At 38.8% G+C, this 72089-nt stretch overlaps 1 pseudogene; it reads left to right on the top strand.

Moving 5' to 3' along the window:
- Window positions 1-46375: 46375 nt before the first annotated feature.
- Window positions 46376-46494, top strand: LOC126426728 (5S ribosomal RNA; annotated as a pseudogene).
- Window positions 46495-72089: the final 25595 nt, after the last annotated feature.

Raw genomic sequence — 72089 nt, 5'->3', positions numbered from 1 at the left:
CAGCGTACATAAAGATTTTTTTATAGTTATTAATCACTTGTTTTTTGCGTATGATTTACTACTTTGTCGAGCTCCACAACAGCTTACTTTCATTGAAATTACAGTTAGTAAAATTCAAATTGCAGCTGCTGCGATAAAAGCATTATGTTCTTCAGTAATGTAATTATTTTTGCTTCCTTTTTCTATTTCAAAATTATGCTCAATACTGAGCAGGTTCATGTGTTTTAGAGTTCTTATTTGTTTTCAGTTAGATATTATGGAGTATATATGAGGATTCGAGTTTTCCGCTAGGAAATATGTGAGAGACAATAGCCAGATCAGAAATACGCTAAGAAGATCTACAGAAACCTTCCTCGCAACCATGGGACTGAAGCTATTTTAAATCATTTTCTGGACAATACTGTCTCGGTCCCAAATATATACTTGATTTGAGTATATATACCTCATTAGGCGAATACGAAGAATAAAGTGGATGACTTGATACTCAGTCACTCTACTTGCAGACAGTGTGTCCTGTGTTGTTACTCACAAGGAATTTCTGTTTGTTGCTTTTCACATTCTATTTTATGCTAAGATGGATTGTGCATGTTTAAATCTCGATTCTTTTCGAGACAAAGTCTGCTGACGGGTGAGTTAGAAAATGAGTTCTCAAATGGAAGTGGAATTTTTATAGTGACATTCGCGTAATAAAGAAGAGAAACCTCCAGCAAACCTTCGATGTAGAGGCTATTGGGACTGGCATAATAACATCCCAAACAATAATAAAAGAGGTCTATTATGTACACCAGCATCTTATGTGTGTGTGTGTGTGTGTGTGTGTGTGTGTGTGTGTGTGTGTGTGTGTGTGTGTGTGTGTGTATGTGTGTGCGTGTGTGTGTGTGGGTGTGTATGTGTAGTTTATAATTTACCCGCTATGTTTACAATCTTACCTGCGTGAACTTTATAGTGTGCTATCCCACAGTACGTAAGCAGGATACAACCTTACATTTATCAGACTTGTAGAAACTGTGCAAGGCTACGAAGTTTTTCAGTATATTTTATTCTATAGTGAATCAGTTAACATGAACGGGATCAAGGATAGGCTATTTCAGGAAACATCTGTTATTAATATTCGTAACTTACAACACGCATCATCGTTTACCGCTGTGGCAACTATTTTTTGTCATGTAATCAAGAATAATTTTTCCAGCGACCCTCTTACAGTGTTTCATTATTCCAATGTTGTAAATGCATCTTAGATGCATGGAGATAAAAATGCGACGGAAACCATCCGTACTCGGTTCTCACAGGCAGAAAAGACTCGATTCCTTTGCGAAGTATCGTCTTCTTGCAGAAGTCCTGCGGGAAGAAGAAGAAGAAACGAAAATGAAATAAAACAAAAGTAAAAAATAAATAAATTTGTAAGCAGACTAAATAATAATTTATAAATGTAACAGTGAAAGGATGTGGATAGCAAATGGGTGCAACAAGTCATAACAAGAATTAAAACAAAACAAAAAATAGTGGCTTGCAAGGGCTGAACTTTACAAAGAAGAGGGAAGCAGGTACTGATGTCTGAATCGAGATCTCGAGCTCTTTATCTGCCCACAGCTCCTTCTTGTGTACGAAAACAGTTTCTCAAATTTAAGCGCTTTCTATTGACGATTGCATGATCAGCTATTCCTCGTTTCCCGAGATTTCAGTTACACGATATTTTTCTTCCAGGGAGCAATGTATTAGTTGAAAGGATAGAATCTGTAAGAGGATTAACACACTGTCCTCTAATCTGAAATTTGCGTGACATGTGGTGTTTAGCAGTGTCATTTGTCATTTATTAAACGACAGAGTGTATATGAAGCCATAAATTATTAATGTAAATCAGTCACATATACGCTTGCACCCAAGACATAGTATAACAAAAACTCTCATCCAGTTACATATCTTTTTCTGGTTTTTCATTGTATCAGATTCTGTTGTCAAACAAGCTTGTCTTGCCAGGGGGAAAAGTCAGATCATCGCATATTTTATAAGTTCGTCGTTTATCCTCTACATTTATGTGAAAATCCTGTTTCTTTCGTAGAATAGTTTCTTCATAAGTGTCCGTATGAGCTTTATATTTATTTACACGACCGTGTGTCCCCCTATTCCTAATGGTAACATTTTAATCTTATCTCGAGAAAAACACACACACACACACACCATTGTCTGTGAATCATGATGTGCCTACTTTGTTTTGAATGAGTCGGAAATTCAGTTAAATGTGTAGGTGACAGAAGGTGACTCGGACCAGTTGAACAATATTCAAGCAGCTCACAATTTAACACGTATATTTTCACCTCATTGTCTCAAAGCCCATAAATCTACGTAGTATGCTGTTTCATTACATTAAATATTGCAGCCAAGAACTCAGAAACTGTGTCTTTAAAATAGCATCAACTGGTTGTAATATCTTTTTTTTAATTATTTTAATAAGGGGCTATTTTTGCAAAAGAATTTATGTGGTTTTTTAAAAAAAAATAATTTATTAACATGAAGGAATGGCGAATATGCGTAGTAGAGTCTAGTTTTAAATATTTGTAGACTTTATATACTCATGCTTCCGATTCATGAGACTGTCCGTAATAGAATCCGTGATCAATGAAAAGTCATCACACGAGCATAAAGACCAATCTTCTTCTTAATAAACTTAACAGAATAGAGCATGTTACACAGTTGTGCATAGTATTTCACGGTGAGTTACAAATGTGCAAAAGAGGTGTGGACTGAGGAAGATATGCTAACGTACAATACCAACTGTTGTGCCAAATTTAATCGAAGGCTTTCCGCCACGTAACTATACTGTGCGTGATAAAGTATTTCACAATGAAAAGGGAACATAATTGATGAAATTGAGTGCTGAAAAAAAAAACGTATTTCATTTGTAGTCTTTCGTAAGCCACACTGATTCTGCAGCATCTTCAATGTATGAAGCAATTTACGTGGTTTGGTGTACATACTGTGACATTAACGAAACGAACTTCAGCCTTTCAAATAGTGGTCTTACGTATATTCACGTACTAACATTTGTTGCTGAGAGGTGTCACTTATAAGACAAAAAAGTGCAGTATATCTAGAAGAAACTGAATAAAGCCAGACAACACTTGGTAAACTGCGTATTTGTGTCTTCCTACGCCAGATCTTTGATAAACTTTTTACATTTGGTTCACGTAGGAAGTCTTAAACTCCGAAGTTGTAAATTTTTGTTTTACTCCTTGTAAACTTAAAAACTTCAAACTGTTTAACAATATAGTTTTCCAACCTGACACGTAAAACAAAAATAGATTAGTATACGGTAATCGGTACGAGTCATTATAGTTATGTGTCAGCTTGTGCTTGCCACGGAAAATCTTCTCAATATAAAACGCTTCATATGACACCTCTGTCAAACGTCAAACGTTTCTCAATATTTGCTGTGCTATGAGTACAGAGCATCTAATGAACCATAGTTACATTCCATGGAACATCACAGCCATAATGGACGAAAAATCCACTTTGTCCTATTTACGGTGACAAAAACAAGAGCTAAGTCGGAAGTGAGTGTCACAGCCAAAACTCTTATTTATATCATTCAAAACAAAAAAATGCAAATTTCTCACATGAATCTCTTAACTGATTGCTGGGTGTGTCTTCCTCGTGATCACTTCCTTACAAAAACCAATACTGTTCAGTACAATAAACATAATTCGGCATAACTGGCTCTACTACTTTGCATGAGGAAATAAAGTACTGATCTAAGAGTGTAATATCACTTCTTTTAACTTGAGAGATATAGTAAGAAATTCTTCACAGTGGATAAACATTGGGATAATTAAATCAAAATTAAATCAGTGAGTACTCTGAGTCTAGTCTTGAAATTCGACTGAGGCTTTGCACACAGGCCAAGTTAATTTATAATAGTAGTTTATTGTTGAAAGATTATTGCAGTCGCAATAGTAATTTAGTCTGGAAACAATTTTATTTGTCTCTGTTTTATTAATAAAGTACTGCTTCAGGCATAAGGCTTATGATGCGTGCAGTAACCCACAGTTTTAAACGGACGTAGGTCAAAATACGTACCACTGTTCATAGTTTGTGACTGAAGAGATACAAGGAACAAAAACGTAGCTTAATTCTCTATGCACATACGTGACCTATGGTTGATCTCTCAGAATGTGCTCAGTCAGTATGGTCAGTTGCTTTTCTTTTATATTTTACTTTATTTATTTATTTATTATTTATTTGTTTGTTTTTGTTCTAAAAATACCGATAACTCTTGTATACTGAGAGTCACACAATAATTACTTGAATCTGCAATGGCACGTTTCGGTTCTGACACTGAGTAAATTTCACTGTGTTACCAGTCAGCTCAGCTGAAGTGTTGCTTACTGAGATATATATAGCTGAGATATAGTGTTTCGGAAAGTCGGCAGTTTGGTTTTTATTGGTCTGATCAATTGTTTTTTATGCCAACAAGAGACGAGAGCAAATGGTATGTAGAACGCGAGCAAACTAAACGAAAATTAGGTTTAAAATGCTTTTGCGAGGTGGAACTATCGTATTGATTAAAGTTTCTAGAGTCCTGTGTTTAGCTACACAAAGAAACTAATGATGGGCCTCTGCTGATAACTGGCGCAAACCATGATTTATGTTGTCATTTAGTCATCATGCTATTTAGTAATTAAAAGAAAATTTTCTTCTGTGTGTGCAGACTAGTAGGCTAGTATTGGATATAAATGGTCTGCAGCTCACGTGTGTGAATGCTAATAATATGTGCAAATAAAGGTAAAATACGATTATATGAGTTCGTATCGACCTGCAGCGATAATCAATCTTTAACATCTTTCAACATATTGTAGTACGTCGACAATTTGACGCTCTCATGATGACTGTTCGTGAAAACTCAATATTTCGGAGTTCACTTTTCGATAAAACGCTCTATTTTTTATTTAACATGACCATATGAGGACCTACAGTCTCTTTCTTACATTGGACAGGGGTTTTACACATACATTTTTTACGTCGCAATTGCTTAAAAATGAGAATAGTTTTTAATGTGATAAAAAGGTGTTAATGAAATGAAAGATAATTTGAATGTATGTGAAAACAACGTGACTAACTGTACGGATCAAAAACTAATAACGTTAATACTAGCAGTATCACTGCTACTTCTGCTGCTGCCACTAATAATAATAATAATAATAATAATAACAATAACAATAATAATAGTAACAGATGCAAAATATATTTATATGGGTACAAAAGTTATATTTTCTGACAATGTGAGTTCTGAGGAAGAGAAATATACGTAGACCAGCTAAGAACTTTGAGAGATGAAGATCTGGCTTTAAAGAATATTACATAGTTGTAATGGGGTGACGAAATCCTTCAGAAACTAAGGCAGACACTGTTGTTGCTTTAGTAGATATGACATTAGCTGCCTTTTTAACCTGGATTTGTTATTCTGTTCTCTGATATAATGAGGTAGATCGTTCCAGAATCGGATATCTGATACTGACAGGACCTTCGAGAAGGCGGCTGAGTTATAAGATGGGACAGAAAGAATTTTTTTGTGCTAGGATCGACTACTTCCGCCACTTTGTCGAGACTAGGCTATGCTTTTGACACTATTTCTAATACATTTTCTTGCTATTTTTGTTACATAAAATACTCGCATACGGATATGACAGTATTATCGGTTGATTCGAAGTAGACTCGTCATTTTAGGTAGCTCATATTATCAGAGGTATTTCTGCCGCATTTCTACAGTAAGAGGCACTGAAGTACAGGATATAGCTAGCACGCGATGTCATTCGTGTTTGTAAATAAATGTTGTGAACATTCGCAAGTGTGCAGTAGTTTATGAGAGAACTTTGTTCATTTAAACAGTCATAAATTTTCCTGTACCATTAGTATTCAGAATGATTGACTGAAACTGATAATCGGGACGGTGAAGTGTGCTCTCTTCTAGAATTTTAAGATCAGAACTAGCAGTTTTTAATTGTTTTGCGTCACAGTCCTGTCGTTCGAAACGTCTGTTAATTCTCTACACAAAATTATCATTTTATTCACTCGTTATCCAAGTATTACTTCAGTTGTGACGTTTCGTAACAATGCAGCATTTATGAACTAAACTGTATTTCCTCAGTAAAACTGAGTCATTGCCTCAGTTGTATATTCCAAGCATTAAATTCTCTTTTTTATTGAACTAAATATAGTATAAACTGATCTTAAGTACGTTGGTGTACAATTGGAGTAAAACTACTGTTCATGCAGGCTGTGACCCCGCAGTGCGAGTTAAGTGATGTTTCCTATCAGGTATCATGAACTTCCTAACTTCACCTTTTAGAAAAATGAGATAAAGGTTATTACTACTGAATAAATTATAACAAAATTTTGACGTTTCACACACCGAAACACAACGTTTTGTACAACTGTAGAAATATTGATCGGTTATGAAATCTACCACCATTATAGAAGCTGCGTCAGAATCTCCGTAGCTAAGTCACCCAAATTTCTCAAAATTAATTTATCAAACTGTTTGTAACTGTGAACCATCTAAGGTATGAGGGACGAAGGAAATAGTGCACTTCTGATATTGTTGCAGAAACAATAAAAATACTTTGAAATTGATGACTCAGACGCTTTTGTAATGATTAGAATTCATAGACGTACTCTGACATCCTTGAATGGAAAGTCCTCATATTGAGCATTCCTTTTCGAACAGTGTGTATAAATGTATAGTAGCAAAAAAATTTATTAAAACACAATGTTAAGAAACTGTTTCATTCGTTGGAGAGAAGTGGCTGTAAATTTCATGGTATACGGATTTTTCTTCTGTTCAATACATTAACACAAGGGTTTGGTAATACGGAGAGGTGTGCTTTGATATCATTACTGCTAGATTTTGTTACGGGATCTTTAGCTATCGTTATTTTATGATTTGGCTGTAAATGCTACAATGGTAATACCACAACTGGAACTTTTGCAAACATACTGTAATTTATAATTAAACTGTTGAAGGTGGAAAGACGTCCAGCATAGATCAGCGGAAGCTTTTTATCAAAATAATTCAAAAAACTTCACGTTAGTAGCTATATAATAATTGCAAAGAATGTTGTTTTTACACGTTTATTGAAACTTCGATATAATCTGTCTTCCACCGGCATGGTGGTTCTTGTAACAAGTGCGGCAGGGTTTTTCGCCTTTCCGGTATCTAGCAATCAAAGAAACAAACGGTCGGAACAATAGTGACTTTATTCCAAGGATGAAAATTCTGCGAATAATAGTTTCCAAGACATAAAGTTGTGGCACAGTTTCCTTGTTGCCTGTATCACACATCTGTTAATTATTCTCTAAATACAGTGAAATATTCCGTACGAGACACAGTGTTATACTGTTAAAGACCTACGTGGAACGTGAACTTGAATACTGAACGGCATCTTCTGTCAGTTGCACAGTAATATTTGTATGCAAAATAGAAACAAAAATGGAAAAATGGCACATAGAACTCCTTCTTAGATGACCACGATAAAATGCATCTTAAATTTTGTGTACCTATGTTGCCAGAGCACTAGAAAAGTCCAGCGTGGTGTTTAGTTTAGATTTCCTAGCTGGACACGAATTTCTCTCTTTTGCCAACGTCTTCGTTTCAGCGTAATATTTTCCGCCAACGTTCTTCACGTGGTATTAATTGAATATTTGATTTACTAGTAGCTTGAGAGTTTTATGCTTAGTTAATGCTTGTTGTAGCTACGGTAATCTATTTTGTTGACTGGCCGGCCGGAGTGGCTGAGCGGTTCTAGGCGCTTCAGTCGGGAACCGTGCGACCGCTACAGTAGCAGTTTCAAATCCTCGGGCATGGATATGTGTCATGTCCTTAGGTTGGTTAGGTTTAAATAGTTCTAAGTTGTAGGGGACTAATTACCTCAGATGTTAAGTCCCATAGTGCTCAGAGCCATTTGTGCCATTTTATTTTGTTAACTAATAAAACAAACAGAATTTCCGGCAAGAGCGGCTGTCTCCGAGGCCTTGATGACGCAAGAAACTGCGACAAGTACACTTAGGTTGTTGATGTAAGAGGAGAGCTGTCAGCCGCTACTACTGTTAAAATACCACTGAAGTAGAGCAGGAGATAACTTGGCCAATACGTGCAGATCGTGTTCAGGTTGTTCAACGATATTGAGAAAAACCTACTGCTCCCTCTTGGAAGGAACTGTCAGACGGCATTCCAATGTCCTATGCTTTGTGCCTATTCGCTGCTGATAACTGAACAACGGGGCAGGTTGCCAAACGCATTCTAACTGATATATTTTTCACCACATGGTGTTTCACTGGAAGTTCCCAGCACTTATTATCTGTAGTTCCATTGCTGCCTATTTGAATTGCAATCGTGGAATTAAGATTCCGGCGTGGAAAATGACTATCACTTGAAAACGAACGGTCCAGTACTATTGAACCACAAGTTTCACCTTCCGTCAAAGCACATGTTGTATACGTAATTATCATATGCTTCTCTAGCATGACCTGTGCCGTTAGGACTGCCGTAACGACATAAAACATGCTATTTTTAAAATTCTTTCAGGGAAACGATAGACGTATTGTAATCAATAAAACAGTTCCATAGATTTTAAATTCGTTTATCTGACTGTCAGACTTTATAATACAGCTTCTTAAGGAGAGGATAAGTTTTTTTCCCTTCAAAATGTTGTGTATTAAAAACAAGTATGTGTCAGGAGTTACAAAGATCAAACGTTGACTGTTACTGATTACCAGTAACACTGCACAGCGTGCATCGTCAAAACTGTTTAACAGTGAAATGTGTACATGAACGTTTCATTTACGGAAATAAGTTGCTATTGGTGGTTCGATGCCTAGCTATATGGTAGACATTCAAAAGGGAATTTAGTTCCGCCATACGAGTTTGGGCATTCGTCAACAGTGGTAGCTAAAAAGGGTCGCACTTAAAAATAGTTCTTTTTGATCGTTTATTTGCTATTTTTAAGATCATATCGGTACCACATAAACTGTAAACTTATCACACAGTTTGTGTTTCGTTTTACTGTTCACAGTAACGGAGAAAAACTGGTTTATAGCACATAAAACACATCATTTAAACGCCTGTGGTATTCACTCTCCTCGCTAAAAATAAATAAATAAATAAATAAATAAAAATAAAAAAATCGAATTCTACGCATTGCCAAGTTATCTCCTGCTCTACTTCAGTGGTATTTTAACAGTAGTAGCGGCTGACAGCTCTCCTCTTACATCAACAACCTAAGTGTACTTGTCGCAGTTTCTTGCGTCATCAAGGCCTCGGAGACAGCCGCTCTTGCCTTGTGGTAGTCACAATTTTTCATTTTCTTTTAGGTGGCCTTATAGTATTTCTGTACCATGAACCCTAATTTTACCCAATTTTCATGTCGTCAGTTAACTGAATAACATTAATAGCAATCTTTGCCCCTCTTGGTGAAAATAATTTGTATTTTCACCGCACATCATTATCAATGGGCGACCTTACTTCCTACAACAGTTCTGTTCAACTTGACTTTTTGAGCATTATATACAGGGTACCTGAAACATGTAGAATCAAAGCTATATAACACGCAATTTTCTAAATTATTTGAGGAAAACGATAAGCGTATTGTGAGCAATAAAACAGTGCTATAGATTTTAAATTCGTTCATCAGAATGTCAGTCTGGATGATACAGCTTCTTAAGGAGCGGATATAATATTTTCCCTACAAACTGTTGTGTATTAAATACGAGTGTATATAAGGAGTCACAAAGATCAAACGTTGACTGTTACTTATTTCAGTGCATAGCATGCATTACGATGCATATCGCGCATCGTGGTGGTACTGGGTACCCTCCGCCACGCACCGTACGGTGGTTTTCGGAGTATCTATGTAGATGTTGACATATATTCTAAAGAATCCTAAACTGTTTTGATACTAGGCACTCTTGGTCCAATAGGGTTATGGGAGACGTTCTCTATGAGTCGGCTGTGCCTGTACGTTCATTACAGAAAAATCTATTAGCAGACTTCCACTCTGGGTTCAAAATCATTAGGCTCCAGTGCCTGCACAGGTATTTACGAGGAAGTTTTTATTACTGAATCTTCTCCCGCACGATCCAACACTGTCTCGTCAAAGAGTATTTGTTACTTGTCTTGTCTTGTCCTGGGCACCTCTGTTTTCTTCTCTCTCTCTCTCTTTTAATATGTGTGTCTTGACTGAACCAGTTTTCTTAAGTTTATATCCAGTTAATGTGACATCTACTGCGAAGTTTTCCTCTGCGCATTCGTTCCGTGCCGCACGGCATTAGCCGAGCGGTCTAGGGAGCTGCAGTCATGGACTGTGCGGCTGGTCTCGGCGGAGGTTCGAGTCCTCCCGCGGGCATGGGTGTGTGTGTTTTTCCTTAGGATAATTTAGGTTAAGTAGTGTGTAAGCTTAGGGACTGATGACCTTAGCAGTCAAGTCCCATAAGATATCCCACACATTTGAACATTCGTTTCGCTTCCGGGAACTACATCCTTCTGCACCATAATGCCTACATCCAAGGCCCCGTAATGAGTAATGTTTTATCGTCCACGACCGGTCATGAAATGTGGAGAACACCGTGAACAAATCGATGACGGTTGCCCAAGTTTTCGAAAATAACACCACCAACGTCGTTATGGAACGTGTATGTCTTTTTATAAAACATTAACAGCATACAAACCCCTACGTAAGACACAGTGCTCATTGACGTCTTCGTAGCACCTGATAACTGCTTTTCAGACATTTGGTCTTTATGTCAAAACATTCAGTTTATGATTCTGTACTGTCTGCACAGTTCTGTGTATGAAAGTTTGAGGTACCTGTAGGAATACATACTGTATGTTCAGCACCACCTGCGTCTTGGGATGTGCACGTGTGATAAACTTGCGTTCATTTTTGAAGGGTGACATTCGCAGATTCCTCTACTCTCAAATTACGTGGACGGTATCAGAAACTAAAGGATGAGGAAATTCATTGCAGTGAGTTCCTAGTGAAAATTAACTATCCAAGAGCTTTTCTAAGCACAGAAAAAGGTGAAGCACGCATATTCCCCGAGTATCTTGTTGGGTCAGACTGTTTGAACCTGTGTAGGAGTGATATGTTATCTCTCTTGTGGAAGTAGCTAGGAATAGGCACTTTGGTTTTCGACTAATTCCGTTTCATGTCTGAAAAACCTCAAGAATTAACAATGTTTTATTCACCAACAACAGTGGAACTTCATAACATCAAGCATTCGCAGATGCCAAGAACAAAGCTTCTGAGACCCTCCAAATTGCTATTATATTCCACATCTCCCAATATGAATGCAATACGGAAATCTTGTTATGAAAGAGATTCAGATGATGGATGATAATTTATACAGTACATAAATAAACCAGATTTTTCTTAAAAAGCTAGGTTATTTGGACATTAAGTGAGTATGATTGAAATCAACACTTTGTCTTTTGTTCATCGTAGTTGACTAAGAACTAGGAGGCCTTTTATGTGCAATCGATGAACAGTAAAAAGTAGAATGATCTTCATCCTACCAAACTGTCTTTATTTTGTTTATGACACTATGCGATATTATAATTTATTTCACACGTAGATTCTGAACAATTAGGTTTGCTATCAGAGACGAAATACGTGGCAGTCAATATCATGTAACAATATCGACAGGAATTAGTCAAAACTTTCAAACAAACCAGGAAACACATAGGTGTGACAGGAGAACCAACACATTATTTTATAATGCAATATTAAGAGTCGTTGTTAAATGAAGAAACCAACTTCCAGCCAGCCCAATCTTGAATGTTAAGAAGTAGACAGAAGCCTGGACTAAGTGCGAAAGGGACAACACGTGATATTTGAGCTATTAAGAATCAGTCATCTGAAAGTTGAGAATGCTGTCTCGTATCCATTGAGACACAGTTTGTTCAACTAAAAATCATAGATTTGTGAGATGTCACATTTACATAAACTCAAAAATGAGCAGGTGATTCTTACTTCCATAGTCAATATGCTTAACACTACTTAAAAACTTGAAAACTGTTCATACAGTTTCATTTTTTTGTCGATGATCTATAACACAATTAATCCCATAATGCTCCATAAAAGACATAATCGTGAACGTTACTTACGCATTGTGGGTGTCGCTTCTGGAAAACCTGATCGCACTGTATAGGGTAAGTAAATGTGTTTTGTTAGAGAAGAACTCAGAGTCGTTTTATTGCCAAATGATTTCAAGACGACGTAAACGTGCTTGATCAGTTTGGATGAAGACGTATGTCTTTCGACGAATATTAAAAGCAAGATATCTGAGGCATTCGACTTCTGATACACTACCTATATATTAGCGCTATGAACAGAAAATGAGTAAAATAAAAGAAATATTGAAAATAATTAAAAACATTATTCAGTAGGACAACTGATTTGCTGTTGTTCTGCGATAATTTCTTTAAAGGACTGCTAAAAATCAATAACTGTCTTCATATTGACTGACATGTTGTAAAACAACGGCTCAAAGTCACTCCGAAGTAGGAAAACGCCACCGATTATACTTTTCACAAGTCCATAGCCCTTGCTGAGAGGACAGCGTGTCAAGCTCCAGAGTATTAAATAACTGGTACAGCCCCAGACCGTAGAACGAACCGAATTGTGAATTTCTCAGTCAAATGAGGATAGCTGGAGGCTGACGAATGAAACATTGGTGTGGCGCCTTAGGTGCTGCATACGCATACTACTGGTCGGCCGAGGGACGTGTTGGTCATCGTTCGATGACGACTTCAGCTGTCGATCGAACAGTGGAAGTAGACATTATCCGGTTCTCTGGGCTTCAACAGGTAGTGAGTTTCTTCGTTTCAAAATTTCAGCAAGTGAACTTATATTATACTGAGTATATTATCACGTAGATAAGATGACTACCAGATGGCCACTCACTTTTCCTCGTTTAGGGTCTATCAGATACTGCCACAGCCACATTCCATACGTACTCTTTCAATATAATTATTTATCAGGTTCCATTTGATCGTGCGAGACAAAGCTAAATGGCCAACGAACAGCTTAGGTCTTAGTTTACAGAATGATAGCTAGAAAATTTATAAAATAAGGAGTTAATAAAAAAACGAAAAAATAAGTTAATATACGAATAAATACTACATTACGACTCAAGTTCTTAACTATTGCGAGGAATTTCTACACAGAACAGGACTATACGACGAGGAAACATTTCAACACAGGTTCGAAGACATTAGGTTTATCACCCCATTTCTTCTTCTTTTTCAGTTCTGCTTGACGCCCGTTGAAAATGAAACATGCTACGTAATTCGCACTTTTCTGTACAATACTTGCGGCAGTGATATTTAAGAGTAGACAATGTTTGCATCTAGTGTTCACGGTATGAAAGTTCGAGCCCGTTTTTAATGAGTCGGCATTGTTTTATAGGTTAATTTGAGTCGCGGAACAGCCTTACGGAAATGCTGATTATCAGAACTGGCTGATACTTGAAAACAGATATCACTTATCTGTCGAAATTTTTGGAATAAAATTTCAAGAAATGCTGTTAGAAATATTCTTAAAACTCCTATTCGTCGCTACAGTAGGGAACATGATCTGACCAAATACATGGAGCAAATGGGGATTTGATCAGTCATTCCTCCTGCGCTCCATAAGCGATTGGAACGAGATGGAGCCCTGAAATGTGGAACCCTGTGTCATGTTCAAGTGGCTTACTGAGTGTGTACGAATCGTACTGTTAGCTGTAGGTGTAGAAATACGTGATTCTTGAGGGTATTTTTGTTCTGTCGTTGCAACTACAAAAATGCGTGATTTTTTTTTTCACCCATCACTCACAGTTTAATTTCACTTGTCGCTCTTCACCTCTCCTCTAGCTCACACTCCATCACACTGCTATGAACTTACGTCCACTAATCATGGTTTCCCCCTCTCCTAAAAAAAAATCCGTCCATCACTAACCCTTCTCTACTCTTACACTGTACACAAATACACAGAAACATAATTAATTAGAATTGCACGCATAAAATAATCTAATTGAAACAAGCTTAAAAATATAAAAGAAATGTTGAAAGTCAAAGACAATGTAGTGCAAAGATTATGTTGGCAACACTACAAATCACAAACCACAACCCTTACTTGATGTACAAAACAAACAGAATACAGTGGTGTGCATAGAGGTGTGTTGTGAAACACATAAGAAATGCATAGTTCTGTACAACATCTAAAAATTAGACAAAAATTATCAGTCTCTAACGCAGAAAAAACGAGGTACTAGCAGACGGCCTTTCCCGATGTAAGTGACAAATCAACCGAAAACCACCGTACAAATCAAACGAACTGTTTGTCGATCTGAAAACAAATCAAAATCTAAATAACTTAATTACAGACCACTGATGATTCTTTATCTCAATAAAGCGAAACGCGTCTGGTGAAAAACATCACGCATTTTTGTAGCGGATACGACAGAACAAAAACACCCTTAAGAATTATAAAGCAACTACAGACACTATCGCCACACAAATGAAGAAGATATATGTGGGGATAAATTGCCGAACGAGAAGTGTCGATATCGTACCATGAAAATTATCGAAAGAAAAGTATCGATACCTTGAGACATTGGTACCATCTTTGAAAAAAAAAAAAATATAAAGCAGATATCCGGATTTCTCCACTACTGTTTCTAAAATCTGAGTACAACAGAAATAGTCGATTTTCACAACTTTTAAGAAGAATAACACAAGCGTCAGACCAAGCCATATTTTTATTTTCCATACAAATTACAGTTTTAAAAATTTGGAACTTGAAACTTGAAATTACCACTCCTATTTCTCTTAACCGCTTTAAAAGATGTGACATACAGTAACATTTCTTGAGAATAAGGAAAGTGTTGCAGGGAAAAATAAAATAGATGTTAAAAAACCTTATAGTTCTTCCATCAAAATCTGATGCTAAATACTGTAACTATTGAAACTTCCTGGCCGACTGAAACAGTGAGCCGTACCGAGATTCGAACTCGTGACGTTTGCCTTTCGCGGGCAAGTGTTCTACCGACTGACCTACCGAAGCAGAGCACTTGTCCGCGAAAGGCAAAGGTCCCGAGTTCGAGTCTCGGTTCGGCTCACAGTTTTAATCTTCCAGGAAATTTCATATTAGCACACACTCCACTGCAGAGTGAAAATTTCGGTCTGGAGACTGTAACTATTGTTTTAATCAGCTAGTGTTTCTGCTATATTCCTAAAATATTCAGTAAATTCACATTAGTCGTGTACTGCACGGTCATTTTAACAGTCATGTATTTATGTGATTTGGGAGAGGTGATACTTCAGTAATTACCACTATTTGTGCTTATTACTGTTAATAAGATACTAATGCATGGCACTACTCTTTCATACTGTCAGTCTACATATTATAAATTTACTATGACTTATATTTCCCTTAAGGGGTTAGGACCTAGCTGTTACCGGAGATACGCATTACATTAAGCCAGAAATGTCCCATATGCACAAATGGACTTTGTTGTATTTTATCCCTCATATATCGCAGTGAAACAAAAACAGCGAGTACACGAAACGTAAGTGTAGCCTAAATTATTTCACATACACGAAAACCTATAAATGTGAGTTAACTCTCAACGCTACTGTTATTGTAGTTTTCATAATATGCTACTGCACACAATGTGTAGTCCTTTAAGTTTCTGCACGTAGCTCTCACAAATTCTCATAGCTACAAATGACACACAACACTTGTAAATGTAAGAATGTTAATCTCTTGGATCATATTTTAAACACCTATGTATGCTTCTATTCTGTTACATCCTTGGTTCAACTTGTAAAAATAAATGAGCTGCCTAGTCGCTAGTACGTAGAATACCTACAAAGAAAATGATATAAACCAAATTGTACACTTAGAAGGGGGAGTAACGGAGGTTAGTATATTTTATTATTGACAATGTAGTGTACTTTACTGCTTGATAACATGTAACGTAAGAAATGCATCGTACTTAACCCTCTCCTTCTGCTGGTACATCAATATCAGATGTCTATTGACAGTCAAGCGTGATGGTTTAAGATCTTGGAGAAATATACGTACTGCAGACCATGGGGTGAATATATAAAAGGCTATGAGCGATCAACTAGAAAATCTGAAAAGGGAAATGCAAAGGCTCAATCTATATATAGTAGGGGTCAGTGAAATGAAGTGGAAGGAAGACATGGATTTCTGGTCAGATGAGTATCGGGTAATATCAACAGCAGCAGAAAATGGTATAACAGTTGTAGGATTAGTTATGAATAGGAAGGTAGGGCAGAGGGTGTCTTACTGTGAACAGTTCAGTGACCGGGTTGTTCTAATCAGAATCGACAGCAGACCAACACCGACAACGATAGTTCAGGTATAAATGCCGACGTCGCAAGCTGAAGATGAACAGATAGAGAAAGTGTATGAGGATATTGAAAGGGTAATGCAGTATGTAAAGGGGGACGAAAATATAATAGTCATGGGCGACTGGAATGCAGTTGTAGGGGAAGGAGTAGAAGAAAAGGTTACAGGAGAATATGGGCTTGGGACAAGGAATGAAAGAGGAGAAAGACTAATTGAGTTCTGTAACAAGTTTCAGCTAGTAATAGCGAATACCCTGTTCAAGAAATACAAGAGGAGGAGGTATACTTGGAAAAGGCCGGGAGATACGGGAAGATTTCAATTAGATTACGTCATGGTCAGACAGAGAATCCGAAATCAGATACTGGATTGTAAGGCGTACCCAGGAGCAGATATAGCCTCAGATCACAATATAGTAGTGATGAAGAGTAGGCTGAAGTTCAAGACATTAGCCAGGAAGATTCAATACCCAAAGAAGTGGGATACGGAAGTACTAAGAAATGACGAGATACGTTTGAATTCTGTAACGCTATAGATACAGCAGTAAGGAATAGCGCAGTAGGCAGTACAGTTGAAGAGGAATGGACATCTCTAAAAAGGGCCATCACAGAAGTTGGGAAGGAAAACATAGGTACAAAGAAGGTAGCTGCGAAGAAACCATGGGTAACAGAAGATATACTTCAGTTGATTGATGAGAGGAGGAAGTACAAACATGTTCCGGGAAAATCAGGAATACAGAAGTACAAGTCGCTGAGGAATGAAATAAATAGGAAGTGCAGGGAAGCTAAGAAGAAATGGCTGCAGGAAAAATGTGAAGACATCGAAAAAGATATGATTGTCGGAAGGACAGACTCAGCATACAGGAAAGTCAAAACAACCTTTCGTGACATTAAAAGCAACGGTGATAACATTAAGAGTGTAACGGGAATTCAACTGTTAAATGCAGAGGAGAGAGCAGATAGGTGGAAAGAATGCATTGGAAGTCTCTATGAGGGTGAAGATTTGTCTGATGTGATAGAAGAAGAAACAGGAGACGATTTAGAAGAGATAGGGGATCCAGTATTAGAATCGGAATTTAAAGAGCTTTGGAGGACTTACGGTCAAATAAGGCAGAAGGGATAGATTACATTCCATCAGAATTTCTAAAATCATTGGGGGAAGTGGCAACAAAACGACTATCCACGTTGGTGTGTAGAATATATGAGTCTGGCGATATACCATCTGCCTTTGGGAAAAGCATCATCCACACAATTCCGAGGACGGCATGAGTTGACAAGTGCGAGAATTATCGCACAATCAGCTTAAGAGCTCATGCATCGAAGCTGCTTACAAGAATAACATACAGAAGAATGGAAAAGAAAATTGAGAATGCGCTAGGTGACGATCAGTTTGGCTTTAGGAAAAGTAAAGGGACGAGAGAGGCAATTCTGACGTTACGGCTAATAATGGAAGCAAGGCTAAGAAAAAATCAAGACACTTTCATAGGATTTGTCGACCTGGAAAAAGCGTTCGACAATATAAAATGGTGCAAGCTGTTCGAGATTCTGAAAAAAGTAGGGGTAAGCTATAGGGAGAGACGGGTCATATACAATATGTACAACAACCAAGATGGAATAATAAGAGTGGACGATCAAGAACGAAGTGCTCGTATTAAGAAGGGTGTAAGACAAGGCTGTAGCCTTTCGCCCCTACTCATCAATCTGTACATCGAGGAAGCAATGATGGAAATAAAAGAAAGGTTCAGGAGTGGAATTAAAATACAAGGTGAAAGGATATCAGTGATACGATTCGCTGATGACATTGCTATCCTGAGTGAAAGTGAAGAAGAATTAAATGATCTTCTGAATGGAATGAACAGTCTAAGGAGTGCACAGTATGGTTTGAGAGTAAATCGGAGAAAGACGAAGGTAATGAGAAGTAGTAGAAATGAGAACAGCGAGAAACTTAACATCAGTATTGATGGTCACGAAGGCAAGGAACTTAAGGAATTCTGCTACCTAGGCAGTAAAATAACCATTGACGGCCGGAGCAATGAGGACATCAAAAGCAGACTCGCTATGGCAAAAAAGGCATTTCTGGCCAAGAGAAGTCTACTAATATCAAATACCGGCCTTAATTTGAGGAAGAAATTTCTGAGGATGTACGTCTGGAGTACAGCATTGTATGGTAGTGAAACATGGACTGTGGGAAAACAGGAACAGAAGAGAATCGAAGCATTTGAGATGTGGTGCTATAGACGAATGTTGAAAATTAGGTGGACTGATAAGGTAAGGAATGAGGAGGTTCTACGCAGAATCGGAGAGGAAAGGAATATGTGGAAAACACTGATAAGGAGAAGGGACAGGATGATAGGACATCTGCTAAGACATGAGGGAATGACTTACATGGTACTAGAGGGAGCTGTAGAGGGCAAAAACTGTAGAGGAAGACAGAAATTGGAATACGTCAAGCAAATAATTGAGGACGTAGGTTGCAAGTGCTACTCTGTGATGAAGAGGTTAGCACAGGAAAGGAATTCGTGGCGGGTCGCATCAAACCAGTCAGTAGACGGTTGGCCAAAAAAATGAGCGATCAAAACGGGTAGTTTGTGTGTATAGTTGAAGTTGTATGTCTGTTTCACGAAAATCAGATCAAATCTCAATCTTCTCTATTCTGATACTTATTGTATTTCCATATTGTTTCGAAACATTACTACACTCCTTATTAATTCTGGTAGAAAGCTCATAATTTGTATTTTGTGGGACTTAACAATAGCAAAACCAATGCTTTTCCCAAAATGTGTACCATCAAGGGGGAGGGACTTCGTGCTCACCACAAAAAAATTAAAGACAAACAAATTTCGTTCGTTGTTCTTAACTTTTATTAACACAATATTTTTTTAAATGTTAATTTTAAAGTATGCATAGCTCTGCAGTATCTGTAATAATGTTATTTTATTTTGCTTCCAAAGAACATTGACACAAGCACAGCATGTGATGTACAGCAATACAAGTTAAAAACCATGAAGTCAAAGATGACAGACTAGACCAATCCAAAGTGGTTGCTGTTAAATGATTATGTAATAATCAAATTGCAAAACTGAAGTATTAACAGTTCTGCACCTGACTGACAAATCAAATATAAATAAATATAAAGTAGCATATAAGCAAAATTGATGAAAGTAAGAATGTGAAATAATTTACAATCCATTCAGAAGATATAAGGATGTGAAATGCTAGCTACAGCTTAGTTCACAAAAATAAAATCATTCAAGCCACATCATACAAATTAAATTAAAATAATAATAATAAAATACAATTTTTAAGAGTGAAGAAAAATATAAAAGGAATGTAGAATATGTACATGCAAAACATCTAAAATTTTGTACAGATGACTGAATCTAACAGAAACGTTTTACGAAGAAACATAGTATGCATCTGAACTTTAACACATTAGTTACACAAATATTTCATTTGAATAACCCAACAATAATGAAATGAAATTAAAATTACATTTGTCAAACAAATAAAAATGAATAAAAAGATGTTGTATGAACCTATACCTCAGCACATTCCTTAAAAATATTTCACCAAAATTACTACATAGTCATAAGACAAAATCAAAAATTTATTTAGCATACAGGTAAAAATTAATGAAGGAAGACAATATTCAGTTACAAAACCAAAATACAGAGAAATGATCATATCATTGACAGCTTTCCTTGATTGATGAAACCACTGTAAAATTGAGAAAAATAGGAGGAGTGAGAGAAAGAAATTAAATACCTGATAAAACATACAAAGCCATGATTTCAAAAATTAATAGTCATAAGCTACAAATGTAGAGAACTATCGGACATTTGTGATTTTTACAATTATATTTGCATTTGAAATCATTACTATGTAAGTTCTATCAGACATTCCAATCCTTGGCCTTGTCCACCCCCCCCCCCTTTTTTTCCCATTTTAGATAACTTTCATGAAATAAAAAAACTGTCATATGATGTGATAATTCCTCTGCATTTTGATTTTATATTTGTGTATTTCTTCCTTTATTTATTTTTATCTGTATGCTAAATGACTTTTCCTTTTGTCTTATGACCATGTAGTAATTTTGATGAAATATTCACTACTGGCCACCGTAAATGCAACACCCTGAAGGAAGCATCCGAATCAAGTGAAATTTACACCATGGGTTTGCAGCGATGAGATATGCAACTGATTAGAATTTCAGCGCAGACGCACATCACGCGCGCCTGTGGCGCCACCTCATAGCGCCATTTAAGGCTTGGCGATTTCGACGAGTGTACGTTCGGCACGTGTGTTTACCTTGTGGTTGTTTCACAAGACGATCAGTTATGCCTCGTAGACAACAGCGAACATCGCTTGATCAAGTATCCGAGTTCGACAGAGGAAGGGTAGTGGCTTACCGAGATTGTGGATTAACATACAGAGAAATCCCTAGTCGTGTTGGACGGAACCAAACAACTGTAATGCGGATATGTGACCGTTGGATGCAGGAGGGTACGACGGACCGACGTGGTCGATCGCATTCACCTCGGTGCACCACTGCACGTGCTGATAGGCAAATTGTGCTCATGGCAGTGACGGATCGCTCAGTGACATCCCGAACCATAGCACAGCACATTGCGTCTGTAACGCGTCTGCGCGTACCATTCGACGCCGTTTACAGCAGAGTGGTCTGTCCGCAAGACGTCCATTGCTTCGTCTACCATTGACGCAGAACCACAGATGTCTCCGTCGCCAATGGTGTGGTGACAGACGGATTTGGACGGCAAAATGGAATGACGTTGTCTTTACTGACGAAGCACGCTTCTGTCTGCAGCACCACGATGGTCGGATTCGAGTGTGGAGGCACCGTGGAGAGAGGATGCTGGACAGCTGCATTATGCACCGCCACACTGGTCTTGCACCGGGTATTATGGTATGGGGCGGTATTGGATATTACTCTCGCACGCCTCTAGTACGCATTGCCGGTACTATAAATAGCCGGTGCTACATATCCGAGGTGCTGGAGCCAGTTGTCCTTCCTTACCTTCAGGGCTCGGCCACAGCCATATTTCAACAGGATAATGCGCGACCACACCTGGCACGCATTGTCCAAAGTTTCTTCGTCAATAACCAGATTGAATTGCTTCCCTGGCCGGCTCGCTCTCCGGATCTTTCGCCGATAGAAAACTTGTGGCCCATGGTTGCTCAACGAGTGACCTAGAATACATCCCCAGCTGCCACACCAGTTGATCTTTGGCAACGTGTGGAAGCTGCTTGGGCTGCTGTACCCCAGGAACACATCCAACGTCTCTTTGACTCAATGCCGAGACGTGTGGCAGCAGTGATCTCCAACAATGGCGGCTACTCTGGCTACTGATTCTGGCAGGAACCACATGTCACAGACGTCTGTAAACGTAATCATTTGATACTTGGTCAACATGTTATCTACAAAATAAATTTTGTTGTGCTACCTCTTGTCTTGCTTGGTGTTGCATTTACGGTGGCCAGCAGTGTATTTTACCCAGTGTGTTGAAGTGTAGGTTCATACCTCATTCTTTTATTAATTTCTATCTGCATGACAAATGGAATTTTAATTTCATTTTACCATTTTTTATTTATTTGGATGAAATATTTTTCTAACCAATGTCTTAAGACCTAGATGCATGCCATGTTTCTTCATTAATTTTTTTGGTTACATTTTGTCATAATTGTCAAATTTTTGATGTTTTGCTTCTACATATTTTACATTCTTTCATATTTCTCATCAGTCCTACAATTTTATTTTCCCATTATTATCTGAATTTAATGTGTAATTTCGTCTTGACTAATTTTAATTTTATGGATTGATCTGTAACTTTTACTTCACATACATATATTGTTGAATAGGTTGTGAAATAATTCATATTCTTACCTTCATCAGTCTTGGTTATCTGTTAGTTTATATTTTATTTTATTGGCGTTTTATATAACCTCAGTCAAATGTAGAACTGTTAATCTTTCAGTTTTGTAATTTAATTGTCACACATTTGTCTAATGGCAACTCACTTGAATTCAGTCAAGACTGTCATCTTTGACAGCAGAGTTCTTTGACTTCATTGCTGTACATCACTTGTGTCCTTGCGCCAATGTGTGATTATATTTCTGTCTTGTAACAGTTTTCAGTTTCACATTATCGTGGCAGTTATGATTTCCTGTGATAACTTAATTTTAAAGCATGTATGGAATTTGATACATTTGTGATCATTTTCATCACTAGTTTAGTTGGCTCTCAGCACTATGTGACGTAACAGCTATGGTCATCAGTCCCCTAGAACTTAGAACTACTTAAACCTAACTAACCTAAGGACATCTCACAACACCCAGTCATCACGAGGCAGAGAAAATCCCTGACCCCGCCGGGAATCGAACCCGGGAACACGGGCGTGGGAAACGAGAACGCTACCGCACGACCACGAGCTGCGCACTAGTTTAGTTGACTTTTACACTTTTCTGTTTTTCTTATTTCGTTTGGCACTGTCACGTTGTCCAGTTTTGTTTGTTGTACAGCTGGCGTTAATTATGGTTCAGAACCGAAACCAGTGCAAAATAAAACAACGTGTTTACAGGCAGCACAGGCAGTGCAAAATAAAACAACATGTTTACAGGCAGCGATGCATTTTTTAAAATGTGTACATGGTGTTGATCGTCACCTAAGCAAGATCTCCTTTTTTTAAATATGTGTTCATGTATTAGTAGAGTCCTCAATTCGAAAATATCTTTTATCACAATCTCAGCAATATCAGTGCCTAGTCTGTAAGTGTTCACAGACAGGAGGAGTACTTTCTCATTAACATAAAAAATAAAAAAATACAAATTCCAATAACTATAGCTGAGTTTTCTTTGCAATATACTGTTTAAAGATACACGTATATGGAAGTGTAACAAGGGTGCTGATCTTGAAAATGTGCTTTTGACATTCGTTGCGAAAAGTCACATTCAGTACTAAGTTTTTGGATTACTTTTCACATAAAAATTACAAAAAAACCAAATCTGTTATAAGAAATGATTAAAGAAATTAAGATATTTTTTAAAGTTTTAAATACACGGTACATGTCTAGATTGTGTTTTCGAATAGTGAGTATAAGGCACCCACTCCCCTTGGTATAAATGACCCAGAAAAATTCATAGAGTGCGGAAAACACGGTTACGTGGGATTTAAAAGCCGCCTGGAAATTTTGTCTAAAAATATGTACACTATTCTTTCTTTTTCATTGCCACGAGAATAATACATTTTTTCCTTATTTACCATCCTGTAGAAACGAAAATTTAACAGTGTAACTGCTATTGCAGATGAAGAGATAGACCTAGTTAGTTAATAGTGAAAGCGTTAAGGACGTCCTTACTTGTGTGAAAACTATCGGTCCAATTACTTTATGTGTCGTACTTTTATTTCCACTAACGTACAGTTAATTTTAAGACCCAATTTTGTGTCGCCGTTTAAACTGTCGCCGTAAGTGACGTCTCAGTACGTGAGTTTTCATGTACATTTATTTGTGATACGCGACACTCGTCGTCCTCTGCTTCCCATGTTCCATAACCTCCCATGTGTCATGCAAGCTCTTCTTGAGAAACCCTTGAATTCATCGCTGCTTAAACGTGTTGCATCCATCTTCTAGCTAGTCTTCCACGTTTTCTTCCCTTAGCCGGTGTCCAATTGTAGATTCTTTTTGGCCAACGGTTAACGTCCGTTCATTAAAGGTGGCCATACTAAGTTAACATTTTGATATCTACAGTGTTGACAATAGCGTCTTTTGCTCCTCTAATTTCCCGTTTTCTTTCGTTTCATCCGTGTTCCTGTCGGGGACATAAATTTATTTTTCTCCTTTTTGGTTAACTCCCATTTGTCAGCGTCATATGTGGTGATAGACTGCTCTCTGCGATTGACTTTTACAGCAAAACCTTCGTTCTCTTTGTAATTTTCTCACTCTATAGCTATGTTGGCCAGCTACTCCTGTATTTAGCGTTGTACTGAAAGTTAAATATCAAATGTATTTCTTGTGTTCTCTCGCTTGGTTTACGGGATACCTGGCGATGGATGATGACTAAAGCCGGTTGTAATAATGAAGTCTTTATCGTCAGCTCTTGGAATGAACTGCGAGGTTTCTTGAAATTAAAGCGTTGTACGTTACAAGAACTGTACAGCAGCCGTTTCTTTTGAAACGTCTCAGTGAAGACTTAGAACCGGAATTGTTCTCGGGCTGACGCCTGCGGTGGGTGCGAACGCCGCCTCCCCATCGGGCGCGGTGCGCGAGGCGTCTCTGGGGGGGAAAGCGACGGAAAAAAGAGGGGGAGAGCGTGAAGCACGTGGCGCGGCGAGCCAATCGCAGGCGGTGGAGCCGATACGGGCTGCGGAATCGAACTGGAGTGACAGCAAAACAATCGGTGGGGGCGGGCCGGGCCACGTGGCCGCCCAGGTGCCGGCCAATCCGCGAAGCCCTCGCTCCACTCCCTCCTCTCCCATTGCGCCGTCTTTTTAACGTGGATCAACAAATTGAATTAATTTAAAAGATCCATACCTCCTAAGGTACGGCCCATCGCCGGATAACGCGCCAGAAAGTGCAGCGTGCGTGCTCCCGCCGTACCCGTGTTATTGCGTAACGAAAATATTTATATAAACCCGACGGTTATCCGGCGAGGCCCTGTAGCACACGGCTAATTTCGGAGTAAATTTGGGGCATAAATAACAAAAGAAAAGCGTAGGAAGCAATCTTCCCCGTAGCGCAAGCGATAATATTATTCTTTCCTGGCGACGTAAAAGTCAGGAGAAATAAGGAGCCGCTCGCCAATAACAAAATACGTTCGCCAACGGAAGACGGCTCTGGTAAGTTTTAATGTGTTTGGAAGATTTATTTCCGAAACTGAGTGCTACGCAAGTACACAAGCATTTTGCTTTCACAAAAATTGTAAGCAATGGCGTAACCAGCTTCTTGTAGCTAAGAGCTGGTCGTGAAGAAACAATCCAAGCATTTCGCTATAAAAATAATACAGGAGTTACGACGTTAAGGTGAAGAACTGTTTTATACGATCCTGTGACTTAATGCTGGAGGAGAATTATGCATTTGAGAAAGTATTTAAAAATTATTCGTATTTTCCAAATGAATTTCAGAATGGTGCTGTCGACATAAAGAAAATACCTCTGATATTTTAAAAAAAGTGCATCGCATTTCAAAGTTAAATTAATAGCGATAAGCTTCGCACGAATATGAAAGTGTTATTTTGGTTGAGCAAGGGCGGACAATCTCGAAATTTATGTTGGTTTAGTTTTATTTTTATTTTTTTATTTCAGTTAAATCAAAATCACAAAATATGTCACTACATTAAATGACTAATACTTAGCAACAATAATTTGTGTGTATGATATTAATTGTCAGATAATCGTCATAAAATATATTTCTTCAGGTTAATCGTAAACATGTTACTGAAGAACAGATATCCGACCACAGAGTTTCTCGGATGAGCAGCACCTGATGGCTGTCGAAGAGTCAGTAATACCTCGCATAGTCTCAGGCGTGTAGCAACGGCTAGCTGCAAAGTAGGTACATTGAAATAGTGGACCCGACGAAGGCAAATTCGATTCGTCCCTCGTTACTGAGTATGAGGCACGTAATAAAATAATTACGTGATGCGATTGTATTTTGCTCTTTCAAAGCAAATTTTTAATTTAAACTGTGTTTCTTGAAAAGTAATGATGGTGATGATGATGATAGGAAAGAGGAGTAGGAGAAAACAGCTAATGTTAGCCAACGCAGTTTAATACTATGTTGTTCATCCACCAATGTCTGGAATTTAACGCTGGAAGAGGTATCTTTTTAAAAACAGCGATATTTGCAAGTATTGCGAACACACGGAACTTGAGAGGATGTTGTTAGCTTCGTCGGCATCCACTGTTATTTTCGATTCCGATATTACTGTAGCTGGAAACGATTACTGTGAGCACGACAGTACTAACAACCTTAGCATTTCTTGCTATCTTTTGAGTACTGTTAGTGCGGAATGATCATAGATTATATAAGAAATCACGGTAACCGATTTATATTGCCAACAGTGCTGCATTTGACATGTTAAAAGAATAATCGTAAAATTCTTCTGAATTATATACATCCATCTTTATAAATGAAATTACGATCTAGTTGAGCGAAAACAATCATATATTAATCCTTTCCCTTTTAATACACAATACTATAAAGTATATAATTCCAATGCATTTGACATGTTAAAAGAATAATCGTAAAATTCTTCTGAATTATATACATCCACATTTAATGTAGGACAGGAACAGCCCGTTGCTTAGAATACTCCGCAGCGGGTCTCTATCACCTGATTATAAAGCGTAAATAAATAAAACTGTGGTTTCTGATCACTTCGAAATGAACTTTCGTGAGAATCTACACGACAGTCTCCGACTGTCACAAACACAAAATTCTGTTTTAACTCTCGTCGCAGCTTTGATCTTCTTACCTAGCTTTCTCTTGAAGTAACGTCATGTTTCCAAGATAATCCCTTATTGCCTAACTTTTTGTACATAATGCAAGATGTTTAACTTCTTCGAAGTAATATATGCTCTGACACATGAAACTGAATATTATGACATGTACTCTTCTACAAAATAATGTGTAATGCCATGAAATTAATTATTTTGAGAAGACGGTGCATGACGAATGTGACAGCGCACTGGATCTGAATTTCTTTATAGTGTCTTCATCTGGTCTTAGAATTTTGCTCCATAGGAAGAACTGATTTAAATGGAAAGTCGCTTAAATAGTTTCCTACCTATTTCTCAGTGACTAATTACATATGTCAAGACTAATGTCCCTATTTATTGGTAACTGTGAGGTGTCACATGCGATACTGTGTACACAGAAATTTCGATACAAAGATAAAGTTTTTTGGTCTTGTAATTTTAAATTTGGGAGTTTTGACAATAGGTCCTATTACCCTACAGCCACGCGTCTAAGAAAGAGGAAACTTAATGGTCTGAGTAGATTTCGTTAAACCAGAGTATAATATGAAAAACTGCAGTACTTACCAAATAGAAAGAACGTTCATTGAGCAGCGGAATGAAAACGCTAACGCCTTTATTTGTCTCGGGCAGCCATTATCTGCAACCAAGAAAAAAAATAAATTAAGTGAAGGCCCTAAACAGGATTTCACTAAGGAAGTTAAACAATCCGCCAAACTACTGTCAAGTAAATTCATTCATGAGTAAACTAAAAACCTTCACCAAAAAACTGCAGTTAAAATATATCTGTCTTTCACCCTAAAGAAAAAGCATGTATGTTTCCACACTAGGAATATACTCTTTCAGAAAAGCTTTCTTCCCGTGATAAGATACCATAGAAGTGATATTTACATTTCTTGGGGTCTATTTCAAATTTTTAAAAAAATCTGTTGCATTTAAATCAGTTAAAAATAAGAACAACGTTTTGTGTGTACCTCATGTCACTGTAAAAAGCTTTGTGAGTCAGTAAACGCACAGTCGACTCGAATTCTGCAGAATAGTATAAATTTCAATAATCCGCCGAATTTCGAATATTTTGTTACTCAGTGCTTTTGACTACAACCACAGCAACATGATTATTTCAGGCTGCATATCCAGTCAGTTGGCTATTTGCGTTTTGCCTTTCAGAAACAAGAACGGCGTATAGTACGATTGGGCTGCTGGATTGGTTACGTTCTGGCCGAAGACAACAACGTGACCGTCCTGTTCGCCACACGTCTCCATGTGTAGCTTCTTTTGGTGGGATATAATCGAGAACAATTCCAGTCAAGGTTACAACGATTGGGAAGGCTCATTATTACACTCATAGAGAGCTTCTGACCAAAACCTATTGAAAAGTCTGCAACGCATCTCTCGTATAACACGGGAGGCTCAAATCAACCGAATAAAATTCCTCTGTAAAAGATTCAATTTCTTACTAATAGATTGTGAGAAGATTATATTTTACATACTATTTTTCTTACCGCCCGACAAGGTGCACGCAACTTCTCTTTTAGACGTACAGTATTATTCTCGTAAATTGGTGAAACAGATATAATCTTTCAAATACTATAGATGTTTGAATTCATAACTACCATGAATACTGCCTCGGATGATTAAATTTTATTTATATATGCGTTCTATCTTGTTAACAATTTTAAAAATTACACGACATAAAATATTATCATTTATCGTTATTTTGAAGGACTACAGGAAGAGTGATCTCAACGAAGAGAGAATGAACGTATCTGGGAACATGAAGAAGTGCTAGACAGACAGAAGAGCGAAGTACATTTCGTATAATAATCCTTGCATAGCCACTGTAGGCCTACTATTGGACTGTCTTAATATTGAACTGAATTGTATTACTGAAAAACAACATCTTGCACAAATCTTCGTACAACGGACTAGAGTACTTGTAAGAAGGCCATAAAATAAAAGATAAAAGTAAATAAATTCTATGCACCGTCGTGTGGGGCATCTTGTATGCTAATTTCCAAGTGGAACCTTCTCGATGTTGAAGTCCTGCTGCGCCAATCAGACCAGGACGGGTGTTGGATATAAGTCAGACTGCTTTGTATGAAAGAGTACTGATGGAAATGAATTTTTATTCACGTAGTTAAGCAGATCGTATCCTGAAGTTACGAGAAATTATCGCTAAACATGCCTAATGAGAGGAATGACTTCCTGCAGTTTTAAACTACGGAGATAGCCATACAGACCAGTATCTTCTGCGGAATGAACCACATTTTTCTACATCTCATATGCCATTTGTATAAACTGATGTTGAATACGTAATCATAAATGTTTACGTCATTAATGTAATCAAGTGAATCGGAAGCCAGACGTTAAGGGAAATTATTATTGAACACGTATAATGAGAAGAATGATATCCTTCAGTTTTAGACTACACGACACCAAATGGCCATATAGACAAGAGCAGTCTACGAAATACACCACGTTTTTCTACATCTGATTTGGCTATTTGGCATTTGTATAAGGTGGTGTTCAGCAGATAATCATAAATATTTACGTCATGCTGTTGTGTGGTCTTCAGTCAGAAGACTGATTTCATTCATCTCTCCACACTAGTCTAGCCCGTGCAAGACTCTCCGTGTCTGCATAACTACTGCAGCCTTCATCCATTTGAATACGCTTATTGTGGTCAATCCCTGACCCCACTCTATATTTATCTTATCGCATGCCCCCCGGCCCCCCCTGTCCACCCACCCACGCCACTCATCGTTCTGTTAACAAACTGACTATTCCTGGCTCCAAACGTCTATTGTCTACCGATACCTTCTTTCAGTTGTGTCACAAATTTCTTTTCTCCACAGTTCGACTCAGCACCCATCAAAATACATTCTGTACTTCTGTCTATTCTGTTCTTGAATGAAGGTTGATCGTCCACGTTCCACTTCCATTGAGGCTACAGTGCATTATATCCGTATTCTGAATTATTTGCGTTTTCGACTGCCATGTGATGAATCTGTCTTGGATTTTTCTTTTTTGACTGGAAAAGTAAAACATTTCCAATCAACTTTGCGAAGGCTGCCCAAAGGAAAAACAGACTGTTCCTTTGGTTCTTATCGCAGAGTGTATAGACTCATGAGAAGCAGAAGCCCTCGGAAACTTGTACAAATTTTTATCTTTAATTCGTCACTTCACGCGGTTGCAGCTCCAAACGCTTCCCTTCATAGCGATACGAAATGGATGCTCGCGTACATTCTATATTAGGGGAGACGAAATGATGACTTCGATTTGCTAGAAGGGTTCTGGAAAAATCCAACGAACCCGGAACGGAAAACGCATACAAGACGCTATCGTGATTAATCGTAGAGTATTGTTCCAGTGTTCGCATTGCTTGTAAAATGGGTACGACATACATCGAACGAATTGAGAGACGCTTAGATAGTGTAGTAACAGCCCATCCGACAGTGTATGAGGAATACTGGTGGATCTTACATTAGAATCCTTTGAAGAAAGTAGTTCTAGCGAAAGCCTTTTGAGGACCTGTCTTACATCTACACCGATGCTCCGCAAGTCGCTTCAGGGCATATGACGCAGAACACTGTACGACTATAACGCTTCCCCCATCGTACATCATACGAAGGGATCTTGTGAATAAGAGAGACTAGTGAACGCACGGAGCCACATGGTCTTTTTTCCGTTGCGCAATGTGCGATTGGAATAGGAAAGGAAATCGATAATAATCGTAAGATGTACCTTCTGGCATGCACTGCATAGCGGATTGCTGAGTATGTAAGTGCATGTATTTATCGGCCATATAGGGATGTTATTTGTCCGTGAATATTTTAAATTAACGAGTGTAAATATGTACCACAAGAGTCTCAATGTTTAAGAATACCAATCTTATAACATGTTTTTAGTTACACGTTTCGAGCCACTATAGCTCATCGTCAGCCATCAAGGCATACAAATCACTTAAACTTTATTTCTGTTGCTAATACCACTTATTAAATTATCTCTAATTTCTTGATTAGCCATATTCAGCATTATTTTCACAGCATACACATCCTAAATTCACAAAGAAATAATATTACAGTCAAAAGAAGTGTAGTCACGTCTATGTTTATGATGTTACTACGCTGCTGGCCTACTGCATGCACGTACATTGATTCTTGCGGTGGTCGAGGATCTGATGACCTGTCTTCGTTTCTTTCACTTGTTTCTCACTATTCTGAGTCACTTTCCGCTTTCCACAGTGTTTTTGAAATGAGGCTAACACACCACGTTTAGTTAATAACTATTAAGTCGCCGCAAATGAGTTCCTTACGGACGATTAATAAGTTGTCTCCACGCAGTTTACGACAATAAGAAGAGAACTCACTTTTGTCAAGAAATACGCTATAGAGTTTTTCAATTTCTGTGTAGGGAGGCATAGCTCTAAAAGACCCATACAACTCAAGGAATTAGCGGAAATCTAGTTAACAGTAGAGAGCCTGAAGAAGATTCCAGCATGAGTATCGAAAAGTCGACTAATCTACATGATTATTTCGCAGTTCACAATTCGGCAGACGGTTGATAGAACGACTTTCAAGCTAGACCTTTGCTCTCTGGTATTTCACATGGGAAAAATGAACACCTACAAAAATTAAGTGCGAGCTCTGTTTGCTCTTGTTTTATTGCGACGACCATTTCTCCCTGTGTAGGTTCGAGGCAACAAAATATTTTTGTAGTCGGTGGAGATAGTTGAAGACTGAAATTTTGTGAAAAGATTTTACAACAACGATAATCGTTTTCTATTTTAAGGTTGAGCGTCAACTTGTTTATCATATCAGTGACACTCATCCCCTATACCGCATTTTTTTCTTCAGTCTTCTGCGTTGTTTTATACAGACTGTCACTAATTTCTCTCTTGTGGCAACTGCTTCAGCTCCGAGTGGCACTTCTTAAGTTATTTGTTGAATGCATTCCAATCTCTGTCTTCCCCTACAATCCTTCTTCTGTACCGCTTGCTCTGGTACCACGTAAGTTGTTCCTTGTTGTCTAAACGTATATCCAGTCATCCTGTCACTTCCTCTTGTCAGTTGGTTTTATTTATTCTCCTCTTCGCCGATTCTGCGAAGAATCTTCTCACCCTTTTCCTTAGCAGGTCCACCTAATTTTCAACATTCTTCTGTAGCATCTCAGACGCTTCGATTCTCTTCCGTTTCGTTTCTCTCGCTCTCCATATTTTACTATCAACAATGCTGTGCTCAAAATGTACATCCTGAGAAACTGCTTCCTCAAATTATGGCCTTTGTTTGCCACTAGTAGACTTTTATTGGCCAGTAACGCCCTTTTCATCTGTGCTAGTCTGCTTTTTATGTTCTCCTTGCTTCGCTCGTAACGGGTTATTTTGCTTCGTTGGCTGCAGAATTCCTTAACTTTGGCTATCTCGTGGTCCCCAACTGTGATGTTAAGTTTACGACCACTCTCATTTTTGCTACTGCTCACTGGTTTCCTCTTTCTACGGTGTACTCTCAAGACACATTCTGTACTCATTTCATTGTACATTGCATTCAGTAAATCGTGTATTTTTTGTTCACTTTCACTCAGGATAGTAAGGCCATCAGCGAATCTTGTAAATGAAATGATACTCTTTCACGATGAATTTTAAGCCCACTCCTGAACCTTTTATTTTCTTCATTGCTTCTTCGATTTACAGACTAAGCAATAGGGGCGAAACACTTAATCCAGGACTTGCACCTTTTCTAATCCGTGCACTTCGATCTTACTCTGTTCCCGCCTTCGAAGTAATGTATATTTCCGCTCTTTCCCTACAGCTTACACCTATTTTTCGGAGAATTTCGAATAGGTTGCACCATTTTACATTCTCAGTGCTTTTCCTAGGTCTGCTAATCTAATGAACGAGTCCTCATTTTTCTTAATCCTTGTTCCGCTTATTAAGGACAACTACAGCTCGTGTGCTTTTACATTTCATAATGATGACTAAATGTTCAAGGACAGCATTACCTGCGAAAAATCTAGGTTAGATGCTCAAGTTATCCTCTAAATCGTATATAAGGATTAAGAACAGGAGCGGTGCTATAACACTTCCTTTTGAAGAAGAAATCTGAAGGAACCTAAAAGTTTTTACCTTCAACAAAGTAAATCATCTTCAAATGCAATTACAGTTGCACTCTACCAAAACTGCGGCTCGGCAGTTTTGGCGCACATAAATTGTCTAATAAACGGTAGGATTACCAGTAGTATCGGTATGGAAAGAAATGTAAATAAATGTGGAAGCCGGCGACTTCTATTTTTTTTATTTTATTTTATTTTTATTTTTATTTTATTTATTTATTTATTTATTTATTTTTTTTTTTTTTTTTTTTGCACATGGTTAGAGTCGCACATCATTCAGCGTTACTCCATTGAGTATCTTATATCTTTACAGAATATAAATCGAATTTCATAGATAATTGAAATTAATTAATCGTGAAACATCTGCGCTTCTAACTAACCAAATCTATTATTTTTCATGCAAGTACATTTTACATGCAAAAACGTTACATAATTTTTGTTTCTTCATACTCAGTAGAACGTTCATCACCCTGATCAAAGGCAAGAGGTTCTTGTTGTTATTCATAAATGTGAAAGTTGTTTATCAATAAGAGAAACATGTTTTATGTAAGTTTGACGAAGTATTAAAGAAAAATGTTCTCCGGTCGGAGTGGCCGAACGGTTCTAGACGCTACAGTCTGGAACCGCGCGGCCGCTACGGTCGCAGGTTCGAATCCTGCCTCGGGCATGGATGTGTGTGATGTCCTTGGGTTAGTTAGGTTTAAGTAGTTCTACGTTCTAGGGGACTGATGACCTCAGAAGTTAAGTCCCACAGTGCTCAGAGCCATTTTGAAAAAAATAAAAAAGAACAAATGTTCCTCAGGTTACCAGGTGCTTTATATACCTTCACTCAGTTTCTAGACTGTTCACTGCTTCCAGTTTTTAGGGGAGTCTAGTAAGACCGCTTGTGGAAAGAAAGCGGTAGCGTCCAATAGATATGCAATACACTTAACGTACAGGTAACGTATGTGCGTCGTTAACTGACCCAAGAAAACTGCCATAGGGTACGGTTTATTCTATTCCACGGTAGGCTACGGTAGTTTTACAAATCTAGGTGGTGAGCCGGACTAGTATCTAGAAAAGTTCTGTTATACAATTAATATTTCTACTTGTTATGGTATATACACGTACTCTTTAATAAATGAAGGAACACCACCTAGATCTCAATTTCTTTTATTGACGACTACTGGTCTGGATCTTCCCTGCAGATAACATTTAGGTCTGGCTCCACAAGAGGCTGTTGTCGACAGTGGTATAAATGACATAAGAGTAGCTTTAGTTTTACGTCATTCATTCCTTTATTGGTAAACAGCACCTTGCGACAGCAGACGTGAAGATGAAATACAGGGCAGATCCAAACCGGTATTCGTTAATAAGAGACATTGTGCCCCAGACGGTATTTCTTTATTAATTACAATAATGGTGATCACTGTCCCTATGACATGGCGTCAGTTATATCTTTCAGATGTACATGTAGTCTACTGCCAAGAGAAGCTAAGGATTTATTTCCGATTTCTTGAATGAGACATCTCAGTAAACTGCAAGGCCTCCTGTTGTTTGGTCATCAGTATTCTGACTGGTTTGATACGGCCCGCCACGAATTCCTATCCCGTGCTAAACTCTTCATTTTAGAGTAGCACTTGCAGCCTACGCCCTCAATTATTTCCTGGATGTATTCAAATCTATGTCTTCCTATACAACTTTTGGCTTTTACAGCTCCCTCTGCTACCGTGGAAGTCATTCCCTCATGTCTTAACAGATGTCCTATCATCCTGTCCCTTCTCGTTATCAGTGTTTTCCATATATTCCTTTCCTCTCTGATTCTGCGCAGAACCTCCTCATTCCTTACCTTATCAGTCCACCTAATTTTCAACATTCGTCTGTAGCACCACATCCCAAGAGCTGCGATTCTCTTCTGTTCTGGTTTTCCCGTAGCCCACATTCCACTACCATAAAATGCTGTACTCCAGACGAACATTCTCAGAAATTTCTTCCTCAAATTAAGGCTGATGCTTGATATGAGTAGATTTACCCTGGCCAGGAATGCCCTTTTTGCGATTGATGGTCCGCTTTTGATGTCCTCCTTGCTCCGTCAGTTATCGGTTATTTTATTGCGTAGATAGCAGTATTCCTTAACTTCATCTACTTCGTGACCATGAACCCTGATGCTAAGTTTCTCGCTGTTCTCATTTCTACTACTTCTCATTTTGGTATTGTATTGTATGTTAACCTAGAAACGATGGAGAGGCTCCGTCCCCGCCGCAGCCGCAGTGGTCCACAACCCTACGATGACTACCGCAGTCCAATTCATCCCTCCGCCACCCCACACCGAACCCAGGGTTATTGTGCGGTTCGGCCCCCGGTGGACCCCCCAGGGAACGTCTATGTTAGCGTGTTAGAGTAATGGTGGTGTACGCGGACGTGGAGAACTTGTTTGCGGTGCAATCGCCGACATAGTGTAACTGAGTCGGAATAAGGGGAACCAGCCCGCATTCGCCGAGGCAGATGGAAAACCGCCTAAAAGCCATCCACAGACTGGCCGGTTCAGCAGACCTCGACACAAATCCGCCGGGCGGAATCGTGCCGGGGACCAGGCGCTTCTTCCCGCTCGGAAAGTCGTGCATTAGACCGCACGGCCAACCGTGTGGGCTTACTTCTCATTACCTTCGTCTTTCGTCGACTTACTGTCAATCCATACGCTGTATTCATTAGAATGTTCATTTCGTTTAGCAGGTCATGTAATTCTTCTTCACTCTCACTCAGGGTAGCAATGTCATCGGCGAATCGTATCACTGATATCCTTTCACCATGAATCTTTATTTCACTCTTGAACTTTTCTGTTATTTCCATCATTGCTTCCTCGATGTGCGTGTTGAACAGTAGGGGCGAAGGGCTACATCCTTGTCTTATACCCTTTCTAATACAAGCACTTCGTTCTTGGTCGTTCACTCTTTTTATTCCCTCTTGGCTGTTGCACATATTGCATATGACCCAACTCTCCGTGTAGCTTACCTCTACTTTTCTCCGAATTTCGAACATCTTGCCTTCTAAGAGAATTTATTACGCGGCCTGAGCCATCGATATTAAATTCTCGGTAGGCAGGGAGGTGCGGGCTTGCCTGAGGAGCCCAGGGGGCGCGCTTCGCTGGTTGGCTGCCGGCTCCGGCCGCATGGTAAACAGAGCGGCGGTGGCCCGGGATCTAGCCATCACGCGGGATTGAGGCAGCCGGGAATAAATTTAGAGCAGCGCCACGGCCCGGCCCATGCGGGCGCAGGTCCCGGGCGGCCAAGGCAGCCGTGCGGTGATTAACGCGGCCGCTGCCGGCCACCTGCCGCGAAAAAGGCACAAAAAAGGAGCCCGCACAATATCTTGCAAGGCCGGCCCGAGCCAGCGCGCGCAGCAACCCGACACAGCTTTTACATAAATTTGCCGCACACCGGCCGTGGCCCGGGGACATTAGCGCAGCGGCCACGTAATCGAGGCCCTCGCTGCCGGCGGCGAGCGTTCAATTTGGCTAATGAGCTCAATTATCTCGGCGCTAGCCGCTTCGGGGTTATTCTATTATCTTTGCTAATTCTCCGGAGTAGCGGCGTCGCCGCGTTATGAGAAGACACGGCGCGCACTAACAGAGCAAAACTCCCCAGGATTCGAATTTTTTTTTTTTTCGGACAAATATCTTCGTTAGTTCTCCAGGTGCAAGCCTGGGTTACGCTGGACGACCACCAGATCCTATTCGCATAAACGCGCAGCTCCCTCTACGAAGATGTGGCCATGGAGCACAGTTTCACGAGCACCGCTTCTGGAAGATTTAAGGTTTCCCGATTTTCAAAGATTTTTCTATCATGTTGGCCCACCAAGCATTCTTGAACTTCAGCCATCTGAACACAACCGAAATTCTTCGAGATGCATATTCTGAAGAGTGCTTACTGTAGTTCGTAGGCCGGCCGGAATGGCCGAGCGGTTCTAGGCGCTACAGTGGGGAACCGCGCGACCGCTACGGTCGCAAGTTCGAATCCTGCCTCGGGCATAGATGTGTATGATGTCCTTAGGTTAGTTAGGTTTAAGTAGTTCTAAGTTCTAGGGGACTGATAACCTCAGAAGTTAAGTCCCATAGTGCTCAGAGCCATTTTTTTGTAGTTCGTAGCCTGAGGTGGCTCTTTACACTGATCTAGTCAACGTGGTAGAATGAAACACCTGCAGTGGTCGTTTTGAGTTCTTTATTGTATGTCAATCAGTTCTGCTCACTCAAAACACTATCTTCAGTCCTTCACTGACACTGGGATTCAATTCCAGTCGTTTACACGATCACATCGGTGGGCTACGTTCAAAATATTTCTCCAGTCAGTTGATAGTTGATGGTTGCAGATACAAAATTGCTTTTACAGTATTTCAGGGTAGTAGGTTCATATTCTTGGCCACTGATGGGAAGGTGTATACGATTGGAGTCGAAATCCTCAGCGTCAGTTGAGGCACGAAGATGGTATACTGAGTCACCAAAACTGGTTGCAGTATGATAAAATAACAACAAAACTACGGCTGCAGGTGTTTCATCCTATGACGTAAGTGAACGGCCGAAGTCCCACACACCACCAGTCGCAAGGATGGACATAGAAAAAACTTTATAGATGAAATGTAAACTGACATTATTATGACCAACTACAAATATCCGTATTTAGTTTGCAACAGATCAAATAGTTGGAGACCTATGTGTCCCCACCTGACCAACAGGTCAGTTGGGGACGGATAGGTCTCTACAGGAATCTTGAGATACACTGTCTCTCGTCTTCTCATTTTTGTCGAAGACTGTACTGTGCAGAATACTCACAGGTAACACGACGGTACATGAGATCTGAAAAATTTTCTATGGGATAAAGATCCCAAAAATACGTTACAGCATTCATCATACTCTTACAGCCATTTGCAACTTCATGTTGCTAAGGGGCAGTACGAATTACCTACTTCCAAGAGGCATTATTAAACTGTACAGCACTGTTATTGGTAGATTACTTCTTGGTCGAACAGTTCCATATTTAAGCTTGAATCACAAGTGCATTGCATTTCTCTACTTATTTTTGTTTATTTAAAACTAGTTTTCGGCTTACTGCGCCATCTTCAGGAAACAACTGACTAGCATCTCAAAGGGACACTACTTCTTAGGCAACGAAACATTATAAGCAAAGATACAACCACTTGCATAAGGTGTTTCTCATCTAACTTGTTTCATAACACTGAAATAGTACTTTTGGCAATGGATTATATAGGCCTATTTGGTTTCAAGTTGTCCATTGTGCCAAGTAAGAAACAAGTTTGACGCACAACACTCTATTCAAGTGGATTACATCTTTGCTTGTAATGTTTCGTTACCTAAGAACAACTGTCCCTTTTAAACGCTAGTCAATTGTTTTCTGAAGATCGCCCGATAAATTGAAAACTAGATTGAAATTAACAAAAATCAGAAGAGCAAAAACAATGTACTTCTTACTCAACCTTAAATAAAATAATACTCCCATAGACTGATAACAACATGACTGGGGAGAACTGAGGGGAAGATACAACCCCAATAAGCGTCCCATGAATGACATTATTAACGACGGGAAAATATTATGGAAACAAAAATAGTGATAAACGAACAAGCAACGCACGGAAGTAAGAGGTTCCGGTGGAGGAATTATTTGATATTCAGACCTTCACAAAATTAAAACTTTCCTGATTATAAGGTCATAGTTGGAAAAGAAATGCGGGAATGTGTAAGCAGTTATAGAATGCGTAGTTTATAGAAAAAAGCTGTCATGACACATTTTTTGGTTTCGCCAACTCAGAAATTAGTCAGTCCGCACAACCTCTATCAGCAATTTTATAAAGTCTGTTTCGTTCTGTTTAGTTTGCTGTTAAGTCGATAGGACAGTAAGGGCGAGTGGACCAGAAGAGTAGGTAGGATAATAGTATAATCGGACAATTCAATCAACGTTGCACAAGCATTCTTCAAGGCTGAACAGGAAACCGCGGAATTGGAGTGCACGAAGCAGTAACAGTTAATTAATCTCTCACCTGATAGTTGACTGATCCTCTACTGTGTTCGCATCAAAAAAATTATACTAAAAAATTACATTATCAATTCAACGCCTCTTTTCATGTTTTTGTACTTATATTACTTGTTAGCTCGAAGTGTCAGTGAATTACACGGACCAATAGAGCCTATCGATATCAGTTATCTTACACCTGTTACACTGTTCTTTGTCATGTGATTTAACGCTGCTTTGCGATGAGTTTCGGTAACAGTGTTGTGCATTCACATATCCTAAAATAACAAAATTATCTCTTTGATAATATTCAGATTATACAACACTTTATTAAAAAACAAAATTTCTGTTAGTTAGTTGTACGATTAAGTTCAACAGACGAAATGAAATCGTTTGTAGGTACTCAAGGATACCATAACTGTGCAGTTTCTTTGTTCTCTACTTCACATTCAAAGAGCGTATCAGTTGTTACATGGTAAGGATTATCAACTGTTATCATGGTACTGCAACTTTTAAAAGCCTGAACATTTGAGGAATGTTAAAGGATTTTTTTTCATTTTTAATTAGTTTTCAGTTACCTCACTGTATGGATTTAGTACTCCTCGAGAAAGGATATTAATGATGCGGATTAGTCAGTACGCTCGTTACTACATAACAGTTTCTTCACCTTCTTGACACTAAAACAATTACCGAATACCTTCAGTGATGAGAAATACGTGTTAAGCTTCTAATTTACAAAGAGTAAAAACAGCTGTAATGGGAATAGAGTAGCTACTAAGTTACTGAAGAGATAAAGTAAGAAAAAAGGAAATACTAAAAAGCAGAATTTGAAATAAACTGTAGTTTCAACAAAACTATAAAGATAGTGAACATAAATTATCAGACTTTTCTGGGTGCTCTGCAGAAGAAGGAGACACACCGGTAAGTAGCTCCAAAGTGAAAACATTCTGAGGGATCATCGCTGGCCTCACTTGATAACTCATTAAGCATCAAGAAGGAAAGTGTTGACACGAGAATAACAAGAAAGAATGGATAAGGAACTGAGGATAGATTTAACAACAGTCACTCTGATGTCATAAAGTGTCCTTAAATGCAAACGTGAGATATGGAAAAAATTTGTGATGATGATTGAGGCTAGTCATAAAAGGGATGTAAGTACTTCACATACATGTAGTTAGTAAGATAACGTCTCCCGGATTCCCAGACACAGGAATCTTATCAACCTGACAAGGTTTTCAATTTATGGGGATTGAGAAGCTGCTGTTCGTCACGTAATTGTGCAGATGGATCACCGTATCGTATATTTTCTCTTATTAGCTTCCAGGCTGTTAGACAGGAGGAAATTAGTTGTTGGGTACCAATGGGCCTATATCATAATTATTAAGTGCAGGGTTTGTCTAACAAAGCGTGTAATCACAAGAATATAATTATATAATTAGTAAAAAGTTGTGTCAGAAACGTTGCTAAATTTCACAGAAAGAATTAAATTCAGGTATTTTAAGAAATTAGCTGATATGTACACAAGATGCAAAAAGTATATATTACATCAGGTTCATCTGATTAAACAACTCTAAACGTTAGTGTTAACATGTGCCAGAGGGAAAAAAGAGAAAAACAGAAGAGGAACACTTCTTTTCCCTCACACATTAATAAATTGTAGGCGAAGTTTGCATCTATTTTGGAGATAAAAGAACTTTTCTTCAAAGTGAAGAATGGTTGTCTTAAATCTATGCTTATAACTTGCTAGGAAAGATGTAAATTTTAAAAGACATTACAAAACTACTATAATAACTATTTTAAAACTTCATGCAATAAAGTAAGCCGAAGCATTTCTTCTCGAGGGATATCGTGTAGGTTGTAATGAGTACCTCAACTGAAATTATTACAGTATCAGTGGCTACAAATGTATGTGAATCTTGATGCGCATAACTTGATGCTCCTAACTACCCTCCACGTTCATTGTCTAGTACATTTTCAATGGTGCTCTGAACGCATACAGTATCGTTTCGGTTACGACGTCTCATGCGGTCCTAGAACAAGAAAAAAAATTGTAAAGACGTAATTGTTTGGACAGTAAATAAAATTTTTCAATCTCTACAAAAGGTTTCACGTTTTTTGTGACCTGGTCGCTAAAGCGAATTATTCTCCGAAAGCAGTATAAATAGAAAAATATTACATCTTAATAACCGTAGACAAGTTTTCTTACATGGTTAGGGCCACGCACAAAACCTGACAGGTTAATTATTAATACATATTTCAAAGATTTCGACAGGTTAGCTGAAACACTGTAATTAGTTGTTAATAATAATGTACTGGAAAGTCATGTTTCGTGTTGAGAATGTTCCATATGGAAAATCGTAACTTTTTTCTTTCTCTTAGAATATTAATTTCATTGAGAGTAATTAATACGGGTTTTTGCACTGGACGAGATTACGTTTACAGCTCTAGGAAACAACACAAATAAAATTTCATGTTGTGTGCTCGATTTTCATTGCGTGGCAAAACGTCTTTCTATTCTCATAATGTGAGGACATTTACATATTATAGACTGATGCCTCTTCCAGTATTATCCAAGGACATACCATAAATCTAAATTCATATCCTGCGGAAAAAGACGTAATTATTAGCCACGTACTGCACAAAAATTATTTCCTGAAGCCTAATTATAATACCTAAGGCAAAGTAATGTATGTTTGCGGTACTTGGATAGTTTGTGCTTAAATGAAGCTTCATTCCGTTCTATAAACCTATGATAATTATGGCTAAACTTCATCATTCAAATATCCGCTTTAAATTTAAATGTAATTCAAAAGAGACAGGCCTACAGCAATAAAACATATCTAGTGTAACATAAATTCAAGAAAATAATGTATTAAGCCAATTAATAAATTCTATGAAAATTTGCAGTTTATTAACTACATAAGATTGCATCGAATTCTAAACCTGAAATAAACAAAGATGAAATAATTTTGTTAAGCATTATTACGGTCAAGAAGAAATCGGAGCATTACATTGAGGTATAATGACCGTTCCTGGCGTCAGATTAGAGCAGAACGTTTTGTCGGTGTTTTGTCCTTTAGATGAAGTATGAAAGAATAGGATGAACCTGTGTAATAGTTTGGCGGACTGAACCTTTCAACTTTCTGATAGTAAATACGTTTCATTTTAATCGTTAGAGGGAATTTTTGTATTTATAGTTACTCATAAGCAGGAAAAGATTCAACGGAAAGGTGATCTGTCGCTCGAAACGCCTAGTACGAGAAATTATAAGTTCTTGGGAGCTTTACCAAAAATTTATTAGAAACTACATTAGTTTCTCCTGACAATACAGGGAGTTCACAAAGAATGTTTTGAGAGTGGTAGCACCCACGAAAACAACAACGAAAGTCTAATAAACGTCGACTCTAAAATGCATGCTTCAAGAGCTACGAGCACTTCTTCATCTTGGATACTGTGAAACACACCCGTTCTACAACATGTTCTCTGCTTTCCGTATTTTGGGAAGACTTAATGTGGACCGGAAACAAGAAAAGCATGTCCAGCTAACATAGGCTCTAAAATGCATACCACAGGAGCCCTGAGAAGTCTTTCATCTTCGCTATCGTGAAACACACCTCTTCTACAGAAGAAGTGATCATAGCTCTTAAGTTATGCATTTTAGGCTCGTATTTGGTAGACATATTCTTTTTGGTTTGGTCCATACTACCTCGTCCCAAAATATGAAAAGCTAAGAGTGTGCACTAGAAAAGTAACAGAAGTGTTTCATAGTATCGAAGATGAGCAGTGTCTCACACCTCTTCACGTATGCATTGGAGCCCATGTCTACTGGATTGTTTCTCTTGTTTCTGTAGAAAATACCACCACTCAAAATATTCGACACTTTTCTTGAACACCCTCTACATATTCGGTATGCCATGATTTTGTAATGAAATTAAGTAAGCACAGGAATGACACGGAATGAAGAAACTGCCACAAATGTTCGAAAATGTCATATACAGTTTTCTAAAACACTTTAAAAAAGTAGCGCTGTGTTGAAAGTCGTAAAGATGTTGTTAAAGCAAAAATATTCAGTTATTTCAGTGGTAGGCACTCAAACAAAAATTAATGGCAATTAGTATATTAAAGGCCATCAATTCAGCAGCTGCTTAAACAAAGATCCAAGAAATAGTAAAAAGATAGGTATCAGATTAAAGCATCACGAATTATTGATGAGAAAAACGAGGCACAGAAATCAACCTGTAATACGACACAAATTACCCGTCGACACTTCTCTAACTACGAACGAAAGTTTTGGTCATGTTTATAAATAAAATGTTTGCTTAGCCATTATTAACTGCTGTTGTGTTATTCACTATGACTTTGACCCCACAGAATCAATGTTTGTGTCTATGTTCCTCACAGTCGGTTCAACCAGTTATCTGTACAAGCATACGAAGTTGTTTCTTCCTCTAAACACACCCTCCTTGAGTATCTTACACTGATGCGTGAACAAATGGAATGGAAAACATTTCCGTATCCCTGAAGTGTGGCTGCATACAGAGGTCTGTAGTAAAATTAAAAACTGAAAGAACAGGGCCTCAGTCCATAAAACATCAGTGAGGTGCATGAAACAGAAAGCCTGAGGTTAATTTCCGATCATTGATCAGTCTCTAGCAAAGCAACTTCATGCGTAAGTTTTTAAGATCTCCATTCCAATTTAATTAATTGAAATAGTCTTTATAATGTAAGTGTTCACTGGTACGGTTCAAACATGTAGTAACGTATGCAAATACGTAACAGGAAATGTCTTACGAGATAAATGGTTGAGTGACGTTTTTTGTTTAAAATATCAATAAATTCGGGTTTATACTAAAAAATCTGTCCTTTGACAATAAGAATGATGGAAAACAACACAAAAGGCTCATTACTGTGTTACCGATCGATAAAATACTTTTTTTAGGTATTGAGTTTTATCACGTTATATTTTTCTCTTCCAAAAAAAAATGTGACGAAATTAAGTCCTTTGGAATTCATTTTATGCCTTTTCATTTTCTGACGTGTAATATGCTACGTAACTAAACTAATCAAAAACAATTATTTTACACAGATAAGGATACAGTCAACAGTAATAACCGACACACGTAAGAACATCGTAGAGGTCTCGTAAAGCGAACTGCTGCGTTCCTGAGATAATTATTTGACGTCAGAGTGTCGGCTACCTCGTGGCCACGTAGCAAGCGGCGCTTCCCAATAAGTGCGCCGTTGTGTATTGATGGGTGACGTAACTGGGCGATTAGCGATCTGCAACAGGTGACATGGCCGGTCGCCGGTCCCTTATGTCCAATAGCGGCACTCGTCGACACGAGACAGCCGGTGAACAATTCTCGCACGCGTAGTGGACACCGGTTTTGTCCTAGGATACTCTGACATCAGATACATGTTTTGTAGCTTGAATTTTACATTGATCACCGCATTAGATTAACAATTATACGTTTAATTGAAACCGAACTTTTATCCTTGTATTATTTTCGATGAACGTAAAGATAATTACGTATGAAACTCTGCATAGGGACATCAATAACACAAAAATAATCTAAACATTAGAACAGTCTCTAATTATGGGTGATAACCAAATGGAACATATTAGTCCTGATTAGAAACGGATTTTCTTTTGAAGAAATAAGAGAGGTCAACTGCAATGTAAAGTACTCGTTTTACCGAAATGCATCACTCTGCCAAATTTTTTTTCACAGTTTCGAGGATGAAGCAGTGGTCATAGCTCTTAAAGTATGCATTTCACACCCGTGTACTAGACTTTTTTGCTTCGAATGATCGTTTCTCTAATACACCTGAACATTCACCATTTGTCCTGGAACTCCCTGTGTGCTACTACCCTGAGTAGGTTAGCTCGTCCTGCCCCATCAAAAAGAAAGAGGTATCGGAACAGTATCAAATTGAAGGAAAGAACATGTAATAGTCACCGAACGAGATGGCGCAGTGGCTAGCACAATGAACACCCAGTTGGGAGGACGCCGGTTAAAACGCGTGTCCGGTGATCCTGATTTTGGTTTCCCGTGATTTCCCTAAATCGCGTCTGGTCGGGACGGTTCTTTTCAAAGGGTACGTCCAGCTTCCTCCCGCAGCCTTCCCTAATCCAATGGGACCGATGACCTCGCTGTTTGGTCCCCGCTCCCCAAATCAACCAACCATATAATAGTTATTCGCTAGTAGCAAGTCAATCCAGACTCCAGACATCTCAAAACAATTTGGTCATTTACTGTGAAATTACAGTGAATTTCCCCAACCTAGCTCACGGCCTAGGTACACTCCTACACCGGTTGAAAGAATACATATATTACACGCGTTGAGTGATGTTTTATTTCTATGTGGACATACAGGGATTGGACAGCGAAAACTACAAGCCTGAACATAAATGCAGATGCTATCCGAGCCTGCAGGTCTTTGTACTTGATCAGGAACGGCATCTGTGCAATATAGTCAAAACGTTGCAAATGTCAGTGGGGTTCGGAACAGTGTTCTGCGTTGTTGTGAGTCCATTATTCCAGAACTAAGTGCATTCGATTACGTGTTTATTGTTGGTGCTCGTATCGAAGATTTATACCGCAGACAAGGAAATCAGAAAAAAGATTATCCTCTATGCCACAACGCGAATGAAAGTGTCTGTTGGGTGATCGTGACAGACGGTCCTTGAGGAGGATTTTGGTATAAAATAAGAACACTACAGGTGAAACAGCCACTGCAGAACTGGATGCCGCCCCACTGAGCCCTGTCAGAACCAAAATAACACTAACAGAGCTTCATAAATTAGGAATTGGAGGACGAGTTGGAATTCTGAAACCACTCATCAGTGGTGCAAATCCAAATAACAGGAAAACGTGATGCTTAAGCCATAAAGTCTGCACTGTGGTCTGTGGAGCAAAGAAAGATTATCATTTACTCGGAGGAGTCCTGTTTCTCACTATTTTCAATTTCTGGCCAAGTTTGTATCCAAGAGTAAACATGGTGTGCTTCCGACGATGATTTGGGCAACCATATCGTTGTACTGCGTAAGTCACATGGTTGTATTGCGTGGGCCCCGTGGTTACTGAATAAGGTCGCATTCTGCAAAGGATTATGTGACAATTTTGGCTGATGAGCTATTTTCGACGTTACAATTTTTGTTCCCCACCCGTGATATTGTTTCCTACGATGACAGAACACTTGTTCATGGCTGTCGCATCGTCCAGGACTGGATTTGTGAGAACGAGAATGAAGCGCCGCATCTCACTTGGCTGCCACAGTCGCTAGGTCTCAACACGTCTGAGTATTTGTGGTCTACTTTGGAGAGAAGGGTGCTTGATCTGTATCAATCTCTATCATCCTTACCTGAATTTGGGCAACGGCCTTGCCGCAGTGGATACACCGGTTCCCGTGAGATCACCGAAGTTAATCGCTGTCGGGCGTGGCCGGCACTTGGATGGGTGACCATCCAGGATCGCCATGCGCTGTTGCCATTTTTCGGGGTGCACTCAGCCTCGTGATGCCAACTGAGGAGCTACTCGACCGAATAGTAGCAGCTTCCGTCAAGAATACCATCATAACGACCGGGAGTGCGGTGTGTTGACCTCACGCCCCTCCTATCCGCATATTCCAATGAGCATGACACGGCGGTCGGATGGTCCCGGTAGGCCACTCGTGGCCTGACGTCGGACTGCTTTTATTTACCCGAACTTGCCATTTGTTGCCCTTGTAAACTATACACTACTTGTACTTATCCATTCCGGCACGACTGGAAGCTTTCTTACTAGGCATGGTAATGCGCATATGTTCATTGATGTATGTGTGTGTTCAGAGTGGTATATTACAACAGACTCTGTGTTAGGTTCAAGTGTTGATTCGTGTCAGTTATCTTCCGAGCAGGTGGAATGTGATTGGTTTGAAACGGACACTATAAAAGGGTCATTCATATCGACATTCGGACAGAGTAATCCGTGCCGCGACCCGTGGGTATTAATTTGTTTCCTTAGATGGGAGGAATGCCTCGAGGACAGTTAATAAAACACGCAGTCGCGAAGCTTCGAGCAATTTATGGCGCGTCACCGCCACTCTGCGCCGATTAGTCGAATGACGCAGAAGTCTATCGCGACTGAATTAAAAGCTTTTTAGCCGCAACGTTCTCCGGCAGCGTCACACCTAACCGGCACCGCTTGCAGAGAGCGACCCGACCGCACGTATTTATTGTGGCACTCTGGCGCCATCCCCTCCGGAAATTGATTGAGGATAACACCTGGAATTATTTGGCACCGCGCGGCCCGGCGCTGCCCGGCGCGCCGTATATATTAGTTATCGCCCGCGACTTATCAATTGGGAAGTGACGGGCCATCTTCCGGCAGTTACTTACGGCGCGCGTTCCGGGCCCGTATTTCAGGCGACCGCCTATCGTCGCCGAGGAGGTGTGCGCCTCCTTCCTGCGCCGCTGGGGCTGCCAACGGCAAGGCCGCGAGTTATGGCACCACACACACACACACACACACACACACACACACACATATGCATCCCCACGCGCTTGGCTTCAGTCCGCGGCCAACCATTACATTAATTCGGCACCCGTGCCAACCGCCGAGGGCACTCGTTTCGCTAACCTTAATTCTGTTTGCAACACTCTCACTCGATCCCTATTACTAGATTCACATCTGAGAAAAAAAAGAAAAAAAATCTGGTTTCAAACGAGACAGAGCGATCGTTCGAATTATGTCCAGAAATGTTGAAATCTATTCAGCGGTCATGGTGGGTGGTCTATGAACTCACTGAGTGAAACCGACGAACAAGTAAGACCATCCGTAGTGCTTGCGTGACATGGCATTTGTTCAAGTAGTTTCGCTGTTTCCATAGGAAAAAATATTAGAAAGATTAAATAGACGTAGACAGAAAGTACTGAGGCTAAAAGCGATCCTCATAGTTTGCAAGCCTGTATGGCCGTAGTCTGCAGCCTTGGTGTTACATCCATACTCGGATGTGAAATACTCACGATATCGATTGCACACTTTGACTTTACATCACGTAAATTACGAAGTGATCACAGTTCTAAAAGTCTGTTACTATAACAGGCAGTCAAGTAAAAATGGCACAGATGGAAAAAGGTAAGTAAACTGTTTGTTATTTCAAAACTAAATCTCCATAATTATTACAGCAATAATATTACTGTCAGAAAAACTGTCATTGCCTTCATGGGAAAATTTTTGCGGCTACTTATGGAATCCTGCTGTGCCCAGTCGTGCACGTCTTCACCGATAAATTCTTTCTTAGGACTCCAAACGTATGGAAATAGCACGGGCAGAGATCGGGACTCTACGGAGGTGTGAGGGCTTCCCAAAGAAAGTTCTGCGACAACCTTGGCAACATATGGACGGTCACTGTTTTGGCAAGTAGTTTCGACTAAGCTGCAGAAGTTCCGCTGGGAATACCTCACTCATCCTTCATGCACTCCCGACTCCCGATCTCTCCCAGTGCGATTTCTCTGCTTTTGGAGTCCTGAAGAACGACATTCGCAGTCAACGATTTGCTTTGGACGAAAGGTGCGTGCACCCTGGGTAGAATCATGGTTCTGTAGGCAAGCGCAGAGAATCCTCCATGAATACATTGTCCCTCGTCTTTCACAGCGGAATTAATATGTAAGCAGTTATGGAAATCACTTATGAAATAATGAACGGCTTACTTACTTTTTAGGGCCCCATATCTTATAGCATCACTTTGCGTTCTATCCAAGAGGTAAGGCACAGATCTCTTAAGGACCTCGTCGACGTATCAAGTTCAGTTGTATGTCACATACTGCCAGACACTAAAGTTTGGAGACCGTTGGTGGTGTGAAACAGTTAAGCTCCTAAGTCAACGCAGTCAAAAGATACGGCCCTTTACATCACATTTTGAGCTCGAAGCTCATTCATCAAAACCAATAGGTTACCTCCTATTGATGTATAATAATGAAATTTGGCATGAAGCAAGATTTCATAGTGCAAGTGCAGAACAAAATCCGAAAATTGTTAGTTTGTAAGTACATCACAGGAAAAAAACTTTTTTTTTTTTTTGTTATCCGTCTGTCTGTGTGATAGGAACCCTTTTCGTCAGGAACAGGTAGATGCATCGAATTTAACTATATGTAACGTACCATAGTCTATGGTCCCTTGACGGAGTACAAAATTGAAGATCCGAAGTCAAAGCAGTCAAAAGACACGGCCATTTATGTCACATATTTTGATACTCTTAACCTCACTCATGAAGACCTGTTCGGAACTTCCAGTTGACCTACAGTCATGAAATTTGGCAGGAAGCAAAACTTTACAGTATAAGTAAAGGAGAAAAATCGAAAAATTGCGTGTTTTTAACTATACCACACGAAAAATAATTCTTTTTTATCATTCGTTATTAGATTTTTTTCCGTCCATGTGTTTGGTTTCGAGCTCTTAGAGTGCAAATCCTTCTCGCATTTCCTGAGTTTTTTTTCCATCTGTCTCGTTTTTATCTGACTGCCCCTTACTAGGATTCTTATATCATTGGGTGGCGAACATATTTTTAAAATTTTCAAATGATGTCATTCCGCGAATTTCACAGAAATCTTCAAATTTATGCTACAGCGTTACACTAAATGCTGATCTAAACCAGCTGTTATTCATTATTTTATGCGTAGCTGTAATTTTCAGAAACTGTAGTATGTATTTTTCAAAATGATATTCAGTCGTCAGTTCCAAAAACATTTTTCTTACGCTTTCGCTGTTTCGAGAAATTAATTTGTCATCTTCAGAAACTTGGTACTGGTTTTGCAGATGTCAGTAGCTTCTTCATAGAAATATTTGTCAAAACCCTAGGCACATTGGCATAATAATATTAAGGACGGGTGAACCTTCACCGTGGACATGGATTATCTACCCAGAAAGTTTCTTATTTGATAAACAAGCAAAATAGCATCTAGCAGGGATGTAATTTGTCTTTCGCATACCCCTCGCCATAAAGGATACTCCGATGATGAAACGTATTTGTAAAATCACGCTGAATCATGAGCACTCTACGACTTTCTACATAAATGAATTCTACATCAGTTCCTAGCTCTGTAAGCAGCCTAATCTGTTCATATGGGGTTCACATACGGGGTAGTTGTGTATTCTATGGTTCCTTACTTGTTATTGTTTCTTGAAACTTTGTTATTAGGGTTTCATGCGGCAGTTGACGTGTGTCTTCAACTGTCTGACAGCTAAGGTTTTTAAGGTTCCTGTGCTGACCTACGTAGCGTATTCATTTGGGTATGTATTGCAAAGCTTTTTTACAGTATCTGTCTTTTTCCTTTCTATATAAACGTTCTTTCGATCACTGTTCGCATCTGCCGATTTTTTTCTCTTACTGCAAAATTTTAAGATCATTTGTGATATATTCATTTCTTAATCTGTATTCTAATTTACTACCTTTAACTAATCCGAAGAATTTCGTTTCTGACGTTACTGTTCGATTTATGTTTTCCTGGTTTCTTCCATCCAAATCCCAGATCCCTAAAGTAGTTGTGGAATAGCTAGTGTTTTATAGAATTTCGGAGGCATTTGTTTATCTGTCATTTTGTTTAATATTCTTTTCGTTCTTTCTCAGACACTACCAATTTTTGTTGTCTTATTCTTGATAGTTTTAGCATAATCAAAACAAATGTAGCAGCCCAGGGAGTTAAAATTAATAACTTGCTCTGTTGTACTGTTTCCTATATCTATATTTGTCCATACCTGTTGTTTATGTGGGAATTGTGTTAGTTCTGCCTTTTCTAAGACAAATTTACAATTATAATTTAGAACAGTTTGGTTAGTTTAAAGATATTTCTTAATAATTTTTCTTCTGAAGTGGGTATTATAGTCTGATCGTCAGGATGCAATAATATTTTTGTGTAATGGTTTTCATCTACTTTTATTCCTGTGTTGTTTCTTGTTTTCTTATTACATTTTTGTTCATGCCGTTTATTAAGAAATTGAATAAGCTTGGGAAAAGACTGCAATGTTATTTATAGGCTTCATTAGTGATAATGCCAGTTCTGTTTATTTATATCCCTTTTTTATTACTCACAAAAATTTAGTTTCATTATATAAGCTTTTTATGATTCATATCAAGCATAGCAAATTTCATTTTTTAGTGGCCTTGTCCAGAGATTTGTTCTGTTTCATTTGCCAAACGATTTAAGTTAGTCGATAAAGGTTACGTACGTCATATTATTAAATTTTTTCCTTGTTCTTCTTGGATGGGCATACTATGAACCACGTGTCAATTTCAGTTTCGTATTCATTGTTCTCTTCTTTCCTTCAAGTACTTATTCTTCTGTTTCCTATATATTTTCTTCTCGTCTTCTGACCAGACCAGTTGTCACTCCTCTGCTTGGAACTCTTTCTCATTCAGTACTTTTCCGTAGATACTTCTCTGCCAGTTATTCTTCAATGTTCATATCTTTTCTAAATCCTTTTTTACTTGGTGAAGTCAGCTTGTTATTCACGTCTTATCTCGCAAGTATTTGAAGATCTTTTTGTTTAATGTACTTTCTTGCTTTGGTTATCAAAATCCAAAAATTATCCGTCTTCTTTTTCTCGTTTCTTCTGTCATAATGTTTTCTATGTTTCGATAAATTTCATCATTACTTCCTAATCTCCAACATTCATAGTTTCTTCATGTTTTAATAATGATTTGTCCATCTAGTGTTTGTAATCTATCGAAATTATAGTTTAATGCTAGACATTTGCTTGCATCTAGATATTCTGGCTTGTCTAATGTAATGTAATATCCCATTTTTGCATTTGTAACAAGCATTTTTTTGTAGTACAATTCTTCAGTTATACCACGTGGCATTACCATTTTATGAATCTTTCCCTCTATAGCAGCTTTTTCCAAACTATTTTCCTACATTATCTGCGTATTGTATGTAAATATTTTAACTTTCCATTTTCTGATATTGCGCTATATTTTTAATGTTTGTAAAAAAAACGGTTTTATCTGCAGAAATTCTTCAGCTGGTCAGACTGGCGATTTCATCTAATAGATTAATTTTTTTTACAGGTGTCAAATTTTCAAAAATTATACCAATGTCATCTGGGTGTGTGAGACAGTTTATTCCAAGGCTTTTGTTTCCTCTTTCCAATGACATTAGAATGTTTTATATTCATTCGGTCTTTCTTTTCAGGTTCACGCTGTTACTTCTAGAACGCAATTAAAGAGAATTGTTGATAGGCCATCACCTGGCCGTACAGCTGTGTTTATTTCGAATGGTTGTAATATTTCTCCCATAAATTTCATCAGAAATGCTGCATCAATTTCCGAAAGAGCTCTGCTGAATATCATAAATAGTTATAAAGTGATCAGCAGTAAGGAAATGAAGTCGTTGTCTGGCATCACAAGATTTACGTTCATCATCAGAAACGATTCTTGACACGTGGGCTTAAGATGGGGCAAATTATATCTTCTGTGTTCCAGTAGATAACATAGTGATTACAGTATAATGGCAGGAGGGTAGACGATTCCACACATCATAGTTCAACTCAGGGGCTAAAGCGGAGAAACCAGGGAAACGTTGGGAAGAAGGTTTTACCCAGTGCTGGAAGTCGAATAGCTGATGCCTATGATGATAATTATTGTGATGATGATGACTAAGATGATGATGATGCCAAAGTGGTGTTGTCTTAGAGAATAGGAAAGAAGTTTTTACCACGTTGCCTAACGCAGGTCACTTTGGTACAGCTTCTGTAGAACATGGTTTAAATTCCTTACACCTTTGTAAAAAAACATTTTAACTAAAGGCCATTGTTAATTGATACTGTTCATTGTTACTATACGATACTGATGGAAAAATACCGAATAATTTACGTGTCATTTGATAACTTCCAGTTACTAATCCTGTTGTGAAGTTTCCTTCTCTATTTTCTTTTGTTAAGTTGCTGACATAATGCCAGAAGAATTTATCACTTTCTTCCATAGGGAACCATCGTGTTTTGCGTCTGACAGTATTGCGTTGAGGGATATCGGTAGCCCAAAATGAAAACTGGAGCACCATGTAATATCCATTACATTAATCGCACTTGAAAATGGTCGTTGATGGAGGCTAGTTTTGCACTAGGTGATAAACACAGTGTTTGATTCACGAGCAGAAACTAGTACAATATTTGCAGACAGAATTCTTATCTAAGAAACGGAGTACAGATGAAGAATCTGTGTAAAATCGCTGCAGTACAAAATTAATATCACAAGTTTCGTAATTGTGAAGTTCCACATAACGTTATTATTAACTTTTCCGCTTTTTTGACCTGATGGCAAGCAAATTAAATTCTCTGGGTCATACCATGGTGCAAGATGTTAGGAAATAGGTGTGTGTGTGACAGCAAAGTAAACTGACGCGACGGGACGATTTTCCAGGATAATAAAGAAAATGCATTGCCACGTAAAGGAAGTGAGCTTCCGCACAACATTATCTTGAAAACGTAGGTTGTGCGCACCAAGAGCACTTATACGAATGTGGAATTTCGAAAATTATAGGTAGTAATTTCACAAAAGTCTAGCCTATAATTATGGCTAGGATCGTGATCCGTAACTTTTCTACACTTCTGTCTCCCTTATGTTTTCCTCTTCATCAAACTGTATTTCCTCCTTCTCTTAAACGAAACAGCAGTATTTTATTCTGTTACCCCACCCTAAAGTTTCTCTCAGTCTTTGCCTAAACTGATGTAATGCAAGGTGTGTCCCATTTAATTAGCCTACCCATTCGAATTTCAACCAGGTTCCTGGTATTTTAGCACTAATCTTCATTTGTAGTCTTATTAGTCCTCTTGCCTTTTTACATTGACACCAGCTCTACATGTCAGTACTTTGAAGATATATTCTCTCTTCTTTTCTCAAGATAACAATTGCTTAGGGCTACGTAAGACGCGTATAGTGCAGTATTTAAATGATAATTTATCGAGAATTCAGTAACAGCTCATCATCGTCGTCACCGCAGTTACCATCATCACCATTTTCGAAATCATCGTAGTCATCTGTCATTCGACATACAGTGCTGGATAAAGTCTTCCTTCACGCGTTTTCCTGGTTTAGGGTCCTCAGTTGTAACCTCTGAGTGGAGCTTTCATGTTACGTGGATTTGTCAGACCTCCTGCCGTTATGTCGTCTTCCCGATCTCATCTATTGGAATACAGAAAAAAAAGTATTTGGACCACCTTAAGTCCACTTGTCGGTTTTATTTATAATTACGAACGTAAATTTTCTGATGCCTCACAAGGACTTAATTTCCTTACTGCTGAAGGAATTATTTTTTATCTTATTCTAGAAGTATTCTCCACCGGCTTATTCCATTGAAAGTTATTGTAATTTCATTATCACTAATGCTGAGTTTGTGGTATTGAACAATATATCGTAACCGTTTCGATTTCTTCCACCCTGTAAGCCATGTTTCAAAGTTTATCTTTCTCTCCGACGAAGTTATCATACACATCTTACTATGAACAATTAGTCACTCCCATATTTTAATGTTGACATCATTTTTGTTTACTCACACAAGTCTTATACACTACAGTTGTCCTTCCAGTCAACGGAAATGTTTAGAAGATCGTCATTAGCTCTCTCCTTTTCAACGGTAAGACTTAGAATGCCAGACGCTGAAGCAGGCTGACATCTTGGACCGCTAGTACTATCTCAGACGCGATACGTCTCCTGGAATTCACAACTCTCGTTCCATTTCTTTTTCTGCAGATGAGCCATCTCCTCAAACTATTGATTCATTATCACCCAGTAATCATTTAAGAAGTAAGATGAAGCGTCTCTCTGATCGGTGGATTCTATTAGTAAATAATAATTCTTTAGTAAGACAAGTTGATCTTCTTTTTTAGTTTCCTCTCTCTACTGTCAACATATCTAATGAGATTTCGCTTGACGTGCCTTATCCTTCTCATTTTTCTCTTCAGCATAACAGATGATGTAGCTTCAACCATAGTTCTCCCTTAGATTTATGTGGTCAATTCCTCTATCATAAAGTACTTCCGTACAAATTTTCAGATACTAACATCTCATCTTTGACTGCCTGCGAATTTACCAAAGTAGTCATCTGTTTGAATTATGAGACTGCTCTTTTGTTCTTCTAATCTAATTTTCAACACTACATTGGTACAGCATGGAAAAAGAGCATTTACAGAAAATATGTGAAAAGACTTCATGAAGATAGGCAACAAAATTAAAGTACTTCAAAAAGCTCGTACACGAGTTTGTACATGAATGCCCTTCTATAACAAGTTACTCGTTGCCTAGGCAAGCCTGTTGTACAAGTCACCCTAAAATAACCGTGTGAAATTAGCTTGCAATAAAATATGATTCAGTTAAAAAATACGACAGAAAGCAGGGGAGCATAAGGATTTTCGAAAAAAATGAAACTTTCTTTCTGAATGACTTGGCCTGAATCGAAGATCAGGAGAGAGAACAAGAAATTTTAGTGTTTAATGAAGACAAGAAAATAACAAGCATGAACGTATTATCTCTGAATGTATTTTTGTAAAATTTAGTGTTATATGCTCTAGGAAAGAAATGAAAAAAGGATATAACGAATGGATAGACATACTTACATTGAATAACAGAAGAATGTTGCGCCACTATAAAACTTGCCAGATAGTTGTTTCATTATAATAACACGATGACTAATGGATCTCTAGGTACTTGATGATTAGCAAGGGCGATCGTTGAAAGTGAAATCCAGCCAAAAACGGGAAGGGACGAATGTCGGAGGCATTCTTTCAATCTTCAGAATTACTCAACAGAAAAATTTACACAGACTAAGAAAAGTAACGCCTAAACACATCAGAATTAAATCAAACAACGATTTCTTAAAACAGAAAACAAAATGAACTTAGTAATTTGACGTGGAATCTAAATCCTGCACAACATACGCTCACAAACACCTAAAAGGATGAGAAGAATCAATTATTGCGATAAAAAATAAACGAATAGAATAGTACAGATACTTCGAAAAAGAAAGAAATTTGATATTAATTGCATAAAAGTGTTTAATAAGTTTGTTAAACATTTTATGGAGTTTCCAACATATCTTGTGAAAGAAATGAGAAGAAAAGGAAAACCCTAGGCTTTTTGGAACAAGCTCTTCGACAAGAAGCACTGTGTCCATAAAATAAAGTGTTATCCGCATTAGTGATTTTCGGCTGTGACAACACTTATGACTACGATAATTACACAGTTAAAAAAAAGGTTGAATGGCGAAAAGAGAAAAAAATGCAGTATCTTCCACTCTTGAACGGACAACGACTTGCATAAATTTGTTGAGCAGAGAAAGGAACGAAATTAGGCAAGCTGAATCAAATGAGTTAAAGGCCACTAACGCCTGTTGAACGTATTTGGTAAGTACAGATATTTTCAGCATCACTCTCCCTTCTTTTTTAACATTTTCTGATGGAGGGCTGTAAGTGCTCTTCTATTGCCAGTGAACGGCTAGGTTTTAATGAATTGTGTCTCAGTATAAGTACACAGTTCAAGATCAGAAGACAGAGTCAGCACGCAAGTAATTCGTCAGCAGAGCAGGAGCAGTCCTACTCTTTTGTGTCGTGTTGGTATGTGAGCGAAAGACAAAAATTTAGTTAAAGTCTAAATTGACATATATAATCTTATTTACTAAAGAATTAATCTTATTTGAATGTATATTTGTAGCAACATAGCGAACAGTAGTGATCGGTTCATACAAATAACGCTATATATTAAAGACGTGGGAAACGTATAGAAATCCTTGTCATTATAACAATTTGGGATACTTATTCTGCTGGTCATTTAATTTACGAATATGGTGTTGGTTTAATTTAAAAGGCGAAATTCATTTTGTGCCTTTAGACGACCCTCCGTGGAGTTATTACGAAAACAGCATTTTGAAAGATCTACTAGATAAGCAGTCGCCCAATCTAATTGGAAAACCATAAGAGGTATCATTTAGTTCAGACGTGAAATTCGTGCTTATGGGATAAGTCTAGTGTCTTAGAAAAAAGTATATTATCGAGATAATCACATTCTACACGTAGGTAATTTCACATACCAGTAACTAACCCACCGTAGAAGAGCAGTATGTTATAGTAAGATAGGAAGCTAAAAATGTAACTACGAAGTTTAACTGGGAGCAAAATGAAAAACCTAAGGATATCAACACTTGTTTCATTATATTGGGGTACCTTCTCGATAAAAGCAGCTTTTTATTCCACGACTGGTACGCGCATATAAAATATTGCCTGGTATCAGGTAAAGAAAATTCTGTAGGACAAATACTATCTGTTGATAACAGTAAATATAATAATATCGTTCTCAGATTAATTACCCTCAGTGATATTGCTGCAATGATTAGTTTTCCTTTTTCCATACACAGTAACTCGCAATACAATGTAACGAACGGAGGCCTCTGCCAGCTCAACAAATGAAACATTAAATAAATTATTAATTTTATATTACTCTTCTGAAAATATGAGTAAGAGGTGCAATTGATCGTGCTCAGTTATCTGAAATTTCCTGATTATTGCCTTTTACTGTCATTAAAATGAAATTACTCTCATTTACTTATTTTTCCGATTGTCTAGCAATAAAACATTCAAATATCGTGAGGCCCCTAATCATAAGGCTTTTAAATGCAGATTTCACACAATCACGCTGCTGGTGAAGCTCATTGAGAGACTAGTTTGGAGCGGTCTTGGCGTTTAACGCCTGGCTGTACAGGTCTTTTTTACAGGATGTTCTACAGAGTTCGAGTGGAGGTATTTTGATTCGTGTCGAAACAACAGATATATATTACTATTTACTGCTGTGATTTGTTGGTAAGATACTACATACGTTTCTTTACAGAGAGGTATTAAACGGCGTTGCTTACTGTGAATTCTTCTTATAAATGGCATGACGCTTATCAACGGAAGAGACTGATGTGAACTGGATGGCTGTTACCGAAAATATATGTCGCTTTCCTCCTACCTGTATACTCATGCAGTACAGGAGCATGCAAGAAAACTGAGCAAGCAAACAATGCTGAATGAAAATAGGAAGTGGACAACATGTGCCGAAGAGACGAAACAGTAAGCGAATGTGCATTTTGTTGACATCTTCGGAAACGCTGTTTTAGACTTTGTTATGTTGAGCTCAAAATGGGTCTCGGCCCGAAAACAGTCACTTAAAATAAAATATTTGCGATTTGAACTTGTTTTTCGTTCTATTAATTAACAGAATTTACTGACACAAGTTACTCCAGCATGCTGGAAGTTCGTAGTGAAGGATGTCTTATATGAAGCACAAAATATCATACATGTCTAAGATCAGAGCATGGACTGGATTATGACGAAATGTACTCAAAACCAGAGATATGAAGATGGAAAGTGAAAAACAATGGGACATCATAAAACACGAAATGAAACACTGGAGGCCTTGAAATAAGGTTCAATGTCTACACCGCCCATTATAAATTGGATGTGTAATGAGTACATGTAGAACAGTTACTTAAGGTGTACATTACAGATGTAGGCATGTAGGCTTGGATCAAGAAAATTTGAAAGAAAAATTAACGACAAAGTTAGAGGGGATCAGTTTGCAGTTATGAAAGGAAATATTGAATGTTTGAGAGCGAAAGAATAAAGAATATAAGAAGTCAATAGGTGTATTTACACATTTTCCTAACTAGTAAAAGGTGTGTAACTGTGTTGACTGGAGTATCATTTTGAACTTCCTGAAAGATGTTGGTGTAGACTGAAGACCAGAGGACTGATACAGGAACTGTACACGAGATAAGAAAGTACTGGTTGAGTCTGGTGATGAGGAAGAGGCGAGAAGGGTGATGAAAAAGGTTTTAATCTAGAGTATTATTTGTCACTAATGATTTTCAGTATTTGTTCCGAGAAACTAACAGGCAAACCATTAAGAGAAGCAAAGCTATAATAGTAAGAAGAGAGAGGACAAAAACAGTTGACTACTCAGGTGATCGAGCAGTGTTGGCTGAATCAGATGAAGACCTGTAATGTATTGTGGAGAGAGCCATAAAAGCAGGAAAATAGGAAGATGAATATGGAGAAGGTGACATGATCCAAATCAGTAAAACTAGTATTTTTTATCTGAATATCACTGGAGGAAAACACTCCGGAACAAATAAAATTTTTATGCAATTACGAAGATAAATGGTGGAAATTAGAAGCTGTAAGGAAGAAATACGAAATGAAATATGTGCTTGGAAAAGGTTTGCGGGCAGAACAAAGAGTTTCGGTAGGATTAAGAAAGAGACTCTCCACTTGCATGGAGTGATACATTATATGGCAGTGAATCATGGATAGACAAAAGAAATCGAAAAAATACCTACTAGGACAGTTTTGAAATGTGATTGAAAAAAACTTTAAAGTGAAGTGGACTGAAAGAGTGTGGAGTAAAGAAAAACTTCTAAGCATACGGTAGGAAAGAAAAATAATTATATAGTTGAAATGGAAAAAAACAACTTGGTTTGGACACAGATTGTGAAGAAATTGCCTGCAGCACAGAGTAATAGAAAGAAAGACAGCAGGGTAAGAGAGAAAGGAAGAATAATGGAAAGAAAGGCAGCAGGGTGAGAGAGAAAGAAAGAAGAAATCTTGAAGAGCTGAAAGACGTTAAATATTGAGGAAATTACTAGTAGATAGGAGGAAGAGATGCAGAAGAAAGGAGAGTGGAGAGCGTTCGCTTGATACACGTCCCGTGACATGTATGTTTTTTGAAAAGTTCAATGTATATACAGTAGGGCTCATCTTTCAAGCTTTAATTAGCTAGTATTTTTTACTGCTATTACAAATAAAAATAAAATACTGCCGTTAGTAGTAGTAACAACTATAATAGCTTTATTCATACGTAGATGAGGATATTGTAGTTGGTGTCGTATTACAATTTGAGACCAACGAAAATAGCTCAAATCATACACTGATGTCCAAAATTAAAGTAATAAACGGAAATTTTGCAAGGTTGCGTTTGTTTTGCTACAAAACAGTACAGATAGGTGATATTAAAGTAGAAACGATGTAAATATACAGAACGTAGACAACTGCCACATGCATAAGGGTAGACAAAAACATTCTTCGTTTTTTCCAACTTAACGGATTCGCACACATAATCAGATAACTGGTTAATGTGCTCGATATGGTGTGTGACCACTTCTGGCAGCAATACAGGCCTGACATCGACGGGGCGTGCTGTGAATGACGTCATTAGTTCGTGTTGAGGCAATATTGCCCATTCTTCTTGCAGAGCTGCTCGCAGTCTAGGAGAGTGGTTGGTGGATGCTGACGTGATGCAAGCCGTCTCCCTAGAGAATCCCAGATATGCTCTATGGGATTCAAATCTGAAGAGCGAGTAGGCCACGCCATGCGTGCAGTATCTTCCGTTTCCAAGAAAACATCGACCACCAGTACTCTATGAGGTTGGGAATCATCGTCCATCAGTACGAAGTCTGGGTGCACGGTACCTCGCAACAACCGCAAAAAAAAATCCCAAGTTCTCGTCACGATACCTGAAAGCACTTAAGCCTTGCTGATTCACCAGTACAATTTCCCGAAGAGCGGTTCGAGTGGTAAACATAATCCCTGCCAACACTATTAGGGATCGTCCTCCATATCGGTCCCTTTTCATAATGTATGAGTCCAGAAATCCTGTTCCACGTTCCCTCCAGCTGCGAATCCACCGAGAATCACTCTCCAGACTAAATCGGGACTCATCTGTGAAAACAGCATTGGCCCACTGTTCGACCGTCCAGATGGTATGATTATACACGACTCTAGATGTTCACTTCTGTGAAGATGCGTCAGAGGTAGACATACAGCAGATCTCAGACAGTGAAGTCGCCTCTGCCGAAGCCTTCTGCACACTGTTTGCCTCGGTACGACACGTCCAGTGAATGCTGCGAGCTCACATGGCAGGTTCTGTGCAGTACTAAGACAGTACTGTCGTGCCCTTACAGCCAAATAACGATCCTACCTTCTGAAGCCACACACGGTGGGACCTGCCCTGGTCTTCGGGATACAGTTTCGATCTCTATAAACTGTCGCCATATCCGAGAAACAGAAGGATTCAAATTAAGGTATGGGGCTAAATCGTTTTGCGACGTCCTGCTTCCTTTCTGTCTGTGGCCCTCCACCGCTGAGAGTCGGCCGGCAAACACTACTTCATTTCATAGTCACCTGACGCCATAGTAGATACAGTTATCCATTGACTAGAATGCCATCTTCCGCGTGGAACGCGATCGTATGGATATGTGGTTGACATTTTCTATGATTCTATCATAAATTAGTCACAGGATGGGCAAACTGCGGTTTGTTGCTTTGATTTGGGACTCCAGTGTATTTGGCCGTGGCCTTACAGTACGAACCAACCTAGCATTTCTCTGAAGAAATTTAAGGAAACCATGAAGAACCTAAATCAGAACTGCCGGGTGAAGACTTGAACCTTCATAATCCCGTATGTAAGACCAGTCTGTTTTAAAGGGTGCCACATCATAATGTTATCCCTAGAATTCATTGCTGTTCTACAAAGAAGTTGCTTAATAATGTAAACGGCTAGAGCAACACTGATCACTCATTCCTCGCTACCAGTCAGTATACACAATGTTTCATAATGTAACACTATATATAATGTCCGACAGTACGACGGCCATAACGAGGGGGTTTTGTTTCCGTTCTTTGCATCGTAGATTTCTGTTTGCTACTATTTAACAGCTACAGCTCTTAAGCACAAAAGAACACTGAGTCCATTGATGTCGACATCTGACACTATTACCTTACGAATAACTTCTGTCTAGATCATCTAATGTATTTTTATTTGTACCGGCGTTCCTGAGACAGTGTCAGTTAAGGATACTTCGGCCGTCAGGTCTAAACTCAGAATCCATAAAAAATTCTGCTTCAGTTACGGTAAAACCTTTGCTCTGAGGAACTAGAGGAACTAGTTCTATTGTGATTAATACTTTGTTTAAGGAGAATAACTTTTTATTTGGTGCAACAGTAACCGCAACGTCGTAATAAATGAAAATACAGCAAATGATATGTACGGCAGTATTCATAAAAATTCACAATGACTCTTGAGTCATTTGAGGCAGTATTTTTCTATTTATTATCCGTCGACGCATGCACCTCTTGTTGCAACATCAATTGTCACTGATTTCTGCGATTATTAACGTCTCCTTTGAATGAAAATTTTCGAGAAACTCACGTTCACGATACAAAAACCAACAACCAAGGGTGAATACACCTAAAGAACGACGTTCGTATTCAAAATACCTTCCAATACAAACAGCCTTTGTACAGAAAGAACAATAGTGCGAAGTGTACGTCAACCATAAATGATTAAAACTTGGTTATTTGCTCCATCATAACATCATTACAGTCAGAGGGGTAGATGAGAAGTATCTCCAGAGTTAATCATGTGGCATTAGAACGAATCAGCCCTGGACTGTGTTAAGGAACAGCATGTTAACGCTCAGATTCTCTTATAACTAAATCAAGCTTCAACTGGCAATTTTTAGATGACTAGCCGAGAACTTAAAAACAGAACCCCAAAGACACATGAATTACCAAATATAGGGCCAAAATTAAAAATAGTTTCATTGTTGTTTTAGATACCCATTCACATATTATTAAAACGAATTATTAGTCTGAGGGCACGTTAAGGAACTGATCACAATATCATTTCTATGCTTGGGTCCATTGTAATATTGAATTCCTCGACATAGTTCATTTTTCTGGATGAGGCTGCTTTTGTTTAATTATTATTTGCGACGAGATAATTGTGCCCCCAGGGCATTACCAAGCAACATCACCCAAAAGCTGTAAAGTTATGTTATCTGCTTCAATTTCTCAACAAGTTACGATCCTCATAGCAGTGTGGAACGATCAACACGTCATGGTATCCCATATTTCAACACTTAATGATCTCCCATATTTCAGTCGAATGGGGAGATATTGGAGTCACAGATGTGATGTCCTATAAACAGAATAAAAAAAAAAGTGCAACACATATACAGGTTAAATCCACAGATACGATTTAATTCTATGTACCAGTACACATAGTACATTTAACTAAGTCAGAACTTCGTGACATGTTAATAAGTGTAAAGTTTATACCCTAGCTTTGTGTTATGGTACTGGATAATGGCCAAGAGTGTGAAATTAGCTCACCACAACTGGCGTAAATTATTTATTTCAAACAAAAAACAGTCTCATGCAGGAAAATAACTCCTTTAGAGGAGAATCATAATAATTTTGGATATCGACGTCATTGCCTTATAAAAAATATTTCAGTTGTTATAGCGTGAATGAAATAATTTTCCGAAGTCTCTGTGAGGTTGCAGCTGTAGGCATAACTATATAAGGGACATAACCATATTTTGTAAACTGATGTGACAGGATTGCATGCATCATGTACACGCTCTGGACTCTGTTTGCAGGAAGGTCGTCTTCCTCTGTGAGTACAGGAGCCGTACAGTAGCCGACAGTGGCCACCCGTTGATGAGGCAGACGCCTGGCGCGCTCCTAGACCGCGCAGGTTCCGTGCCTGGCCCCACAGACAGCTCGGCAATTTGTAACCCCCTTTCCACACTGCATGCATTATCAGCGCGCCCGGAGTCAGGGGTGAAGAATCACTCCAGCGCCCTGAAAGACATCTCGCTCCTGTGGAGGAGCCCCTTTCAAAGACTTCTCGCACGCTCTGAATGGAGGTGTTGCAGAGGTCTCAGGGTGAGAAAGCGCGGAACGCGACCCTGCAGCACTAACTGACAGCCGGCAGCGCTGCCAAAGTTTGCTCTGCCCCACCACTGGGATGGCGCCCAACCAGTTCATAAACCGGACAGAATTACTACGAGGACAAGGGACTCTTTCGTAGTATCGTCCTACTATATATGTCACTGTTGGAGATCAACATCGTCATCATAATCAATCATAAACGTCACGTACTGTTGAACGCTCATCACTAATCATTCTTCCCTGTTCTGCGACATTATTTTAGTTTTTCACTATGTCAAGTTTGCTCAGATTTTTGTGAGCTATCTGGCATCGTATGCGTCTTTCCACCTTTCGTCTATTCACAATTGCTTGTAATCTATCCTTAATTATGCGATCTATTCTCGTCATAGCCCGGACTCAAACGCCATCCCGTCCTATTAGTTGTTGTCGTTATTGAATATCTTTCCTCGTTTAACTTCTTTAATAATTCCATTTTCTTGTTTCCTAATTTTTTTGTTTAGAACAGTTATGTATAAAACTTCTCCTACGCCTTTGTTTTTGTGCTTCGCCGTATTCTAATCATCTGATGTTACTGCTTACTCTGTATTCCAAATACTTAAAATTGTATTCCTGGGTTACTATCTCTACCAGAATCTCCACATTATCCTCACTGTCTCCGTAGTATTCATTATTACGTACTTCGTTATTGCAATGCCACAGTATCATCCACAAATCGTTCATATCCGTTTCTCATCCACCATGAACGTAGTCTGTGCTATACACGTTTTTGTAATATTTATCTTCATGCCATAACTTCACCCAAAACTCATCCACAGCTGATCATTCATCCCCTACTCGCTACTCCTTCATAAATGAACTGATGGGGGAAATTTCTTGCCCCTTGCCGTAAATTTTTCAATTCTCTCTCTCCTCAGTAATCTTTGATAATGATGCTTACCTTCATTTCACCTCTCAGATACTAATATCTTCTATGTTTCATTTCGCTTAATTTAAATGATTTGCCTAGAAACCTGTCCAATCCGTTTAACACCTATTCATAATTAAGCCATTTCATCAGATGCTGTCACTGGACAAAGAAGTGAGAAGAAATTTTCATTGACACTGGCATTCATGAAAAATCATTTACTGAAACAAACGAATATATAAATCAGGTTGGCTTGACAGTGATTTGAAATTCGCTCCCAACGTATCTATCGCTTTAGTTAAGAAAATTCGTTGTAGGTATTTCACTCACTTCAATCAATGCGTCTCCAGGGCACTAAGAAAATTCGAGTTATGGGAAATGGAATCCCTGATTGTGTTCTTTCTCATAAATGTGAGCATTTTTTTATTTTTCAAAATCGCTGGGTGTATACTAAATCTGTAATCAGGTCATGATGCACAATAGTATCCCATTTGACTGGGCTCTTTCTCCTATGACTGACAATGTGCTTAAGTAAAACATACTTGTTAAAATAGGTACTTCTGTCGCTATTCAACTTAACAGCTTCCAACCGTTGTACTTGCCGTTCTCCGAATATCTGTCTAATCACCACTTCATATGTGCACGGTAAGAGGTATCTTATATAGGTTCTCTAACTACGTGAACCGGAGGTATAAACTATTATTGTTTTTCAGCACGAGGTGATCGGACGTTTCTTCTCCGATCCGTTTTGAATCCGTAATGACCAAGTTTCAAGACTCTAAGTCCTTGGACGATTTAAATAGCAACAATATATCATTTTTTAACTTTATTTCTCCTAATCTTTGTTCGACTTGAAATTATTGCATAACATAATGTTAGCACTACCAACAATTTTGACACTCGGTAAGTGATAGGAGAATATAGTCCTCCGATGGGCCATGTTTGATGCTTTCCTGATTATAACGAACAATCAAATAACTCTAAAGATCCGTGTTAAGGTGACATAAGTAATTTGTAACCATTACCAATAATAAATGTTTACACATGTTCCGGAGTAAAATTAAACGATAATGTAGTAAATCTTATACTTGGAAGGTAGCAGAGCTCTATGAGATTGTTTGGTGGTACATAAAATTTCTGATAATATCGTGTTGTTAAGAACAGAATTTTGGCGCTGATATTAGTATTGCGCATCTGTCCCAGCGACATTTTTTCCTCATTCTTGTGAAGAAATTATCTGCAACGAAAGGTCATTACAGGAAAGAGTCAGTGAAGAATGCTTGGTGACATGAAAAAGAGACGAAGTTAATATCAGATTAAGGAAGGACAGTGTGAAGTGGGGAGCGTTTAATAGATAGCTGTAGAAAAACAGGTATACCAAGGAAGACTGTAGAACATCCACATCTGATTGACAACAATCTGTTCAGGAAACTAGGTTGGATATGCAACAATTTACTTTCGGAAAGTACATACAAGGAATACATGTTGTAACAACAGTATTGCTTCGATATTTCGAACCATCCTTACTGGAAGACGTCAATTTAATACACTTATTACATTAAAAAGGAGTACATATATTTTCAGAATGTATTAAGAAATGAATAACTATATAAAGGAGAATAAACGGTCTTCTCTAACGGTACTCCATAGTAGGACGGTGGGACGCAGTAAACATTTGAAATGTCGTATACTTACTCTTAAAGCATTACAACAGGAGAAAAACAAAATAGAGCCCTCACTGCATAGAGGAAACAAATGCTCTGGTTGGACACCTACGGAGGAGAGCAGTTCGTATCATATTCAAAGGAATGGCATCATGAATGCTTCATTTCGATAATACAATAAATTAGTGTCTGCTGACAAGTTTCTACGACTTTCAGATATATTGTGTAAGGACATTTTATTTCAAATATGTTTTAAGATACTGGTCATCTGAGATACCTATGAATAGTATAACGTTCTCTTCTTTCTGAAAGTACAGCTTTTTCTTCTTTTTGAAAAGTAACATACGTCATCTCCTTCGCATAATGGTTGTTTTTTTATGGGTCGAATGTTTCACGTTCAATCTTCGTTCATAGTAAAATATATTAGTTATATAACCAGCCTATGTTCTTAGTGAAACCATTGTGCTCTCTGGAAGAGCAGCTTATAGTTTCTTTGACATTTATCGAAGTTCATTTAAAATACCGAGTTTATTTCAGTTTTTGATAGCGTACCATTTTCCAATATATTTTTTCTTATTTATGGATTAAACAATAACAGGCTTCCCTAGTATGTTATCTGTAATATTTGCTATTAGTTTGGAGTCTAGGATTTGTTCGGCTTCACTAGTGAAGCTTTCTAAAGTCCAGTCATCACCCTACGTGACACAGTACGTATTCTTTGACCCTTAGACTATATTTCTTAATTGACGGGAATGTTATTTCAATACTGATTTTATGAAATTTTTAGATAGTTAGTTCGTGCTGACCTCTATAGTACAAAATTTTTTTTACATGTACACAAAGACTGTGAAATATAAAATATCCGCAAAGGAAATTTGGCGAAGAAAAAAGCAGCAAAAATGGTCTCATAAATAATTACATATTTAATTTTCGTGAACAGATACAGTGCGCTTATAACGCGCATACGGTTGGAGTTAAATGTGAGAATCGCTGACAACAGATCACATTTAAAGTTTTCATCATATGTGAATTTACCATGAAAGATACGAGGTGATTCTCTAACGTATTATATGACTTCAGGGAAGCTGAGAGGAGTTTCCAGCACAGCTTCTCACAAATTAATTTATCTCATATTTCGCAGTGAAACCTCTAAACGTTTTCTGGAGAAGTGTGGGCGGATATCATGAAACGCAGTTACCCACTAAATTCTAAAGAAACGATTTCTCAAGAAAAGCCGAAAGATGGGCTTTCGTTTCCAGAGCTTCGTATTGAAAACTCATAGATTAACAAGGTAACCACTTACATAGCGGAAACGTCTCTAATCTATTAATGAACGTCGTATTCCTCTATTTCAACTATATTAATGCCGTCGACTCCAGTCGCCAGGGGCAAAGTACCTTGGTTAGCGAACACAACTTTTAAAACTGTGGTAGCTGGGTGTAAATAAGGAAAAATATTAAGTAATGAACTGTACTAATACGATGCCGACAAATATCACGGGACAGCAGAAATCCATGCGGCAGGTACAGGGGATTGGGGTAAGAAATAGAAAAAAATTAAGAAATGACAGAAGAAAATGGATAACTTCAAACATTTACTCTTCACGAAGTACCATCTAGAGCGTGGTTACGTACATAACAATTAATTAGCGGAAAGGAAAAAGAGATTCAGGGTAATAGCCCACGAGCTTTTTGAAAGGTAAGAAAATTAGCTGATGTCTCGTCACTATATTAGGCCGTCGGGGGGATTCTCAGCTAGAAGTTGCCTGTTTTATAAATTGCAGTTTTTATGTGCTATATTTAGTCAGTGTAGGTATCTGAAGATTAAGAGATTATAAAGAACATATAATCTCGATGAAAATAACGATGAAAGTACTAGAGACGACTCGTAGTAAAGTGTTTTAGCGCACCTGCCTATTGTGATTTTTGTTTTAAATTATGGCCGTTATGCAATATGTCATATATATATGGCACACAGGGAACTGCATAGAATGCTGTTATTACAGAAACTAAAGTCATACAAAACAGAAGTATAATTATTTAGAACAGTCCGCAATGTTGGTTTGTTTCGTGACCGAAAATCTTCCCTTTGTGCATCGAATTGTGTTAAACTTCTTATTCAACATTCTGGAGAAAATTGTTGCTTTGAACGACTGGAGATTAGGTATAAGAAATCATCTCATCAGTTGTTAACACGGTGAGATACTATCCCCTGACTATCACTAAATAATTTAAATACAGATATTCTACTTCTTTCAAATTTTGAAATACATCCCGTGAATGTTTGTTTGTTACATGTTTTTTTCTTCGTAAAATAATTATAGGACTCTGACACAAATATACCGAGGCTGTATGTATAATAAGACGGTCAACAGGTTGTATTTACATTACAGTTCTTATTTATGAGTGACTTCTCTGAAAGACCAAAGCAATGATGTCTGCAGTGTTCTAGTGACCACTTCTGGAATCACACGTTTTAACAGTACACACAGTATGATTCTCGTTCTCATTATGTTTATCTGAATCACCACACAGAAATAAGTACTCTCTTTTCTTCTCTGAGCACTTTCAGAGCAGATTCCACCTATGTATTTATCAGACACCGAAATTTACTGGTTTTGCTACAAGGTATATGATTCTCTGTAAGAGGAAACATTCCTGTCGTATTTATCAAAATAGAATACACGAAGTTTGAAAATTGGTTTCCCCTAGATCCGACACACATCCGCCCGTTTGTGAGAGCGTAATGAGTTGTCTGCTTGACAGTGGCTGTTTCAAGAGCTTGATAGTGTTTCAAAAAAGCGTTTTCAAACCCTTACACTATATAGCGTAAGCTATTTTTATTACATTACCCAGTTTGCTGCAAGCGGAAAGATGTTCGTCGATATTTGTAACATTTTATGTATCTTCAGTGGTTTTGATCTTTGGTGTTTTCAAGATATACAAAAGTCGTTTCCTGCTTGTCTATTATCGGCGATTTCTCCACACTGATGGCCTGTACTTCTAACTACTGCTACGTAACACACACTCTTTATCTGCAGTCCAAATACTTGAATGAGACAAGATGTAAGCGTGAATTTCCACGGTAAACTGTTCATTGTTTAAAGCCGTTCCTTGCTTGACGACACATTCATTGATACAAAAGAATATAGCCACTGCTCACCGCGAGGTTTAACGTTGGTGCTGCGGACACGCGACGCGGTATGGAAAGCGTATAAGCGGAGGAGAGGCTAATGGAGAATCACTGTAGTGACAGTACAGGCCACAAATGGGGAAATACACTGACGTAAGTGTGATTGTGATCGAGTAAGGGCAAATTGTGGAACGAGTGTGTCGAAAATGGTGAAGCTGATCGGCTGTCCAGGTACTATTGTCGTGAGCGTCTACAAAATATGGTTGACGGACGGTAAAATCACGAACGTGCAACAAGACGTTGGACGTAAACGCATCTTCGCAGGAAATGGATGTCGGAGGCTTTGCCGCTCTGTGAAGGCAATCTGTGACACATCTGATGACAGAACAATATGCTCGTGCAGGCACATTTCTGCAGGAGCACACGATTCATCTCACGCTGTTGAACTTGGGACCCCGCAGCCGACGACCCCTACGTTCTCCCACGCTGGACCAACGACATCGTTAATTTCTGACTGCCACGGGCACGGAGTCACTGAGACTGGACCATGAATTATGGGATTCATCAAGTTTCTTCTTACACCTGGTCGGGGATCGTGTCCGGATACACCGTTATCCAGGTAAATGACTGCTCGAAACGTGCAGCAAGTCCTTATGCTAGGCGGTGGAGCCAGTATTATACTACGAAGAACATTCGCAGGACATCCTTATGACCTCTGGTAGAATCGGTGCACCATGACAGCTGTGGACAACATGAGGACTGTTGTGGACCACCTGCCCGACTTCATGCTTAATGCCTTCTCCGATGGCAATGGCATCTTCCAGCAGGATAACCGAACTTGTCACGAGGCCAGAATCGTGCTACAGTGGTTCGAGTAGTAGGAGAGGCAACACATGATGTTGACTTCTTGGCCACAAAATTCGCCTGATCTACACTACTGGCCATTAAAATTGCTACACCAAGAAGAAATGCAGATGATAAACGGATATTCATTGGAGAAATATATTATACTAGAAATGACACGTGATTACATTTTCACGCAATTTGGGTGCATAGATTCTGATAAATCAGTACCCAGAACAACCACCTCTGGCCGTAATAACGGCCTTGATACTCCCGGGCGTTGAGTCAAACAGAGCTTGGATAGCGTGTACAGGTACAGCTGCCCATTCAGCTTCAACACGATACCACAGTTCATCAAGAGTAGTGACTGGCGTATTGTGACGAGCCAGTTGCTCGGCCACCATTGACCAGACGTTTGGTGAGAGATCTGGAGAATGTGCTGGCCAGGGCAGTAGTAGAACATTTTCTGTATCCAGAAAGGCCCGTACAGGACCTGCAACATGCGATCTTGCATTATCCTGCTGAAATGTAGTGTTTCGCAGAAATGGAATGAAGGGTACAGCCACGGGACGTAGCACATCTGACATGTAACGTCCACTGTTCAAAGTGCCGTCAATGCGAATAAGAGGTGACCGAGACGTGTAACCAATCGCACCCCATACTATCACGCCGGTGATACGCCAGTATGGCGATGACGAATATACGCTTCCAACGTGCGTTCACGGCGATGTCGCCAAACACGTATGCGACCATCATGATGCTGTAAACATAACCTGGATTCATCCGAAAAAATGACGTTTTGCCATTCGTGCACCCAGGTTCGTCGTTGAGTACACCATCGCAGGCGCTCCTGTCTGTGATGCAGCGTCAAGGGTAACCGCAGCCATGGTCTCCGAGCTGATAGTCCATGCTGCTGCAAACATCGTCGAACTGTTCGTGCAGATGGTTGTTGTCTTGCAAACGTCCCCATTTGTTGACTCAGGGATTGAGACGTGGCTGCACGATCCGTTACAGTCATGCGGATAAGATGTCTGTCATCTCGACTGCTAGTGGTACGGGGCCGTTCGGATCCAGCACGGCGTTCCGTATTACTCTCCTGAACCTACCGATTCCATATTCTGCCAGCAGTCATTGGATCTCGACCAACGCCAGCAGCAATGTCGCGATACGATAAACCGCAATCGCTACAGGCTATAATCCGTCCTTTATCAAAGTCGGAAACGTGATGGTACGCATTTCTGCTCCTTACACGATGCATCACAACAACTTTTCACTAGGCAACGCCGGTCAACTGCTGTTTGTGTATGAGAAATCAGTTGGAAACTTTCCTCATATCAGCACGTTGTAGGTGTCACCACCGTCGCCAACCTTGTGTGAATGCTCTGAAAAGCTAATCATTTGCATATCACAGCATCTTCTTCCTGTCGGTTAAATTTCGCGTCTGCAGCACGTCATCTTCGTGGTGTAGCAGTTTTAATTGCCAGTAGTGTAAATCCGACAGAACACATCTGAGACGCTCTCGGGTAACGGCTACACGCCCACAAGTACAATATTTCTATGGGGCTGAGTCACAGTCATGGAGCATTTTTTGGAAGATTACATCGCCACTTCTCTGTACAGACATACTTATTTATATTTCTCGTGTACAATCAAGATTTCTGCTTTCATGCCATTGTCTAGTGCAATGTTCTCATACCATCAACACCATTTTACTGTGTACTGGGCAAAATAACAAACTGACTGTTCGACACATTTGCTTATCATTGATGTAAATGGTACTAAATTAATGTCGTGTAGGAATG

The sequence above is a fragment of the Schistocerca serialis genome, chromosome 1, assembly GCF_023864345.2.
Source record: "Schistocerca serialis cubense isolate TAMUIC-IGC-003099 chromosome 1, iqSchSeri2.2, whole genome shotgun sequence".
In the NCBI taxonomy this organism is placed as follows: Eukaryota; Metazoa; Arthropoda; class Insecta; order Orthoptera; family Acrididae; genus Schistocerca; species Schistocerca serialis.
This window is presented reverse-complemented; position numbering and strand designations above follow the sequence as displayed.